The sequence below is a fragment of the Lipophrys pholis genome (assembly GCF_963383615.2).
Source record: "Lipophrys pholis genome assembly, chromosome: 22".
NCBI lineage: Eukaryota > Metazoa > Chordata > Actinopteri > Blenniiformes > Blenniidae > Lipophrys > Lipophrys pholis.
In genome coordinates this window covers 12987141-13045467 of record NC_137644.1, presented here as the reverse complement: position 1 = coordinate 13045467, position 58327 = coordinate 12987141, and the positions used below count along the sequence as shown (strand labels likewise).

The 58327-nt window shown below is 42.7% G+C and overlaps 4 protein-coding genes across 7 annotated transcripts; 1 reads left to right on the top strand and 3 right to left on the bottom strand.

Moving 5' to 3' along the window:
- Nucleotides 1–8729: 8729 nt before the first annotated feature.
- Nucleotides 8730–15858, top strand: wnt7ba (wingless-type MMTV integration site family, member 7Ba; the record flags this gene model as incomplete). The annotated part of the gene is made up of 4 exons (XM_080491851.1): nt 8730–8832; nt 10030–10260; nt 14146–14413; nt 15379–15858. The coding sequence occupies exons 1-4, from the start codon at nt 8750–8752 to the stop codon at nt 15856–15858; spliced, it is 1062 nt and encodes a 353-aa protein (XP_080347977.1). The 5' UTR covers nt 8730–8749.
- On the bottom strand, nt 12552–28468 carry atxn10 (ataxin 10). Of its 3 annotated transcripts, none has more exons than XM_080491849.1 (12): nt 28319–28468; nt 27085–27276; nt 26833–26915; nt 26635–26731; nt 25982–26146; nt 25816–25896; nt 25320–25476; nt 25069–25186; nt 24644–24816; nt 22523–22586; nt 19597–19763; nt 12552–12723 (listed from the first exon to the last, which is right to left on the bottom strand). In XM_080491849.1, exons 1-12 carry the CDS (start codon nt 28447–28449, stop codon nt 12643–12645), a joined length of 1509 nt encoding a protein of 502 aa, XP_080347975.1. In that variant the 5' UTR covers nt 28450–28468; the 3' UTR covers nt 12552–12642. The 3 variants fall into 3 exon arrangements, 2 of the variants coding, with proteins under 2 accessions (XP_080347975.1, XP_080347976.1); XR_013936482.1 differs by having other exon boundaries at nt 12639–12723; nt 19483–19763; XM_080491850.1 differs by lacking the exons at nt 12552–12723; nt 28319–28468 and adding an exon at nt 27536–27617 and having other exon boundaries at nt 17659–19763.
- Nucleotides 28469–30068: 1600 nt separating this feature from the next.
- LOC308126894 (fibulin-1-like) lies at nt 30069–40229 on the bottom strand (the record flags this gene model as incomplete). The annotated part of the gene is made up of 14 exons (XM_080491585.1): nt 30069–30966; nt 31049–31186; nt 31733–31875; nt 33628–33751; nt 33880–34011; nt 34491–34610; nt 34723–34848; nt 34967–35131; nt 35220–35363; nt 35670–35807; nt 38473–38602; nt 38678–38813; nt 39329–39434; nt 40166–40229. 14 exons carry the CDS (start codon nt 40227–40229, stop codon nt 30827–30829), a joined length of 1806 nt encoding a protein of 601 aa, XP_080347711.1. The 3' UTR covers nt 30069–30826.
- Nucleotides 40230–40732: 503 nt separating this feature from the next.
- On the bottom strand, nt 40733–54790 carry trim24 (tripartite motif containing 24). 2 transcript variants are annotated; one of them, XM_080491741.1, is made up of 19 exons: nt 54084–54790; nt 52331–52449; nt 52085–52232; nt 51793–51925; nt 50871–50987; nt 50552–50666; nt 50323–50469; nt 50121–50235; nt 48421–48560; nt 47424–47684; nt 46659–46781; nt 46414–46561; nt 46257–46314; nt 45532–45658; nt 44376–44671; nt 43849–43960; nt 43603–43677; nt 43237–43398; nt 40733–43037 (listed from the first exon to the last, which is right to left on the bottom strand). In XM_080491741.1, the coding sequence occupies exons 1-19, from the start codon at nt 54343–54345 to the stop codon at nt 42381–42383; spliced, it is 3315 nt and encodes a 1104-aa protein (XP_080347867.1). In that variant the 5' UTR covers nt 54346–54790; the 3' UTR covers nt 40733–42380. The 2 variants fall into 2 exon arrangements, with proteins under 2 accessions (XP_080347867.1, XP_080347868.1); XM_080491742.1 differs by having other exon boundaries at nt 47424–47666; nt 54084–54775.
- Nucleotides 54791–58327: the final 3537 nt, after the last annotated feature.

The window sequence follows — 58327 nt, the reverse complement described above, 5'->3', positions numbered from 1 at the left end:
CGCCAGTTAAGCACATTTGTTGCCTCTGCAGTGTGAAACGACGACAGGCGCGGTAAACAAAAGTTGCTTTTCCCGAGTGGTCGTGTAAAACTTCACTAGTGGGAGCTGCAAAAAAAAAAGAAGAAGAAGAAAGGAGGAAATGTGAGATTTTCTAAACTTTGAAACGTTACATTTTAAGAAAACGGAATAATTGCGTGACTGCAGAGCAATGGCACAGTTGGGCTCCTTCTCTCCCTCCTTTCTTACTCTTCCCCCTTTCCTCCTCTCTCGGGCCCAGACTCCGCCTGTCCACTGTCCTCCCGCGCTCCGGTTGCTCCACCCTCCCGCCCTATCCCCTTTCTACATGACATCATCTGCACATCTGTCGTCCCAACAGGGTGCTGGTGACACAGACAGGCCACAAAATTAGTAGAGCTCTTATGCTCTGCCTTTGTCACCATCGCTTTCTTCCCCTCTTGGCTCTTGGCTTCTTGCTGTTGCAGAGTCCTCCTCCTCCTCCTCCTCTAACCCCTCTCTCTTCCTAAATGCTCGAGTTTCTTTCTTTCTTTCCCTACAAACCGTTTTCCTATTGTCTTTCCCAGCAGCATTATGTCCTGTAAGTAATATCCCTTCCATTCTACATTGCATCCTTCTGTTTTCTACAATGTGGCACGTACATCGGAGCAGGCAGGAAACAGCCATTAAGCTAAATGATCCATGGGCCTGACCCCAGCCTTGACCCATGTGATTGTGAGCAAACTCAATCAGCAATGTCAGCGGTAACACGGTCCGACTCTCACAAAAGCTGTTTTTTTTTTTCTCGACTCTCTGATTTGAGCCATTAGGACCTGCTAAAACTGGTTAAGAGGTTGTGGTCGTATCATTTTGTGTTGTGTGTGATTCGCAGAGAGGAAGAGAGAGCGGGTGGGAGTCATCTTTAGTGGGTTTCGACAGCAAAAAAAAAAAAAGAACCCGGCCCATTAAGGGCCAAACCTTTTCAAGGGAATAGTAAACGTACAGAAGTGTAACACATGTTCGATCCCCAAAGCCCCACACCATAATTCTTCACATATGTATTGCGAACAGATCAAAATCAAGTTGTATAATCTCACACCAGCTGCAGAGAAATGACAAAACTGCTATTTTAAAGGAAAAAAAGATTTATTAAAATCTACGATTCACCAGTTTCCCGCCAAAAATATTTTCATTTCTTAAGAATTTTTTCTTTATATAGGCAGGAAACCGATGTTTGTTTTTCCCCAGAATGCATGAGCATTCTTAAAATAAAAAGAAAAGAAGAAGAAATAAAACTTTTTCAAAAATCAATATTTCCTCCCAATAGGTGTCATTCGATTCAGAGGGGAAAGGCGCTGACGTTGAAGTGTATTCAGCATTCAGAAAAATCCCTTGACGTGGTTTAAATCGGTTTTTGTCAGACACCGGATCTGAATCGGTCAAATTAACCATACATTTGTTTTGAGTTGAAATAAATTAGCTTAGGTTTTTTTTTTTCAGTCAGACGACACAAGGTTCATTTTTCTATTTGTGATACATCAGTGATGTTATGAAAATTAAATAAAAATAAATTAAAAGCTTTAGCTTTTAAAATTAAAAGCTAAATGTAGAATAATATGTGCAAACATGAGTTTTTATTTTAAGATATCATAATCATTCATGTGTAAAAAGAAAATAGCACCACAGCTTAGTATAAAAAGAAAAAAAGGATTTACGGTTGATTTGATGTTTGCTGCCACGTTCCGGGATCCTTCAAAAAGTGACACGTGTCCTGCGTTCAAACAAACAAGGGCCCGACGGTTACATTTTGAAATTCCGATGGTAGGAACCAAGATGGTGGAACTAGAGAGGGCTGGTGGAGGCGTCCGGCACTTGCACAGCTCTGCCTCCCGTACTTTGAAACATGGGAGTAAAGAGCCCCCTTGAGGATGTCGGAACTAAACACTCTAGGTGTTACGAGTGCCTCTAAACTGCATGTTCAGCACCGACATGTTTACCACACAAGAAAACTAAATCTACAAATTCGGAGAAAGGGATTTTCTCTTTCTGGTTTCCCTCGATATGCAATTGAATAGCGGTTTTAATAATAGAAGAAAATAGTCAATCTCTGGGGGGATTTAATGCTGTGTTCTGTTTGTATGGGAGCTGCTTTTATCAAGCTACAAAGGAGCAAAGGGTTTGTGTGAAGAGGACATGCTTGACCCAAAACCAGCCGTGTGACCTGAGCTTTAGCCTTCTCTGGTGTTTTGTCTCCCCCTGCAGTTAAAACAAAGGAAAGACGTGTGGGAGAGCAGAGAGTAAAAAAGAACGAGCAGTTGGGTCACACGTGGATGAGACTAAGAAAGCCTTTCTTTAATTCTTTTTGGTGAAACTGGCCATGGTAAAATCTCCTAAATGACTTTCCAAATACTACACAAGCTTTAAAACATATATAGTCTTTTTGGAAGAGTTTCCTTTTGGCTGCCGCCGCCACTCGTGGTGTTGAGTTCAAGCCTCTTTCGGGTGTATCTGTGTTTCCCTTCCCCTCCACATCTGCAACATGTTTACAACTCCGAATCTGTATTTCTACACCCAATACATAAATCCCGTTCACATAAAAGCAAGTCATTGCTGGAGACATTTATATGTCTCGTGGCACTGTTTAAAATATGGCACTGCGCTCAAAAAGCTTCAAGATGCTTCAAAAACAACAATTGTTCAAAAGCAGGATTGGTGCTTTCTCAACATGGAAACAGTTTCCCTCTTTCATCCGCTCTGTCGGGCTTCGGGGATACTTACAACTGTGAAAATTTGACTTGATTACAAAGTAGTTTCATTTAGTTTTGTCATGAATATTTTCTTCCCACTTTTGCTGTTTATATCGGTAATTTCCCCTCAGCTCAGGGGGTGATATTCATTTCACAAAACACACTCTGTTAGTGCATTCCGGTTTGTCTTGCGGTATTAGAGTCTAAACAATGCCACTGACATTGCGGCTCAGCTTAAAGCCACTCTACTTGTGCCAAATTAGCCCACGTGCATCTAGTTTGACCTAAACAAATTAAACCCATCAGGGTGTCCTAGTGGATTGGGGACACACACACACACACACACACACACAAATACACACACATACACACGATATACTAAGCCAAGGGCTTTGGTGCCTCACTGTCATCCTTAAATGATGAGTCAAGTGCTATTGTATACATTCCCTATTGTGTAAGACATCCTATAAAAACAGACCAAGCTCAATGATGTGGTGGTTTGTCTTGGTGTCCTCTGTGGCATTCCAGACTGAATCACATATATAGAAATAATTGTCTTTAAGTCATTCCAGTGCGAGTGATGGTCAGGGCAAGAAAGGATTTAAGTTCCACAGTAAAGGCTGGGTCTTCTCATTGTTCTTGGACAATTTAAGTCACTAATGGTACACAAAAATAAAGATGCTTTAGAAACTGATGCAAGAAACACCCAATAAACCAATGGAATCCTGTGACACTGCTTTTCCAACCAAGATTGTTTTTGGCTTTTAAAGAATTATAAGATAATGGTATCCCTTAATTAAATATTCACTGTTATTATTTAGCCTTTTTTATTTGCATGCACTCTGTTTTGATTAAACGTGATCTCAGCCTCAAACCATCACAATTCACCAATAATGTAATAGTATTTGATTTATGACAGCTGTGTTTGACATTTTTTAGTGTAACTTTAATATAAGTCATTATGCTATTTGCAGATGATTACGTCTCGATATAACTATTTAAATTCATTGTAAAGGTAAACAAATCTGCTCAATTTGTTTGGGTAAAAAAGACTAAACAGAGACTAAAGTCTTTTGTCAATATTAAGTCAAATATAGTTTGTGGATTAGCTTAGCAGTTAGCTTACGGGCTACTTACGGACACCTACAAAGCTTCTGCTTCTCAAAACGTCAACAGAGAAATAGGTCAAATTTAAATCTCTGAATTGGAGCAAATACGTTTTGTTTTTTTAAAAAGAGTAGTTTATTAGACATACCTGAATCCAGAGTTCTGCTCTTTATCGTTTATTTTCGCTGTGCCACTTTAGGGGCGGTCCACCAAGACGATGCTGACCATTATGATTGGACCATTGGTTCTTCACAGCATCCAATCAAAATCACTCCATTCAAATGATTGACATTAGCAGTGTAGAAGGCGGACTACATGGCCTTGAAGTTACTCTCAACATCAGAAATATGTTTTGAATTTATCGCATAACTTCATCAGCTATTAATGATCGTATCAAGGGTCGCTTACTAAAGTCTGTTAATGTGGTTGAAGTCGTTATTTCCTTAAATTCCTTTATGACTCTGCCCTTGCCTGTGCAGTAACAAAGCTCTGATTAACTTAAACAGGTCATAAACAGTGATGTACTGCCATTCAACATGGCCCTGACCTCATCTCTCACTGTGGTCGTGTTGAGGTTCTTTCAATTTAAACTTTCCCTGGTTTTCATTTTTGTTTTCAGGGAACATCCTAGGCGTAAAACTCTTGTTCATGTCAGTTATTTCCTCTATTTGTTCGCTCAAAGGCGAACTGATTTGAAAGACCACAAATGTGACATGGGTTTTAATTAAACAAATGAACACTGAGTAAACACAAAGGATGACATCAGTAAAATTGAGGGATCAGCTGAAATGAGTCACTTCAGGTTCTAGAGAGAGAGAGAGAGAGAGAGAGAGAGAGAGAGAGAGAGAGAGAGAGAGAGAGAGAGAAGAAGGATGAGACAGAGGAGGCAGAGGCAAAAGACACGAGTCGAAGCAAGAAAAGGCCCAAGAAGAGAGAGGAGGAGAAAAGAAGAGAAAGGGGAAAACAGATGTTCAAGGGAAAACAGAAGTGGAAAATACAATTTGTGGTTAGAGGAGAGGATGCAATGAGCAAAGAAAAAAAAAGAGTACATGGAATGACTTAAAGGAGGAATGAAATCAGGGGTGCACTTACTCTCCAGGTTGTTAAGTCTTTCAAAGGGTACTTTGCTACATGCTACGAATGGCCCTGACAATGGTTCAAAGGGGCGTTGTTAAAGTCTCCCTGTCTTTGTACTGTGGCTGTGCACAATGTTTTCATTGTTGTTGAATTTATTGAGTTTCAGGCTGATTGGATTGTTCAATCAGATATTGATCGGTTTTGCTTGGCAGGTTGAGTCGCTCATTTTAGCGGACAAGTGGATGTTTCTCACAATCGCTGCAAATCTCAGTAATGTGGGACAGCTGATGCTGTCAAAGCGCCCAAAAAATTATAATTAATTTAATAACAATGTCCATTACTAACATTCTTTGTTTGGCTGGTGACCGTTCTGTATCATGTATTGCTTCTTCTTAAAATGTCAAGTCATTTGTTATAAAATGTTAAATAACTCTGGATAGTCTATATAATATCCTGACCTCTCTTCTCAGTTGGTATCCTGAAATGAGACATTCTGTGGTTTTGATTATTACATTGCTCCTGGAGTCCAAACGTTCTTCAATCACTGCAAAATGGATAATAAAATCACTGCAGAAAAGACTTCTGTAATTACATTCAGCGTTTGGCACTGTCCCTAATTGTTTATTGGTCAAAAAAGATCAGGCTGTCCAGTATGATTAATCAACAAGATACATATATAAAGTGTATGCAGGTATGCCAACAGACAATCATGTGTATCATTGTTAACCCGTTTAAACTTGAACTTATAGGATGAGTTGGTTCAATTTCAAAAACTCAAGACAACATAGTTTTACATGAGCTGAGCAACAATTTGAAATTGATTTACATTCGCATCAAGGACAGAGACTTACCAGGACTGCAGACTCAGACTCAGGCCACCAAATGGATCCACAAGAGATGAATTCAGTTTGGTTTGCATGCTTTATTGCTCATAATTCACTGTCAATCTTGGGGAAAAGGACGCAAAGCTGGAGTCTCGACAGGTTGGTAATCCAGTTACAGGCTGATTGCACAACTAAGCACGTTATCCAAGGTACTGAAGAGGGTTTAATGTGATTGTTGATTTGATACAAGTGGTTTTAGGGCAAAGTGTGTTACTGATTCCAGCTCATTAGAGGAGATCATTTAAGGAGAAGAAGCTTTCGATATCTTGAAAAACAAAACTTCTTTTCCAATTGGGTTATGTAGAGGTGAGGTCCCATTGGGTTTGATTGCATCTACCGTTTATTTAAATGAGTCTCAGATGAGTCTTTGCATGGCAGCGGCCAGCATTGGTGTGTGAGTGTGAATGTGACTAACAATGAAATGTACTTTGAGAGAAGCAGTGAAAAAAAAGCCCAAAATGTATTGTCCATACTTGGATACAATAACTCTTACTTTACTCAAACAAGTAAAACTACTGTAAACTGGACATGAAAAAGCACCAGTAGAACTCCATGTAGTAGATTTCTTCTGCATGAGATCTCATCCACTAAGTCTTAATGTTTGTACAGTATGATGCTTTTTCAGGTGTTGACAATTATGTCCATCTTTGACAGTAAAAGATTCTGGGCTCGTGGACAAGATGTCCCGCAGAGCTGCGAGGAAACCACTGTGAGGCGGCCTCCAGCTTGATTCCTCGATGCCTCACCGCCTCGGTTTCCCTCCGCCCGTCGCCACACCCGTCACTCGTCATTGTAATGAGGCTGATAAAACCAAATCCATTTCCGTGAACTCTGACGGCCGTCAAGCGAACAAACAAACCAAAAAGAACCTCAAATTGCTGTTAACTTTTACACCTACTGACATCACTGATTTGACATCCTCCAGTCTGGTGCTTCCCCCAACGCTTCCCCTGTCTACCCAATCACCTTGTCCGCACACACAAAACAAATATGAGGAGAAACAGATATCACAGTGTGAGAGCCAGGACAGTGAGTGCACACTGCTTAAGTGCTATCTTGGCTTTGGAAATTGTGGTTTAGGAGGATTATTTGGACGAGAGGGAAAGGGAGTGTGCTCGAAGGGCAGAGAGTTAAAGGCAATTAAAAAAAAGAGAGAGAGAGAGACATACACGCAAATGTATACACAATAGGTTCTTCCCTGAAACATGATCTGTGAGTTGTTTACTGACATGCCTGCAGATTAAACTCCAGTGATGCGATTTTAGCAGCCAAGATGCCCTGGTTTAGAAGAAAAGCTAAACTTTCCACCGCCACTTTATCCTCTTATATTCCAAATCTCTGCTATCGCTCATTTTAAAGCAAATGGCATTAATATCATCTACTTATGGTTATTTGTTTCATGTAACTAAAGCTTGCAGCTTCCTCCAAAACGTAAATAGGGGGTCATGAAAAGAAGCACATTGGCATATAAGAACTCCCCCATCCTTTAAAACAAGCCCAATGCCATCACAATTCATCAAAAAGCTTTAAAATATATATTTTTACTTTCTGAATTCTGTCATGCTTCACTACAAATATAACTTCAGCACTCTGGCTTCAGTATTTGAATGAATATTAGTTTCCTTTTCTTCATGTTGCCACATGAGGGCGTATTGTTGGGAAAGCGCATGCAGAAAATAAAATCCTGCATATAAACCACAAGACCTGTTCAACTGAAGGAAAGTACAACAGTGATGTTTACCACGACATGTAATGAGTATTACCAAGTTTGTGAGCACGTACTCAATCATGCAACAAAAATATGATTAGTTTAGAAAAGCTTTACACAAATAGTTTAGTGGTTTTTTGTTTACAAAATGACAGATTTTGACAGCACCCGATTTTTTTGACCATGTTGGGAGGTTATAACTGGAACGCATCCCACATGTGTGCTCAAGGCAATGCCATTCTGCTTAATGGAGATTTTATTGACCCTTTCTGGAAGGTCTGTAACCCGGCGGCTCTGGAGCTCTGGCTCTTCAGCCCCCTCTGTATGGTGGCTCCCTGAAGCTTTCATAAAATGATAAGTGAATAAACATTTAACTTATTTTTTTTATTATTATTATATTCACACACTAAATTGATTTTCAAAAGGACTCATAAGTCATCACTGAAACGGGATTTTTAATTTTTTTAAAGTATAAGTGAAATGGGAAATAATAGCTAAAAACGGTAAAAATGACTTTAAAGAAACAAGAGATAGAAAACAAATGGGGGGGGGGGGGGCATTCAAAGCTGCTTAAAAAGATCCAATGGTCCCCAAACAAAGTCCTGAAAATGAGGAGTGAAACTGCTAAAAACAGGTAGAACGATGCTGAAATGAAACGTTCACCATCCTGAGGTGTGTTATAGAGAGGGGGGGGGGGGGGGGGGGGGGGGGGGGGGGGGGGGGGAGTCGTCCCGGGGTCCGGTGCGCCAGGAGAGGCCACTGTCTCTCTCGCTTCCAATGTCACTCTCCTCTTTTTGGAGAGCCGGGTCGTTTATCGGAACATCCGGAGCGCCATCTGCCCCCACCCTCTCTCTCTCTCTCTCTCTCTCTCTCTCTCTCTCTCTCTCTCTCTCTCTCTCTCTCTCTCTCTCTCTCTCTCTCTCTCTCTCTCTCTCTTCACTCCCTCTCCTCTTCCCTCTCTGTCCTTCCCACATGGTCCTCTTTCAGACCAGGTGGCAGAGCGCACATCGGCCGAGGGATGCAGCGTCTCATCTCCAACACATGGACAGCGGAGCTTGGAGCTGCCGCAGAGCGCTTAAAATAAAAATACAAATCTGGCCATCAAGAAAGGGACACGCTCGCTTTTAACTCCTGGATTGCGAGAGAAAGAGGATTTATTTGTTCACACATTCTTTTCTTTTTCTTTTTTTTCAAACCAAGAGACCAAATCAAGTTGTGTTCAATGCGCAACCATGCTTATCATCTCGTCTCGCAGTGCGCTGCTGTCCGTCTACTACCCGCAGATCTTCCTCATCCTCACCAGCGGTAGCTACCTGTAGGTTTCTCTTAGAAAAAAAGAAAAAAGAAAAAGAAATGCACGTGCTCGTTTTTTAATTTCAGTGGGTTTTATTTTCCATCAGCAGTGCGCAAAGTTACCCAATTACGCACGGGGGGAAAGTTGGATGGGCACATTAGGAGCGCATGGAGAAATTATACAGGTTCGGTGCAGATGATTGCTCCAAAGAAAACACATACTTAGCATTTAATTTGAAGGCCAGACTTTTTGAATTTGCTTGAATAAAGAACTGATGTTTCTGTGGTTATATTTTATCCAGTGTGGTCGTGAGATTATTTTTGAAATGGAGAAAAATGTGACTTGTAATAAGTTCTCAGACAGAATTTGAGACACATGGGACAGGAAATGATTTAGTGACTTAAGTCTTTTAATCAGTGTCGTTTCATTCCACAATGAAATCAGCCCAGCATGGAACAAGAGCTGCAGCTTTTTCCGCCTATTTCTCAGTTTCATTCAAATAATGAGTCATAAATCGGCCAGTTATAAGGAGTGAATGACGACTTGAGTGAATGAAGCCAGTGTTTAATCTACATTTTTCCTCCCCCTTGCATGTTCTTTGTGCGCAGCTGATGAGATAACCTGCTCTTTTGGATTTACACATTACACCAGAACCACTTTGTCGTAGGAGCACCTCCTCAGACAAGGCCCATAACCGGATGGCAGCATATGGAAAAGAGTCATATTGGAAGACTTGCATGCTCTGCGTGTAGGCGCAGGCCACTGTAATGACTTCTTTCTTATGGCTTTAAAAGACCCAGGCTCTCACAAAGGGAATGATTGCTGCACCATACATGCCGCTCATTCATAACAAGAGCCTGAGACCTAAAATAGCTGCGGCGGTTCATGTTTTCTGGGAGACAGAAATGAAGTTAATCTGAGGTCGTTTGCACAATTAGGTGCAGGATTAATACTGCAGCAACACATCATCAATTGGATAAAACAAACCTTCTATTGTCACGCCGCACAATCTTGTTACGTACTCAATTTGAGATTTTCAGATGTGCAACTTTCATACCAGATAATGTAAAATTGAATAAATTAAGATAGATTATAGTTTAAACAAAGACCAGCAAGTTTGATTGTGGTTTAAAACACATCATCCTTGTCTTGATCGCCGTTCCTCTTGATCCGTCTTGTTCATCGCCCCTATTTATCCCCGTTTTTGTCTTTTCCCAGGGCTTTGTCCTCCGTCGTGGCTCTTGGCGCGAACATCATCTGCAACAAGATCCCGGGACTGGCGCCCCGTCAGAGAGCGCTCTGTCAGAGTCGTCCCGACGCCATCATTGTCATCGGCGAGGGCGCCCAGCTCGGCATCAATGAGTGTCAGTATCAGTTCCGCTACGGCCGGTGGAACTGCTCGGCCCTGGGAGAGAGGACCGTCTTTGGACAAGAGCTGAGAGTAGGTCAGTCTGTTTGAAACTCGGCTTCTTTAGTTTTATTGGAGGAATTTTAACTGCTTTTATTAAAAAAAAAAAAAAAGATGGAAGTGAATCAGAGGCGTAAGCTGAAGAGTGACGGTTTGGGAAAACTGTATTTTCAGGAGGGTTTTTTTTTTTTTTTGCTCTTACTTGAGAGTGGAGAAATGAGAGTATTGGAGAAAAATGAAAGCGCAACAAATGTTCACGATCAGCCCTTTAAGGCCCGAGGTCACATAAGACCAGACCGGTTTTTACCTTTAATAAGAACATTCTTGGACAACAGATGCTGAGACATGAGACATGAGAGTCCGATCAAACTTAATTAAAGCAAACAAGTGGAAACTCTATCCCTGACATTTCAGCGTGGACTGATGCGTGTCAACAGGTGGATGGTCCAAACCAAACTGAGCCGTGGCTTCATTTCTCTCTCGCTGACATTGAGCGTACCGATGAGTAAATCAAGTGCCATTGAGCATCTTTCATCTTTCCTCGAGGTTGGAAGGACGTCCGTTGGCGGTGTGAGAACAAAAAAAAAAAAAAAAAAGCCGCACGGAAGCTTTTCCTCGCACTTTGCGCTGGAAAGCAGGGACTTTGAGAACAATGGGAGAACTTTAATGAAAGCATTTGTTAGAAACTCAATGAATGGCTAGAATCCAGGACAAAAGTATTTATTAATGGGGGGGGGGGGGGGGGGGGTACTTCCACTAACTGGATAAATGAGAGCATTTCGATCATACCTGTGCCATTGTGTAGATGCAGACACGAGCACATCCTCCTGGCTTCACTACACATTCCTCACCCCTTTTTATTTCCCTCGAACGCCTGCGAGCTCCTAACGTGAACCTCTTATATAAATTGTGTTTCAGTCCGAAATGTTTTGTTGCGGTCTTGCTGTGGGTTTGGATCCATGTTTAATCTAGCAGCCCTGGGAGCAATCACTTGCTTTTACACGGGAGACGGGCAGACAAGATGTCTGGATCCCTTTATTTCTTTTGTCAGAGGAAATGTATCGTTTCTCTTGCGGTGTGTAAACGAGCACAGAGAAACACCGCGGATCCAACTTCGCTCCTCACATCCGCTCCGTGAGGAACTTTCTGTCAGATTATTCACGTCAGATTTGTATAAAAAAAAAAAAAAAAAAAAAAAAATGGAGAAGTACTTTAAAGTAATTCTGTAAAATGTGTCATATTTCACTTCAATCCGAGCAAATTCCTCATAAAATGCTTCGCTTTTCTCCGATTCTTTTTTAATTCAGCTGTATTTGAAAAATGCTAATCCAAGCCAGAAGAACAGCCCCCTCTTGCGTGGAGAATGTACCGTCCGCCCATTTCATTTGATTGACCCGCTGGGCTTGTGAACTCATTAAGGCATTGAGAAAGACCAGAGAGGTTCATGCAAACCACTAATTGAAGTCAGCTCCAGCAGCTGGATGGCAACAATGGAACGCCGCATGCGCTGCTGTGCAATCAAAACAAATCACAGCGCGAAGAGATGGCTGCTTGGCTATTGCCCGCGTCTGATGCCTTGAGAAAACGCTCGCCGTACAACATATCCGAGTGGGTCGCAGATTCAGCCTGATGAGAGAAGACTTCAGAGTTTGTTTTGAGTTATGGGCCGGGGGAACCGCAGGCCTGATGGCTTCCGCGAGCGAGTTTGTCAGGTTGGAGAGGCGCCATTAACATCGCCCTCAGCGGAGACGCCATGCATTAATACTTTGGGTTGTTGAGATGAACGAAGGCTCGACATTTATCCTGATTGGGGCGGGAGGGTCTCGGATTACCAGCTGTGGCGCCAATAGATTCATTTCCAACCCCCTTCCCCCGCCCCATAAATATAAATGTGTTTATTCTGAAGATGAAATGGTGGCACACCAAGGCTTGGAAACAAGCACATCTCATTCAAGTCTGGCCACAGATAAGTTAAACGCATAACACCGCGGTATCATTTGCTGTAATAACGCGGAGCGCCTAAAAACAGACGCGGAATGACACTTAAGCTGCGTGGGAAATCCCATCGGCGAAGAACATAAAGACACAGCAGCCCCGTGAGTGTTGATCCAGAAAATAGCTCCTTCAGTCAGCCAGTAGATGTCACTTGCGTTTTCTTCATTATGGCGATTATTGCTTTACCAGCCACGGACGAAGACGAGTGATTCCGAACGAAGAAGCCTTTAAAAAGTGACTGAAGGCTTTGATGAGGAGAAGGCCGAGTACTTTCCCTCGGAAAACAGAGAAGATTCTGGACCGTAAAGCTGCATTTGCAACAGAAAATAATTCCCGACCAGATCCCTCCAAACTTTAATGAAGCACTCTAAAGCCGTGGTTTTCTGTTGTTTTTTTGTGTTGTTTTTTTTTTTTTCTTCTTCTTGAAATCAAAAGTCCCACAATTTGAAGCGAGGCATTGTAATAACATTAGAGACTCGCGCAGGGCAGCGCAGGCATTCGGCCTGTTCCTGAAAATGAAGGGAAAAGAGGAAATGTCATGAACCGAAACAAAGGTCGGTAACCATTAACCATTTGGCTTTTGGTTCGACATTTTAAACGCCCTGCACATCTACCGTCCACCCACGCGGATACTTTCACTTGTTTTCGCCTCATTGTGAGTCTGAGAACTGCGCGGGCGCGTCCAGACTTTGCTTGATTGACAATCCCTGACTTTTTTTTCTTTTTTTTTTCACGCATGCATTAATTTGAGAAACGAACGCTTCCAGGTTCAGTTTGTTTACCTCGTGAGATTAAAGCACAAACTCCACCTGAACAAAGTGGCACATCACGCGAGTGTGAGCTTTTAGGTGGAGGAAATCAGCGCAGAAGAAGCTTAATGTTCAAGATTTCACTTCAAATGGATCCTACACTCCCTCTAATGCAGCGTTCGACCCCTCCGACCTCGCAAATGCCCATTTAACTCAAATTCCCACACAAAGTCTTTCACAAGCTCACACTCAGGCTCCCCGCATAAGCTGCAATAACTCTGCTAATGGCGGTAAGAGAGGAAATGTGGGTGGAAACAAACGTAAATAACAATATATTTAACCACCTCTCTTTGAAAAATTTGTCTTAAAATAATTCAAATTCAACATTTCTGTGAATCTGTGTGACAATCAGGCGTCTCACAATATGCTCCGATGCTGAAACTGATACGTTTTCGTAATACTTTTCAAAATTGAAAGATGCTGCCCGTCTAGAAACCCCATGAGATTTCCCGGTTTTAATAATTACGTCAGAATCCTGATGCATATTGTGACGTGCAACAGGCCTGTTTGTTCTCAGTTAGATGTGAACGTCACCCTCAGCCTATCGAAATATCATTGTTCTCTGTTTATAAAGATTTTATAATTCGTTTTAGAAACAAAGAGAGGATTCGGAAATTAAAGCACATTAAAAAAAAGAAAACTGATAAAAACCAGATGTTTAGCATTTTTCTGTTAATTTGGTTGAGACCAGGGTTGTTGAATCACACATTCTACATAATGACCTATAAATAACAATCGCAAATGTTTCTCTTTGTTGTAGTGCAGAGCGTGATGAGGACACCGTGAAAGTCAATCCAAAACATGAACCAGTTGTTTAAAAAAAATAAAAAATTGATCTTTTTGATGGATAATGTAGTGAAATGTCCAAAACCATGTCATCTGTTTGTATTTTCTCAACAAACGGCGGCACTTTATTTGACAAATCTACTGGAAGTGTGGTTCATGCGGCCAAAAGCAGAACACTTTACATAACGCTTTAACATAGACGCCAAGAAGTTATGCTTGTCATGTCGTGAATGACGCAATTTAAACACACACCTTCGAGGTATTCCCCGAATGAACTTCACTCCAGGATGTTTCGTTTCCAATTTGGACTAATTAGTTTTATCCTTCTTCAGGCAGCAGGGAGGCAGCGTTCACTTACGCCATCACCGCAGCCGGAGTGGCCCACGCAGTGACCGCCGCTTGCAGCCAAGGCAACCTGAGCCAGTGTGGCTGCGACCGAGAGAAGCAGGGCTACCACGACCAGGAGGAGGGCTGGAAGTGGGGGGGCTGCTCGGCCGACGTCAAGTACGGAGTGGAGTTTTCGCGACGCTTCGTAGACGCCCGCGAGATCAAGAAAAATGCCCGGCGGCTCATGAACCTGCACAACAACGAGGCGGGACGAAAGGTAACGCATCCAAAACCGATCCCTAGAAATCGCACTGTACGTTGATGATTACAATCCAAAGTAATCCCAACTCAGGTAATCCTACAACAGACTGAAGCAAAGTGAGTGTAAAACATCTGAGCACAGCTTTTTGGGTGCCAACGCGCATGGAGACCCAGAGACGTGTGTGAATGTGTGACATTTAACGCAGGCCTCGGCGGCTGCCAAATGGGAGTCGTGCCACGGCCGCACAGTCCATTCGCTGAATTACGGAGCATTAAGTCAGAATAGAGGATATCATCGCGAGTCTCTCTCACTCCTGCTTTCTCAGTAGCGCCACCAAAGACCACACTTCTGCACCACTGCACACATCCATCCAACCAGAGACGAGCCTAAACTGCCCGAATCCTGAAAACCCGCGAGGGGAGACGCAGGGTTGATGATCTGAAAAGCACCGTGAACACAAGTTACAAATATTCTGCAGTCCGGAGCCAAGTCGGTCAAGAATCAAGAAGGGCTTCTGCAACAAAGGGTCATTTCTTTCTGATCGATATCATGCTCGGTCACAAAAGCAAACAGTCACCTGTCAATTCAGCCATGTGAAAATATTTAGATGACATTATAATGTAAATCTGGCTCACGCTGCGATGAAATCCTAGACGTGTGTGGCTGCACTGCAGCTCTGGTCAGTTTTCTCGGGCTGTCACGCCACTCTGTGGTCTGAAGAAAGGTGAAGTTAATTAGAGACTACAGTTTGGGGGTATGAGTTACTTTCCCCATGTTTCTGACATAAAGTTGGCATACTGGAAGCTTGTGCTGAAAGTTGAAGTGCCCACAGAAAGCCCAGCTTACCAAAGGAGACAGACTCGAAGGCCATGCAAGAGCTATTAAGTGTTTCAAGCGTGAGCAAAGGGGCTTGTGAATTTAAAATCACCGCACATGTATCCACTGTCTTAATTTGTAATCTCTCGCGTCTGTGCGCGCAGATCCTGGAGGAGAGGATGAAGCTGGAGTGCAAGTGTCACGGCGTGTCGGGCTCCTGCACCACCAAGACCTGCTGGATCACCCTGCCCAAGTTCAGAGAGATCGGTTATCTGCTGAAGGAGCGCTACAGCGAGGCCGTTCAGGTGGAGCCCGTGAGGGCCTCGCGCCTCCGCCAACCCTCCTTCCTGCGTCTCAAAGAGGCCCGGGGCTACCAGAAGCCCACAGACACGGACCTGGTGTACCTGGAGCGTTCGCCGAACTACTGCGAGGAGGACACGGCCACGGGGAGCACGGGGACGAGGGGCCGCCTGTGCAACGGCACGTCGGTGCACACGGACGGCTGCAACGTGATGTGCTGCGGCCGGGGCCACAACACGCACCACTACACCCGGGTGTGGCAGTGCAACTGCAAGTTCCACTGGTGCTGCTTCGTCAAATGCAACACGTGCAGCGAGAAGTCGGAGGTTTTCACTTGCAAGTAGGAGCAGGGGGCTGGGGAATGACGGTGGAGGATGGGGACGCGACAAAGTGGAATCCGAAAGCGAAGGACCTGGGACGTATTTATTACATTTTGCACATTTTGACATCTTATTTGGAACTCTCTAAAGACCAGGAGAATTAAACGGAATATGAGGTTTGGAGAAGACAAGACCGTTTCCCACGTTGGCTTGCATACTGACGAAAAAACTAAGTGACAAGATGCAAACGAAGGAATTTGATGTTCTCATTTAAAAAAAAAATTTTTTTTTTTGTTGTTGCTGCCAACGAGACAGTACTGCAAAGACCAGATCTTGCAGGTATTCTGCACAAGAGGAAAAAGCCAAGGGTTGGATCTTGAGAAACGCGTCTGCAATACCACAACTGGAAATGGGGTTGCGGTATTTACTTTGGAGCAAAGCGCCCGAGACTGCCGCGAACGAGGACGGGCTCCCAATGAGGCCTGAAAGATGGCAGCAGAATAACTGTACGCTCACACTGTATTCTGTTTGAACACTGAAAATTAAACTTATTTATGTAAAAAAAAAAAAAAAAAAGAAAGATATATATATATATCTTTTACACTTCAGAAGACTTACAGGTTGGATAGCAAAATCAACTGCTCTAACATATTCCCTCTTTTATAATCGTCAGTTGCTACTGATTCATTTAAAGCAGGCTCCTTTTGTTTGTTTGTTTTTCACAGTCGTGGCAAAAAATCTCATTTCATCAGTTCGACGGCTTGATTATTCATTTCCTTTTGCACTCTCACGGTCTTGTTTTTTTTATTTTTATTTCAGTTATTTAGGGGTAGTCAGTGCTGTAGGGTGCTGCACCGACACCCCCACCACCCCCACCACTCGAGGCCAGACCTTTTTGTTAAGCCAAGAACCAAAGAGGCAGAAAACACACATGCAGTATTTTAAGCATCCAGCTTGTCAGCTTGAGCGGCACTTCATCCAGACTGTGCCCGCCGTTTTGTTTGTGGAGGGCTCTTGACTTCTGAGAAAAGCCGTGTCAGCCTCGTTGGAACTCTATAGAGGCGCAATCAGGTTCAGATACATCCAGCGTTCCCATGAGCGGCGGAGACGTGGAATTCCACGGCGTGGCCTCTGCTTACACAAGGCCTTCCAGCGCGGTTTTCAGGCCTGCTTGGTTGGATGGCATGCGCCCTAACCACATAGAGGGGGTACCAGAGGATCAAAGGCCCGCCGAGCTATTTTTGGACAGCACCCTTAATGTATTCAGAATTGTTTATTTAGGCTTTATATAACTTACAAAACAATTTGAAGAGTATATTTTTATATGAGGAACGTGGCACTTTATGTCATTTATAGCTGGAAAGAGAGTCACTATTTACAAGTGTTTTCTATCGTCATTGTATTCAGATTTGAAAGCTATAAATTATTTGGAATTTGTGTCTTTGATCAGAAAATGTAAATATTCCACGTGTTTTATCGAATACTAGTCCCGACTGTCCACCTTGGTACGATTCTTCACCACTACAAGTAGCACCGATTAGTTAAGTCATTGATCAGAGTAATGGAAAGTCCAGAAAAGTCAATGGAAACCACTATTATATACCTGAGTAAATACAAACTACTAAGTGCGCAGATTTAGATTGAGGATTCTATGTTTCTGTTTTCTTAATAGTGCTTTTAGCCAAGGAGGGGCAACACATTGTTTCTATGCTATAATCTAATATACAGTTTTTATGTGTTCCGTGGCAAAATCAAAGTCTGCATCACTTACAAACATAGACAGCTGTATTTTCTTTTCCTTTCCTTTTTTTTTTTTTTACCAATAAAAATTGAGCATCTTTTTAATGCTTCTCGACTTTTCTGTCACTTCCTCGGCCTCGTGGGTCTAAAATCAAACGAATACAAAAAGCTGTTAGTCACACACAAAACTTTATTAGGTGTCGAATAAGCTCATCGTCGGAGCCACACATTAAGCATAAGTCTTGAAACCCTGACAAGGTGGCGTTTGTTGAAGGCCAAAATATCAAACCAGAAGGCACAAGTACGTACTAGTCGAGGCCCGTGGTCGAAAAATGCTGATATGGGAAACAAGAAATTTTGGCCTCGACTGATGTGGCGCTGATGTGTTAGGGGGTGAACGCGCGGCCGCGGCCGTGCCACCTCATTCAGCGCCGGCTGACTCGCACAGCCTCTTTCCTGTGGGGCTGAAAAGCATTGCAGCCAGCCAGTCGAGCGCGAGTAACGGCTGTTTTGTTAGCCGTCTGAAATCCTGGGGACCGGAACCGCATAAGCTCCCACCACTATGCCGGCGGATTGAGGGGAGAGTCCAGCCAATTGTTTCAATACATTTTGTCATTAAAAATCAGATGGCAGAGCAAACAGGGTGGAGCAGGGTGTGGGCCGGCCCGTAAAGCGCTGCATTGTTGAGTTGTCAGGACTGTTCAGCTTATCCAGCAGCGGGAGGAGCAGAGAAGGGATGTCACTCTGCAAACTAATTCTCTCACTCCGGGTCGTACGGATGCACGCCCTCGGACCGCTCTCATCCACTGTCTGCCCATCCAAAAATCATTTCCCCTCGCTCAAAACAAGACGGGCGCACGTACGAAAACACACAGACGAGGAAACTGAAGCAAAAAAGGGTTTAGTAACATCCGGGGGAAAAAAAGCAGCCTGGTGAAACGGGAGCAAAAAGATGCTGCGCAAAAAGTGTGAAACATGAGTCCTATGTTAGGCGTTAGGACGGGGAATTGTTTCTGCTGCATGCTCAAAGCCCTTTCATACCTTATTTATCAACACCACGGTGCAGCAGGATAGAAGAAGACAAAGGAGATGGAGAATAGGATGAAGTCACAAAGCGATGCCGACTCTAATAGTCCTTATTGTTAGATTCTTAACGCCAGCAGAGATACGGTGACGGGCTCATATCGTACAGTGAGCCTTAATGCTGAAAACATGCATAGTGTCAGATTTCTTTCTTTTATTATTGCTTTTCTTTTTTTTTCTGAGCTTGACAAGCAGGTATTCGAAGCATTTCAATAAGGAAGCCTTCTTAGCGGAGCCGGGATGCCACTGTTTAATTAGGTGACGCGGCGAGGGGGTCGACTACATCATGTTTTGGTCATTCTCTGTTTCATGGTTACTGCAGAAGCCACTATGAGCCTGGGATTAAACTCCAACCCCTGCTGGTAACATCACTGTCCCTGAAAGGCGAAAAGCCCCAACGCTGCGGCGCCCTTTGTCTTTGGATTACACCGACAAAGCATCGGCCTGGTAAAAAGGTGCCAGCATGTGCTCGCCTCTCCCTAACTCTTCATTTCCCAGACTCGGGTCAAGACAAAGCAAGAGCTCCTGACATCCTGACCTCTGCTTCTATACAACAGATACCCCCGTGGGGCTTTTTGTGTGTCAATAATACCTTGTGCCTCATGTGGACATGGGTGCTGAGGTAGAAAAACAAGTTATATATGCGTCTCTGATGGGAGGATCATATTCAAAAGCTAACTCTAACGGCAGTGCGGCTGTCGGTTTTCCGGGACAGGCACATGACTGGAGTGAAGGTAACATTAATCGGGCTCGCAACACAAAAAAGCAAACATGTTGACGCAGGAATATATGTGTACATGTGCGCGTGTCCATGTACTGCATTACCTTCTAAACAACTCTCTGCATGAAAGCCTGCCTGCGGGACGGGGGCCTTCTTCTCTCCCCTCACTGCCTCTCCCACACTTTTTTTTTTTTTTTTTTTTATGAGTCTTTTCTCACGGGTTTGAGCAACAGGTTCCCGTCGCGCTCCTCCACCAGGAAGCCCAGCTCCCTGAGCGCCGAGTAGTCGGCCTTGCCGCGGCGCTCCAAGGAGGCGACCAGCTCCTGGTTCGGCACGTTGTTTTCCAAGAGGTTCCTCGTGGCGAAGATCGCCCACTGGCTTATAACTGACGGCGTCTGGTTAAGGAGAGCAACTTCAACAGGTTTTTGTAAAGACACTTAATGAAAAGCATCAAGAGAAAAATCATAGTTTATAACAGAATTTAAATCAAACAATATCATTATTAAAAACATTAATATCGCTTACACTGAAGTTATAAAAATACTTACTCAGTTGTATATTCATAACTTTTCCGCATCTTTTTATAGTTCCTTCTTAACAAGTGATCATACCCATTTCTAAACATATACTCAGCAGGTCTTGAATTTCATACATAATGTGCTTTTATTTGTAAATAACACATTGAATTGTTGACAGTTGAATTAAAAAAAAAATACGTAAGCCATCCTCAGGCTACTGGTATCTTTCTACTGTCCTTAAGCTCTTGAATTGGCGTTAAAACACAAATTTGATTAATAATTCTTGGCAGGCCAGTGTTGGAGCACGCAGTTTCTGCCTGTTGGCTGAATTTGCGCGGCCTCACTAACAAAACCAACAATCCCACAGTCAGCCCGTCGTTGAAAAATAAGAATTAATGCTGAACATAGTTTTCAGTGAGATATGAGCCTCCAAATAACCGTTTCCTGAAGCCAGAGGTAAAACCGTGTCCTTAATTCGAGGAACAAACAAATCGCTGTGTTGAAAGATTATAGTTTGAACCGGAGTGTTGCAGACAGAGCAGGAACATTAACGTGCTGCTTTTCAATGGAAAATATGTGATTCAGTACAAATTGTGGTCCAGCCCTCCAAAGAAGTCACGATTCTTTTTTTTTTTTAATGTGGCCCCATGCTAGGAAAAAATATTTGCCCATTCGCGTTATAAAGCAACATGCACTATTAATCTGACTCCATGTAATCTTGTTTTTCGCATAATTATAATGAACACGCTTTGAAACGCAACATGGAGGTCAAAACTACTGGTTATTTAATCAACGTCCATTTATTTTTTATTTTTTAAATGATAATAATTTTTTACTTGTTTCATAACAGTAAATTAGATAGTATTTAAAGATTAGTTCAAAAGCTGATCAAAAATAATGGTTATTATGGAGTTCTAGCGCTTTCATTTAAAGTCATCATCCCATTATCTTTAACTTAGACAAGGTGAGAAAAGAAATAGGAAAACAAATATCAAACAAATTGAAAAACTCACTATTAAAGATGCTTAAAATCTCAAATTAATAAGAACCAGACAAAACCATCTAGTTCAAAGAAACGTCCACAGAACTTTCCCACAAAACTTCATAACTTGACATTGTCTCAAACATGTTTGTATGAAAGTAGTTCAAGCCCATGATTTGGTTACAAAATCAATTTTAGCTGGCGATGAATGAAAGTTATATTATGGCCGAGGCCAAATGTTCTCAGTGTCCAACTCGGGATGTCAAACTGGTGAGTGGCCGCGTCTGCCTCGGGTCAGCGGCTGTGCAGCCGGCTGCACAACAATCAGATGAGTTTTGCAGGCAGGTTATGTATGGTCTTTGATACAAAACATTTCACTGCTCTCAAGTTTCCCGCATGAATCTGTAAACACTACGCTCTTTTTATGGTCATTTTCCGGTCGCAGTTACGTGAAAAAGGTAGACAAAGTCTGTGTGTGAGTGCGCGTTCGAGTACAGACAAATATTAATAGTAATATACAAGTAGTGTAGACAAAGAGTAAATAGAGCATGGGAGTGTTTGGTTGAGCCCCTAATAAAGCCCTCAAGATTTCTGAATCCTTTTTTCACGTTAGAAGATATATTTCCTTTCGAGCTCTTTCGATCTAAAGGCAAACACAATTTTTCCATGTTCATTACAGGTCTTTATTAATAATCGGCAACTGTCGGAGCCTTCATAGTTTTGCGCGCAATTTAATTCTATAATTATATGCCCATCACGATTACAACAAATGCATTAAAAGTCCCCTATTATATATATTTTTAACAATTTCACATATGATCTGAGGTCCAAGTACATTGAATTCAAAGTGTTTTGCCCCAAATCCAGCCTTGGTACTGAATTTCAGCCAGTCTAAAAGTGCCTCTCGGTAGCTCTACAGAGAACAGGCTGTTTCTGTGTCTGTACCTTTAAATGCTAATGAGCTGTGTCTGTGTTCCAGTAGCGTTTGCAAGGGGAGGAAAATGCCGACCGCTCACAGAGAGCAGAGCTCATCTACCTCTGGGAAGGTCAAAGGGAGTGTCTACTACAAAAGGGAGTGGTTATTTCCCCGCATGATGTCATGAAGGGAAAATCTCTGAATCGCCTGTATGAGCACACATTCGCTAAAAGGTGGAGGAAGCGAGTGAGGGCGATGACAGACTTTCGTCACTGGTGGGGCCTCATTCACAGGCTATGGGGACACATTACTGTCAGAAAAGCTTTATAAAGTCAATTTTGCATAATATTGGATGTTCACTATGAATGTGTGCATTAAAATATAGCGTATTACCCTCCACATGAACTATATATATGTATATATATATATCTTGTTGGGGAAAAGACATCCCTGTGAACCCGAGATTTTTCATGCAGCTGTATAAATAGAAATAGATGAAGTTCAGTGACTAATTTTTAGGTGTAAAGCCACAGACTTTTCTGCGCAAAGTTGCAGTTTTGTTATAAAAGAACCATGAGGAAGACTGCAGACGCAGTTGAAACATGTCAGCAAGGTAAACACATCCTGCGTTACTTTGTCAGTGAAAAACAAACTATAACATGAAGTCGAAGAGGACAAAATGAACATGATTCAGCTCTCTAGATGATTGTCTGTGTAAAAAAGGATACAGGGATTGTTGCTGTCTATGTTGCAGTTATCCAGGATGAGGGGGATTCCTTCCAGTTCTCTCGCCTGTGGAAACAAAGAGGGTAAAACAAGACAGCAAATATCATACATGTATCTAGTTTCATTACCAATGTGACTAGCTCAATATTTTACATATATATGAGTTCGATCCTAATGAGATGCTTCAGTTATAAGGATCTTAAACGTCGCTAAAGGTATTTTTGAACCACATGCAGAAGACTTTACAGGCACAGTTTCATGGTAGGAATTTTCTGCATTCGCTTATCATCTCGTGCGACTTTGATTCTGCCATTTTTTTTGGTCCCCGGCAGTGTTGCAAAGCTAATTTGTTGTGAAGGGAAACGCGATAAAGTAAAGTGCAACTTTCAGATGTGGGCCATATTTCATGAGAATTTCTCTCTGGGATTCCTAAAAAAAACTAAATAGAGGCGTTTCTGTGAGCAGTTTGCATGTTCTCCCTGGGCATGTTTGGGTTTTTGTTGAGGCTCTAAAAGGACATACGGATGAATGGAAACCAACTACACTAAGAAAATTCATCCATCCATGACGAGTTGTGGAATCACGGTTAAAAAATGAAACGTTTAACGAGGTTAATGCATCACACTTTGAAAGTTGCTTTCAGTCTGATTGTTTCAAGCCGCTATCCAGGTACTATGAAGGTCAACAAACCCGAGAAAGAGAAACAATGTTAAGTGTTCCCAGCAGAGCCGGGCAGTGTGGTTGTGTGTTGGTCTGACACCACCACAGCAGGGTGATCTGCTCTTCATCATCTGTCTCATCCTATGGGCTCAATTATTGTCTTCGCTTCGTGTTTTTGTGGGGTTGTTTTTCGCCTTCTCGGTTTCACTCCAAAAGAGGCTGATAGACGCACCAGAAAGGACAAAAGGCTGCGTTTTAGAAAACTGAGACGTCGTATAAACTGTGAGCGGCACGGAGTCGCTGATCAGGACGGAGACCCGGGTCTGCGTTTTTTTCCACCCCGCTTCAACTGCGATTGTCTGAAGTTGCTTACGATATGTCCAAACCCATAAAGAAGTGAATAACAAGTGACCGGACGCCGAATCCAGCCCGATACGAGCGGTTCGGCGCTTCGCGTGCACATCTTAAATTACAATTTCTCCCCAAAGGTGAACCAAATGACATTTGGTTTACTGGAAGGGATCTTAGTGAAAACAGATATGGGGTGATTTCTGACCACCGACAGACCACAGATCAGCATCCATAAATATTATAGAGAGGCCAACTGAGGGTGGCCATCCCACAAGCATTCCACAAATCTGTTTCTATTAGGAATAACTGCGTCTGTACCGTGCAATAGATACGGCCCAGACTGGCTCCTCCCCATCTGCTTTACTACCCATCTGTGCTTTCTGTTGATAGCGAGATGCCGACAGACGGCGTTGGAGGAAAAAAACAAAACCCCGATAAGATCGCTTGAGCAAAGTGAGGGAGGGGAGTGGCTCGCTCTTAAGTGGAAAAGCATGTGGCGTTGAAAGCACACAAAGCAGCAGCAGCAACCCACCCCCTCGGTACACTTGTGTGAACGCACGTGATTTAGCGAGGAGTGCAAACAACAACTCATTAGAAGAACCTGCACGACAAACATGCTAATTTAGTGTAGAGGTCTTTGGGGCCTCCCAGTCCTCTCAATCGCCTCTCGACCTTTGACCCCCCCCCCTTTGTGTTTGATTGCCTAAAGAGTACTGAGAAAATGCCGAGAGGTCGCCAGAGCTCATGAGTAGAACATGAAGAACATCTAACCTGTAGAAGTAAGAAAGCAACAACAATGCGAGTTTCTCGGTTCTGCATCATCTTTGTAAAATCATAGGGGAGCACTTGATGAGAACAGGGATTTCCTTTTCCATTTGATAACTTCATCTAAATCCACGGGAAATCTGAACACCATTGCTATGGGTCAACAAACACATACATTCTAGAAAAGCATAACGCAGAATAATGAAAGGTGATTTTTGAAAGATGAAATGAATGAATTATTGTGAGGTGACATTTGCAAATAAAATCAAAATGTCATTATTCAGAATAGAATAGAATACTTGGTTTAAACCAGAGGGACATTCTTTGCAAACCAGTGTAGTGCAGACCTTGTTCTGGTTGTTTGTATTGTTGTGGCAGAGGTTTCCTATAAACCTGATGAGGTGAGCCTTAAAGCTGATGACAGGAGATTCTCCATCCGCACTCAGGGAGGAGAAATTCTGTGCGGCACTAAAGATGTTCTTACTGGCCTTCCCGATGGCGTGCACCTGCTGCAGGAGCCCTGCGAAGGGAGAAGAGAAGAAAGACGCCGTTTTTTTTTTTGTTAAATAGCAAAAAGAAAAACTCGACACAGATGAGTGAATTCAATTAAATACATTTTGTTCGGTTTATTAACCGACTTATCAGCAATGTGTTCAGTTTTTTTCAGTGAGGATGGAGGGAAGTTGTGTTCAGGGAGTTACATTTTCTCGGCAAATCAAACAGAGTGGGGATCTTTGGATGAGTCAGTGTGGAAGTCTGTTCAATCATTTACCAACAGTGGTCATGAGAAGGTCGGGATGGTCCTGTAGAAACATGAACTGCTTGAAGTCTGAGGTCATCTCGCACAGCACGTCCAGAAGACTAATCACAGTGAGCGCCTCCTGCAGGACCTGCAGGGCATTGCAACCAGCAGCCGTCACTCACCAACAAATTTTACATGATTGTTAAACTTTTTTCAAGGTTGTTTTTTTTTTGGGGGGGGGGGGGGGGGGGGGGTAAAACAATAAAGTTGATCATTTCTACCTCATCGCTGGAGGCAGAACCGGTCGCGAGCGTGAGCACGGCTCCGCAGTTCTTCTGGAAGGAACTGGCCAGGAAACGGGCCACGTCGGGAGGAACGCCGCACTCCTCTGACACCTCCTCCTTCAGCTGGGCAAAGAGTAGCTCTAATAGAGTAACTCTGAAAAACACGTGCACAGCTATTGAAGATTCCCTTGCTTTTGTTGTTTTTAATACACACTCCCCTTCGGGACGGACTGTGCAGAAAGCACTCTGACACCAGCAAATAATCAAATATCACATGACATAACTGTGATACAACCGTATTCACATCATACCCCATATATGTATTGTCACTTGTTTACTGGGTACAATGCGTGATTAAATATAGTGTCAATATTGTTCATATTTTATCTAATCTAAAAAATAAAATCATCAGTCAGCTGACCTTGTTCACTAACTTGGCCAAGGGGCAAAACACATCAACATAATGTCAGACAGATTGAGCAGATTGATGTACCTTTCATGGTGGGACATCCCCGAGTACATGCTCTCCACCAGCGCTGCAGACCCGAGGAAGTGCTGCGTTGCAATAAGCACCCTGAAAGTCAACGAGCACCAGATGAACACATCGTGCAGAGGTGCAAACCTCGCAGCGAGGGAATTTGTGTAGAACCCAGACTTACGTCCAGTCCAGCTCAGGCTGGGTCCTGCAGAGTTCCATCACTCTGAGTGCCAGCTGGATGTTCTCCGGGTCAGACAAAGCTCCCACCTTGGTCTCATCCAGACACGTGTGGAGCACCATGGAGGTGTAGTTCACCACCTTCTCGTCGTCAACACTGAGCAGCTTCCTGTGCACAAACACACGCGCAGAGTTAGAAAAGACACCAGAGCTGTTTCAGTGGATCACATTGAAAGTGTAACTCGTGAGTTCAAATCCACCAAATTTAAAAAAAAAAAAAGTGTGGACTTCGTGGTTAATGCTCTCACCTCAAGTGAATTTAGATTCACCTATTCCTATGTTTTGCCGTATGAGAGGAAACTAGAGTACCTGGAGAAAACCTACACACACTCAGGAGAACGTCTAACTGGTACCAAAACACACATTTGCTTCATTAGGACATCTCTGTACCATGTTCTTTACTTTACATCAATTTGAACCTTTAGAATAACTAATGAACTCAACATAGGCATGCTCTGGATCATGTGTTGCAGATTGTTAAACTATTAATTATAAAGCTGTTGACGCCGACTGAGTTACTGTACAAGACAAATCCATTTGTGTTTTCAGTGTGGAAGTGTCGAGAGAAACCGGGAGGACAAGCTCAAGTCCACTTACAAGAGTAGATCCGGGAAGCTCAGCTGCCAAATGTCATCTTTACACATCTGGTTTCCAACAGCGAAGTTACCGAGGAACTGGATCCCACAGCGAAGAGCTGAGCCCCAACGGGAGATTTAAAATACATCAGTTAAAAAAAAACAACAACAACAACAGCCTTCAGAATAATTGCATTAGGTATCAGTAGTCAAGACTTACGTTCAAAACATGCATCTGAGCTTCCCAAAGCAGTCTGAAGGAATTTCAGGAGTTTAACAGACACATCAATAAAACCAAGTTCCCTTAAGAGAAAAAAAAAAAAGATTTTAAAGTCAACATACTAAACGTAAAGCAATTGGAATAAACAGCTCTCACAAAAAGTAGACGTTCCGCGAAGTGTTTAAATAAGGTTTTTCTGCTCAAATTTCAAGGTTGATTATCTTCTCCGAACTTCATTAGAGCTGCAGTAACCTGAGCAGACTTTGGTTGCGTGTACTCTGGACACAGGCGTTCCTCTGGGCCCTGAAGCACTCGGCAGTCAACTGAAGCTGCAAGGAGAAGGACTGCAGATCCTCGCCGTCTGCGCTGGCAGTTTGTAGTTCTTCACAAAGGTTGGTCAGCACCTTCAGAAGACTGGAAAACACGTCCTCCTCCACAGTGTCTCTGCAAACAGAGAAACGGGTGGAGAATAAACTGGAAGCCAGCAGGTTGGTTTTAGTGGCTTCCAAACTCAGAAATGACATTTTCTTTGTGCTTCTCTTGATTCTGTGAAAGTATGTCGGACGTTTAAGGTACAAGCATCAAGCTGTATGAATCCCACTTTCAGGATGTAGGAAAAAAAACAAACTGTTAACATTTGCAAAAGTTTTGAAAAGTAGAGAAACTAATTATAATGTGTATGATATTAAATGTTTAACCTCACTGGGATAACCGACTGAATTTGTGAATGCACCAGATCATCACAGGGTCTTGGCCAGCTTGCAGATGATGAAAATGATATTGGCTTTGGTCTAGTTTTGGAAAATTAAAGATCAGAAGAGGATTCACAGACACACTGATCCGGATGACAATTATAAAATATTTACCTTGCTTATTTTACACAAATATAAATATAATAATATAATTTAATTCATCTTTAGCTCTCAGCAGATTCTAGTGTCCACATTCAATTGAAGTGTAATAAATAACAGGAGGTGCTTTTAAGCAATTTCAAAATTATGGCAAAACGTCTAAGATCAGATGAAGTATTTTCGGGTTTATTTAAGGGCATATTAAAAATATCTGACAGTCTATTGGATTTTTAAAGTGGCTCCAAAACTGTCGATTACGCATTTAACTGTAAAACAAATTCTTCTGAAGGTTTTCAGCAAAACCGTGGGACGATTACATGCGCAGTTCATCACAGATAGCATTAGCTGTCTAAATATCGGAATATCAGTCAAAGCTTATAGTTATCTTTGTTTTGAACGGGAGGCAACACCGAAGAAAATACATATAACAACTACAATTTAAGTCAAACTGAGGTTCGGCAGCTGGGTAGTCTTGAAAACGTAGAGTTTGTGGATAGTTCATGACAATAATTGGGCCTGAATTACAACGAAGCAGTGTAACGGAGCTGACAGCAGGATGACTTCGCTTAGCTTAGCCACATGAGCTACTCCCATCCGTTTCCTGCTCTAAAAGCATCAACTGACTTTTGCCATACCTGTACTCCTCTTCCCGCAAGGCACTCGTAAACGTTTTTATAACCTGCAAATGTTGAGGGTTGTGAATTTCATTCATAATTGCAGCGATAGACGCTGAGATGTCCAAAGTGCTGTCAGTGGAAGCTGCCATGTTACTCTGGTGACTGCGTGTGGGCGGGACTTCCGGCTTTTTTTCTTGACACACTATTGGTTCAATTCAGGATGGGGGCGGAGTCTAAACATGTGCTGCTGTTTTCATACAAACAGCTGGAGACTCGAACAAGGCTCCAGTCACAATACGTGAATGAATCAAGAAGGTATAAATTGTTTGTGGGGTCAAACAAATGCGATTAAAACACAGGTGCACTTACATGTTTGTCTTTTAGATAAGCCATAAGTCATTATTAAGATAACAGTACTTAAACAGGTCAAATCTGTTGTTCAGTTGTTTAGAAGTTTGTTCACTGGTAAGCTGCTTGGCGTTGTTTACTTCTGACTGTGCAACACTTAGTAAAGTTTCATATTCTACAAGTAAATCTGAGATGTCTGGGATGAGTGTCTAAACCTGATGTCAGAGATTTTCACAAAGACACAAGGTTACAAACAACAACAACAACAACAAAACCCTCCAATTAGTTTAGGACCTTTTTGATATCAGCTGGTGATCCCAGCCATACATCTCCTGTCCTGGTTGCAGGGATTTGGAGCTGATCTGAATATGACTCAAGGTCAAGTTCACTTCGGGAAAACATGCAAACCCTAAACAGGGAGTGCCACAAAACCCAGATTCGCCCCAGAGATATTTAATATTCTCAGTGTGCATCCCTCAGTTGGGAATGTGCTGTAGTTATTGTGTTGAAATAATTTTTTAAAGTTAATATGACACACTTCAGATTGAAGGTGACCCAGGTGATAGAGAGAAATTAACATGACAAATGAAAACCTATAAATGCTTTAAAAAAAAGAAAAATACTATCATTTTCACTTTTGTCAAATATTAAGTCTCATACAGAATTATACAAATCTATATTATTTAAAGAAACATACCGAGATCATCCACCTCTGTCATTTGTGAGATAAGTTACAATAACCTCATTTAACCTCATTCCTCTCTTCATTTGAGAAAAACTTCTCTATATATTAGGGCAAGTGGGCAGCTTCCATCATTTACTGTATATTTTATTAACTCAGATCTAACATATACCTACATTTTGGGCAATGACCCACAGAATTGCTGCTCTGAACCGCAGCCGCAATCACACATGTAATCCATTTATTTAAAGCAAGAGGTCCGAAGATCAATTTATGTCAGTCCTAATGAGCTGTGGGACAACCATTGCAGCTGCAGCAACAAAGTCACATAACAAGCTGTCGTGATATTGACATTATTTGCACGGCAAATTTGAGATCACAGATCTGCTCGGTGCGTTTTCACCGGGCTGGAACGGCACAGCGGCCATGTGTTGCGGGAAGCTGATTATGGATGGCAAGAAGCGTCCACCTCAAGCAATTTGTCAACCTGAAGTCGTTAAGAGAGGCGAGCGTTCCCATCATAGAATCCCATTATTCATTCCTCAAGTGGGATGACTGGAAATATCCTCACCAACAGAAAGTGGTTGGGTACGATGGTCGAAACTGAAGAGTAGAGTTACAGGATGAACGGGACATTTTTATCAGACCCTAATTACTCTGGAAACCGCCGATATGATGACGAGAAAACAGCTGGTTTAGTGTGTTGAAGTGGACAAAAAAAAAACAAACAAGCAGAGAAAACATAATAGAAATGTTTAATATTCATATTCAGACAGACGGCCAGAATAATACACAGTCAACACTGTGAATGAAGTGTTTCATTACTGAATGAGGTGTGCTGAATTGAGCTTGCCGCAATACAGGGAATAAATACAGGATCAAGTTTTAACACAACAAAGTCGGAATGATGAGAAATTCACCATCTTCACCAGGGAAATCTATAATATATTTAAATTCGTCACAGATGATAACATCTTCTCGGGTTACTGACAGTGTGACAGCAGCTGCAGGCTCCTATCTATTTTATCTGTTAATTATTTTTAGAATTTAAAAAAAGCCTATTGGAAATGAATGACCTTGGTGTATTGCAGCTGGAGCGAGACCCTGCAAAAATATAGAATAATTAAAGACGTATATTTCATTAAATTGGGTTAGAAACATTACTTGCTTCCATCCATCCACTAATTCGGAGCACTAGACTGTGTTGTTAGTAACTCTAATCCCAAGTCTACCTTTAGTCTTGAAAGTGGAAGATTGAAGAATAAATATAATGGCTAAAGTTAGTTCCTAACTGCTAACTGAGTTTCACAATGTAGAATAGACGACGCGCCGCCGCCGTTCACAAAAGTGGCTCAAATCCTACATTCAGTACATTTAATCTCGGATGGATTTTCATATCCGGCACAATTAAATGTGTCATGAATAGATACTCCAAACTACATCTGTTTGGGGACTTGTACTGTTAGTGCACACTCTCCTTCCCTATTTATTAAGCGCTAGAACCAGTATTCGCATATGAAGAGGTGGATCGCGACAATATTGCGATGAGTAATGACCCCGGAACTGACGTAGTTGATAGCCACCTCCAACACAACGGTCCTGGGACCGATGATCGGCTTCACCTGCCGGATTACACCTGAGAGAGGACACAGATGGGGATCAGTCGAGATTGGTAGCCGCGATGCGTGGCAGCCAGCGCTCAGGTCTTTTCTGCTCACCTATTATCCTGCCAAATTTGGAGCGTTTCACCACGTCGAAGGAGAAGTGGTCGTCCATCGTGAGGAGGACAAAGAAGACGTCATTGCCCTTGGGGTCCTCGGGTTTCACTTGGGTGGTGGTCCGCAGTAAAGCTATTTCTGTTGGAAGAGTTGGTGGGAGCTTTCAGACAGTCGTATGGACACAAAGTACATGCATGGATCTTGTTCTGTTGGTTAAAGTATGTGGAAGGACTGTGCTGCAGCAGGTATTGATATGCAGAATACACAAAGAAACTCAAAGGGCATCTGAAAAACACTCATGTATAATAAAAGCGTGTCATTCTTATGGTATTTTACAATTTTTTCTGCATTAATCCATTAATTTATTAATCTGCATTAATAAATTACATGGTATTTGGACATTTTGCCAAATTCTGCACAAAGGGACATTCCTAGAAATAGCATAATATTAAAAAATGCACTATTTTCCATGATGTCCTTTTCCATATTTGCACTAGAACTAAATAGAGTTGCCATCATTTCTACGTTAATTTATTTGATCATTGTGTTTTCCTTGGTTCTGGACTGAAATAAGACTGCAGACAGTCACATTGAAAGGTGCCGTGGCTCCTGGAAGTGGGTCTCACAGCTCCGAGGAAATGACTCACATTACAGTGAATCCGATTCCATCAAATTTGGTCTTACCCTCTGGCTTTGAGCAATCTCTGAAGGTTGGCAGAGAAAGGACGCTGTGGGTGATGAGGTGGATTGGGTTGAGAAGACAATCGGCGTCGTGTGGCAGGCAGTCCTTGACGCATCGCACCGTGGGAGACGTGTCTGGTAGGGGTCTACAAACGGAAGAAGAGAAGCAGATTGACCCGCGTCTGAATGGAAGCAGTGCTTAACGGTAATCTTGAAAATGTCCTTTGCCCAAAGCGCCACCGGTGAATTGAATAAAAAGCTGGCAACACCTGAATAGTCCCATTGATCCCTACGGTTAACCGAGCACTCGGTAGCTCGAAAAGAGGCCAAAGCCTGGATCCAATCCCCGGGATTGTGTGTGCGCGAGGGATCCCCACAGTGAAGACAGTGGAGCTTTCAGCACAACCTCAAAATTTGAAGGAGGGAGCCGAGCCGTGTAATTTGTAGCAAGCAGGTGAGTCCAAGATGTTCGCCGAGCTCACGGCCAAGCCACAGAGATGATTATGTGGTATTCCTCCCCAGTGCAATGCCACCAAAGAAAAACAGGCCGGTTAAAAAAATAAATAAATAAATAAAATAAAATGAAAGAATGTATGTTTTTGGATTCAACCCCAACCCCCAAAGGAGCATCAGGATTAGGGTTTTTTTAATACATGCGAAAACGCAGTTATCATTATTGTCATTATCCCCGTTTGACCAATTTACCGTGAACAAATGGATAATTTAGAAATGAGAGGGTCATATAGTTCATGGACCTGTAGGAATCGTATATTTCATGTAGCATTATGTGGTACAAAACCATCAAAACCGCCAGGAGCGGTGGAAAATGTGTCTGTTTACATTAATCCGGTGAATCAACACAGTCGCCTGGCCTTTCGGTATCATTTACAGCAAATTGACTGATAACCACCCAACACCAACACCATAAACACCATCCATCACATGAGCAAACGCACTGCTGCACCACTAATTGAGCCCCCATCTCGGCCCGGGTCCCAGGTGCCCGTAAAAGTAGGAGCCACACTTGTTTTTCTTGCGAGCCGCCGGAGGAAAAGGCCCGCTTGATCCTTTGGTATGGCTGCTTGGAACGGATCATCGGAAAAATTGGTTTCTGCATTAGAGATGACCACAGTAAAGGAAGCATGGGAAGTGCCCGTGGAAACCATCACTGGTGTGTGTGTGTGTGTGTGTGTGTGTGTGTGTGTGTGTGTGTGTGTGTGTGTGTGTGTGTGTGTGTGTGTGTGTGTGTGTGTGTGTGTGTGTGTGTGTCAGCATTGCAGAGAAAATAAATGTAACTTTTATCTGATTTGTTTTTAATTCAGCAGAAATGAAAAGTACCCATAAAGGGAAGCTTCCCACTTGGAGAGGAGGAAGACTCATCTGCCATCCACTACCTCATGTCTACAAACAACACAGACACAGAGTTGAAGTGATCCTCAGCGACTGACCAGCACCATCTAGTGGTACACGATGTCCTCTTTTTTACGTCACTCTCTTAAAATCTTGACCTTATGTTTTTAAATTCATTTTTACAAACGGAGCCGATATGCAGTTACAGTGCAGGCTGTTCTCTGATCAAAACTCACATTAAGACTATTTGTTGAATTACCATCCACCCAGCGACTCGACTTTTCACCTCATAGCAAGAAAGAAGACCGTGAGTTCAAGTCAGGGGCCCGGCCTTTCTACAAGGTGTTTGCATGTTCTCCCTGTGCAGACAGTCTTGCCGGGACTCCTAACAAATATCCACAAACATATATTTTGAATTTTTTGGGGGGTTTACGCACAGACCACAAATTAATACAAGAAAATCCAACCGCGAAGAAGTGACATACGGGACAAAGACAATCTGTGAAAGAAGATTCTCAGTGGTCGAGGGAAACCTCATCATGTCTTACCCTTTCGACGCTTTCCGAAAGCTTGCAGGACACGTGAAGGTCAGACAGCGATATCCCCCCTGCACATTGAAGCAGTACTCCGACAGAGAGCAGGTATGTGTTCCCGCCGCACACTCGTCAATGTCTAAACATTAAACACAGGAAGCAAAGATGAGACTTTGAAGTTTTTATAAAAAATACCACAATATGTTCCTTCAGCGTCATTTTCAGAGACGTCTTGACATGCTCTTGGAACGTTAATTGACTCCTGACCTTGACATGTGTGTCCCTTTTCAGATGGTATGAAGCCCCCTGGTGGGCAGGTGCAGTTGAAACCTCCTGGCGAGTTGATGCATCGGTAGGGACAAGCCTTTCTTTCTCCAGAAAGGGCACACTCATCAATATCTGAGAGGAAAATGATTGAGATCAATCAAGTGTACAGCTAGGTTTTTTTTTTGTATTGACCTAATAAAACACACAAAAAATGCATTCCCTGCTTGTTTTTTTCTTTGACACTCTTTCATCCGAATAATAAAAAAAAAAAAATTGAATTTATCTCGTCCTGTAAAATGGCATTAAATATTTAAATTGGCTCAATGGTGTTTCTAAGTTCTGAATCAGTCTTGCAATTCCACTCTGTACCAAAAGATGGCGCAAAGAGTCACTCTACCTCTCTTCCTGCGTTCAGTCCAAGAACAGGTATAAGTATGAAGGGTAAACCCATCAAGCTATCAGCAAAAACTAATAGAGGATAGATGAAACTCCAAGGAGCACTGACTCGCTGCTGCCATCTAGTGCACGGAAGTGACATTAATTTACAACCTGCATCTTCCCTGTTTTGTAGCATCGCAAAGGACCAGGATCATGCGTCGCAGCCAGAATACCTTCACACGTTAACCCGTCAGTGCCACTGAGCTGGAAGCCCCGTCGACACTGGCACTGGAAGGAGCCATAGACATTGGCGCACTCCTGGCTACAGGGTTTGGCTTCACACTCATCCACATCTGAGGAGAAACAAACAGGGGCTCACAGTGTTTATGGCCACTTTCGAAAATAAATATCACAAAAAACACAAAACAATGGAATCTGAAGACTTTTCCTACAAGATGAGTTTACCTTCACAGTTTCTGCTGTCATTGGCCAGTTTGAAGCCGACGTTGCAACTGCACTTGTACGTCCCGAGTACGTTCTCACACTTTTGGGCGCACGGTGGATTAGTATAATACCCACACTCATTAATATCTGAAATTGGAAAACAACAATACACACACGGAATGATTATTAGTTAGAATTATCATCCGCTCAAGAGACGTGGAACCTATTCCAGCCAACACGGGGCGGGAAATAATAAACACTGGACCTTCACAAAGGTTGGTGATGCTGTTGAAGGTGAAGCCCAGGAGGCACTCGCACCGGTACGAACCCACCAGGTTGACGCAGCGGTGGATCCCGCACGCGTCACCTTTCTGACACTCGTCCACGTCTGTGAGACGGCGAAACAAGGAGCCGGGAGAAGGCGGCGATTAGTCCCGGGGGGGGGGGGGGGGGGGGGGGGGAGCGCTCGAGCGAATGAAAAGGCTTGGAGGAGGAGCAGATCGGTGGTGGAATCGGACCTTCACAGTGGGTGCCGTCACCGATCAGGTTGTAGCCGGGTCCGCAAACCTCGGCGCCGCTGCGACAGATGAAGGAGCCGATGGTGTTGATGCAGGTCTGTCCCGTCTGGCAGGGATTGGAGCCTCCCACACACTCGTTGACATCTATTGAGAAGGAAGAATAAGTAAAAAAAGTACAGGAGAAAAGTATTTTTTGACTTATGGTATATGTTTTTCGAGAAGACTTCTTAAATTTACTCGGTGCCGTTGAACATAAATAGCTGTAAGATTGTGAAGAAGTTACATCAAAACCATGACGCAAGTTGTATTATGCTCTTCGTCTTTTTCCACTTTTACTCAAGAAGATGAATTAAAGCCACTACTAAAGTCTTACATCAGTATCTTTAGTTCTACTTCAGTTAAGAACGTGAGTGCACGTGCCACCTCCGTCGAGACGTGACATGCTCGTACCGATGCAGGCGTCGATATCGTCCACCGTGTAACCGGGGGCACACTTGTCCTTCGGGAGGCAGCTGAAGGATCCTTCTATGTTGACACAAACAAAGCTCGGCCCGCAGTGGTGGGTCTCCAACTTACACTCATCGACGTCTGGAACGGAACAGAATTCCACAATAGTTACAACAAACCTTATAGTAGGAGTTGTCGTTATCAGAGGTTGCTATTGGGAGGACTGATTAATAATAAATAGAGCATTTTCATGCTCTTTAATGTTAATTGTGCCCACGGATATCGTGATTTAGGTGTGTTGGACATCTGGAACTTTTACCTTTGCAGATGTTTTCAATGAGTGCAAATCCGGGGCGACAGTCGGATTTCTTCTGACAGCGGTAGGAGCCTTCGGTATTAATGCAAGTATAGCCAAAGTTGCAAATATGACTGCCAGTCTGACACTCATTGATATCTGTTGAAAAAGGAATTCATTAAAGGGGTCATATTATCCAGCTTTTCAACACTTTCACGTGGATCTCGTTGGTCCAAAAATGTTGTATTCAACATTTACTGCCCCAAATTCAGCTTTTCCTCGATTTGCAGCCATATGAATGTTGGATCATAGGAGCAGCATTCAGAATCTGCTGTGTCTGTGTGAGCTGGACTGACTCCGCCCACACATGTCCATCTTGAGAAGAGGAGGAAGTACTTCCTCTCGTGGTGCCATGTGCCAGAGCAGAGCTGTGGGAGGGCCGACCTTGATTGGGATTGGCTAAACCCCGACAACACTATATAGGGTTTGATTTCTGATTGGCTCATTGGAGCAACACACTTTTTATAATCTGAAACAAGCCAGGAAGAGAGAGGACAGACTTTCTTCACTTTGGCGTCATTCCAGGTATGGGGATGATTATTATCATTGGAAAACCATTAGAAAGTGAATGTTGCATAATTTGACCCCTTTAAAATCAAGAAATACAGACGTACAAAGAAAACTCAAGATATATACATATATGTCATGAACTTTTAGAAATATAATTTTAAAGCATCAGAACAGGTGTCCTTGTACAAATAGAAAACACCCCCTCAGCTGCATTATCACAGAAAAATATATGTGCTTCCTACAACCACTGGGGGGCAGTGTTGTCTATGTGATGTTCCAATAATTGAATACAGTTAGTGTACAGACACTAACTGTCACACACACACACACACACACACACACACACACACACACACACACACACACACACACACACACACACACACACACACACACACACACACACACACACACACACAAAGAAATCATTAAAATATTCCCATGGTGAGAGGAAAGAGCCAAAGCTGAGTCAAGCCTTCATCTTAAATGGAGGCAAACCTCCTGTATTATTTGGCATCACTTACCCTCACAAGTTAGGCCATCGTCTTGCAGTGCAAAGCCATCATAGCAGGTACACACACCATCGTCTACACACAGTTGGGAGCAAAGAGAGTCTGAAGGCGGCACACAAACAACAGGAAAAAAAAACACACAGTACAATATCAATTCTTCATCTCAGGGGGCAAAGATTGCAGGATAGAATTGCAGTCACTACCAATTAAAAAAAGAAAAAGAATTTAGAATATATTTAATCATAAATGGAACAAGAAATAACCTCTTTATGATCAAATTAAAAGAAATCAAAACAAATTACTCATTTTACTCATTGAAGATTGTCTTCGTTTTCAAAATGGTGAAGACAAGAGAAACAGAGTAACAGACAGGAGATTTAAATTGCATCCGTTCATTTGTAAGCAATGAAATGAAGCCATAAATTAAATGTACAGCCTTTCTATTATAAAACATGGTAGAGGCATCATCATGGTTCAAGGCTGCATAAAGTGACTCTAGCTCTAAATGCATTATATGACGGAAGGGGAAAAGGGAATTGTTTTTGTGACATTATTGTGAATAATGGGTGAGAAAATGAGGCTTGAGGAGAAGAGCCAATGACACACATCCAGCAGCGAACTGGTCTGCGATGGGTCCTGACATCTGGTGGTGAATGGAGGAGAAAAACTACAAAATGTTAAGACTCTAATCATGAAAAGCTCATTACAAAAAGAATAAAAAATATAAACATCCAAAACAAACCTGTACAGCGATGCACTTCCTCTGGGCTTACGGTGAACCCCGCACCAGGCAATTCTGTTTTGAAGAAGTAAACGGAAAAGTCTCGTCACAAGACATCAGACCTTTTGTTTACCTTTTGTTTAAACCGTAAAAGGTCACCAATTGGTCTGCAGTCAACACTTTAACTTTATCCTGAATAATACCACCATGTCTGCTCCACAGCTGTCACACCAAGGACATCATTTGCACTTTACTTAAGGAGTGCTGCATCGCGGCAAAATGATACTGTTTTTGTGTGTGTGGTCGAGTAAAACTGCCGTTTCATTACTCAACTTGCACTTAACTACAAGAAAAAGTATTGTTTTTCAAAGAAAGACCGAAGGAGGAGTACAAAGTGAGATAAAGAAATTACCTCTATTTTTTGCAGCATTTGAATTTTAATTGATTAATAATAAGAAATAATGCAGAATTGGGTGTACTTATATTGTAGTTAGTCGTGGTTTTAAAAGCGAAGATTACATGTTGCATATTGGATTTAGGTGTGAGGAAAATTACATAACAAAAACAACCTATTTAATCATCTGTGCTGCTTCATGCCCTAGAAATCTGAATGAAATCTCTGGATTTCTCTGATTGTAACAATAAAGTGTCTTTATTTGGTAACTCGTGCATTTCATTCTTTAAATAAAATTTGCTGGTCTCGTTTACCTTCAGTAGTGTTTTTGCAGCAGCTCTGAGCGACCAGGATACAAACTCTTCCCAGGTACAGTTCGCCGAACTGACAGCCGAGGCCCTGGCCTGACGACGTGAGGCCGAGCGAGCAGCAGTCGCAGCACATCTAAACAGGAGAGACGCGTTGAGCGTGGCGAAGCGGCCTTGTGAAATGACGGGGGGGGGGAGGATAAAGAGCGACCTTTGAGGTGTGCGTCTCGTGGCCCCGCCCTTCGAAGAAAGGCCTCTCGCAGGCCCCTTGACGACGGGCCATGGTGATGCCTTTCTCGCAGAGGAGGCTTCGTTCAGCGCTGAGGCAGCACTGCTCGAAAACAATGCTGCACGCGGAAAGCAGAGGGATTACACGTTTGGCCTCCAGAGCGGAGAGAATACTCTCCGTTTCAGTTTCCTTCAGTTGCTTTTGGCCATACAGCACAAACTTTGATCCCCAGCGTTTCATACGTCGAAATAAAGAAATCCACTCGTATTGCAGCTCCTTTTAATAGTTTTTACTTTGTGCTTGACGTCCTTTAGTCAACTTGTCTCGTCTCCAAACATCCCACACTTTTTGGGATTGATTATAGATGTCATCATTGTTTTGTACACCAAATGAAAATACTTTATTATTTTCACATTAAAAGATATGAAGGGAAAAAGAACAACTCTCAAAGTAGTATTGATCTGTTAATACCTGGAAAGTCTTTGAATAAAGCATCTCTCATAACACGCATGGTTTTGGAAGTAGATGTTGTTGTTTTGTTTATTTCAACCATGATTTCTTGACAAAAACATACTGGTAGGAAGGAAAAAACAAAAAAAGCAAATCCCTCAAATCTCAAAGGTGTTTTCTTACGTGCACATGTGGGAGGAGATCAGTGGGTGGACGGTGCAGTCCTGCTCATCCTCGCCTCTGTTCTTCCCAAGCTCACAGCACTCCAGCAAGGTGGGAGGTTCAGTCCCTGCAGGTGGGATGAAGACAGATTGAAATGAAATCGTCTGAAATATAAGTGCAGTTTATGTGAATTAGGCTGAAAGACCCCAAGTTGTTACATTACGGGCTTCATTACATGGAAAAAGGTCAATATTATGGCATTACTGGCAGATATTATGTAATTGGTTGGTGCCTTTATAAGGTGAGAGGCAAAAGCTGAGGAAAAATATAAATGTTGATTTATTTCCTGATTTTCATGTGAATAAAACTAAATCTAAGAGGATCCCAGGTGTAAAACGATCACATCACGTTAAGGTCAACACGGAGCACATGGAGAACATGTAAACTCCACGCTGCAGTGCCAATGATGTGTTTGATTTAATGATTCAAGTAGAATGAATCATTAAATCAAACACATCATTACGCCCAGATGCTGAAGAGATTTACAAAAATGTTATAAACGTGTATTACAAATGTATATTAAGTGAAAAAAGGAGCAACACAATTTAGTGTTAAAAGTACACTTTAATCAAATATTTAACACTATCCAAAGAGAACTTTTAACTCAAAATCTGTGAGAATTATATAAACGTTGATTTTAACAGTGAGCGAGTTGAATTAACACACAACGATCTTGCGGTGCATGCAGTGTCTCCTGTTTGGTAAATTAATAAAAATAGTATCGTCTAGATTCCCAACTGAAAGAAGAAAAATCAATTCAAAAGCACAAAACATGTCAAACTGTTGCTGTGTTCTCACCGTATCCATGCAGGGCCGTGTACAGAGGGAAGAGGAGGGTTATCCACAGTGCTGATCGCTCCATCCTGAGCTGGAAAGTGAGGAGGAGGAGGAGGTGACGGTGCGAGCAGAGCTTCAGCCGGTGTGAGCTCCTCCCGTCACCGCTGAGGCTCCACCCGGGAGGAGGATGGAGGCTGGCTCTGTGAGATTACTTCACGCGTTGTTTGTAAAAAAAAACATTCAAAGTCGTTGGTTCGAGTGCCGGATGGGGCCTTTCTGTGTGGGTTTGCATGTTCTCCCTGTGTGTGGATGGGTTTCCGCCCACGGAATAAATGACTTTTTTTTTTTCAAATATCAAATCTGTACATGAAACTTCTGAAGCTGTTTGCCTCATTCGAAAGGCAAACGTGTTTTGCGGCTCCAGTTAAGTTTGATTTGTTCTCTTTTGTTCTTGGCGGCTGCAGAACCCCCGGCCCTCGCTGGAAATGTGCTCGTGTATTTGTCCCGTCCAGGGTGCATCCTGGGATTGGCGCCAGCGGCCCGCGACCCTGCACAGGATGAAGCCGTATCGAAAATGAATTGACGGATGAACTTTGGATAGAATTTTATTTCCCTGAAGAAAATGAAGACATAACGCATCCATATCTGCCTTCTCAGTCTGTTCTCCCCGTGTGAGTTTTCTCTGTGTACTCGGGTGTAGCGGGATAGTACCCGTAGTGAGACTGTTGTGGGTTCAAAGCTGTGTGTAGTTTGTGTGGCTTTTCTCCAGGTACTTCACTGTCAAATACACGTTTGAGGTTAAATTCACGCCCTCAAGTTGGGAATGTAAGTGGTTTTTGCCCTTTGACGGACTTTGGGATCGGCTCCACCGCCCTGCTACACTGAACTGAACAGAATGGTATAAAGGACGGATTATATTTAACTTTTATTTTTAATTAATTTGACTACGGTAAATCGAAAATTGACGATGCCATACATTGCCACAATCTTAATTTCATCAGATTTTGATTTGTTGATAATCCTCTTTATTATTCTGACATAGGAACTTTGTTCAAGTGTGCAAAAGAATCTTCTGTCCTCCATGTTTCTCCTCAAATGGGTGAAAATCAAGTGTCACATCCAGCCTTTATTAAAGTCGAACTTGAAAGGGTTCAATCCTAAATTGCATATCAATATAAAACGGCATTAAAAAAAGAAAGAAATCATCTTTATATTGCAGGTAAAGGACTATAGCGACAGCAAAGCACAAGTCGGACATAACTAAATTTATTAGAAACCCGGGCAATTTCAAGTTCAGCAACATTTCTGGAGTTTATTTACACTCGCTCACTGGTTACGAGGTGACGCTAGTAATGCTTTTAAATCTTACTTTTCATCCAAAGTAAACTTGTGAGTTCTTGTAAGACTTTCAAATTAAGAAAAACAAAAAAGTTCTGGAAACTTTTCCAACTGTGTGTCGCCTGCGGAGTCCTTCTAATGTGAAAATCAGACTGCCGCATTACGGAAGAAAGTCATCATGGCGCTGAAGGACACGCGTCGATTATAGTGTCTCTGAATTATCAAGGCCAGATTGCAGTAGAGTCAATAAATTATGAAGGTCGCTCGGTGATAAAACATTGCTGGGATTACGGGGAGAAGTACTGAAAACGGTCAATAAATAAAAACAACCGTTGCTTCCTTCTGTACAGACTACCGCACATAGCCATACAGGGTGCATACAAAGCATCAACAGCATACTAAAATAATGAAAAATATACTATTGCAACAAAACATCCTCTGCATATGAGCAAAAAGGCTCATAAAGTTGAACTAAAGTCTAGAACCACAAACTGGAGCCATTATCATTGTTTATGTGAAGACATGCACGACTAATCCAAAGTCCCTTTTCACTGGTTTCTGACTGCAGCGTTGTGTGCTCTCAGTTCATGATCCTTTGTACAAGTGACCGGGGAGGTGGGGAGAACTTAAGCAGGGACAAAGAATATAGCTTGTGTGCTTTTCGAGTAACAGTCACAGAAAATAACCGCCGGCGTAGAGCGTCTGTCCAGAGGAGGGAGACAGTTCCCCCCCCGTTCTTGTGCATCTACAGCAGAACTGCCACTAACGTCTATTCAGTTACAGCAGCAAGCTTCATTTCCTATTGCAAATAACGGTACAAAATTCATCTGAATGCAGCCAATCCAGGTCCGGAAGACTAAATCATTTTGCTCGTCTCCAGCTTTTCTCGCTGATCGCTCTATGCCGCCGCCTCCTCTTTGGTCGTGTCTCCTGCAGGCGACTTCTCCTTCTCGGCTTCGGGGGGACTTTCAGTGTCGTCTTGAGGGGCCAGAGGATTCTCCTCTTTCGGAGACTTCGGAGCCTCGGCGGCGTCCGTTTTGCTGGGATCAGGATCTGGGGGATTTTCCGCCGGTTTTGAAGCGGCGGTCTCCTCCGCTTCCTTTGCCTCTTCTGCAGGAGGACTGTCTCCGTCCACAGCCGGTGCTACATCAGCCGTGTCCTTTTCACTCGGCTCCATCTCTTTCTTCTCCGTTTCTAACTTTTCCTCCTTTGCTGGTTCCGTTGCTTCCTCCGTCGCTTCCTTTGCCGCTTCCTCTGCTCCTTCCTTTGCTGCTTCCTCTGCTCCTTCCTTTGCTGCTTCCTCTGCCGCTTCCTTCACCGGAGCCAAATCTTCTTCCATCGGAGGGATTCCTTTCTCCGCGGGGCTTTCCGGCCTCTCGACAGCCGGAGCTGTGCCTTCCTCCATCATCTCCTCTTCGTCGATCTCGTCTTCCAAAGGAGGGATCATCTGTTCCTGCCTTCCTCCGGGGAAGAAGCGCTGTGGGTAGATGAGCATTAACTGCTCCTCAAAATAGTCCTCCAGGTACAATCCGGCACTCCCCACTTCCGAGGTTGACTAGGAAAAAAAGAGAAACATTCAGTCACTGCACAGACGTTTCTTTAATTTCTAAATTTCAAACCCTGAATTTAAATCGATTTCAATTCACTTTATCAACCGCTACAGAGCAGACTACTCAACATGAGACAAACAGAATTAGATTGCAGCTCATCCGCCCACATTGTTATTTTTTTGCACAGGGAAACGTGACCCCCACCTTGTAGTACTTTGCACAGTTGGAAAATATCAGCCTGACGTCGGCAACGAATCCCTCAGTGTTGCTGTATAAATCACCAGCCTCCATCTTTGACTCCAGCTTCTTCTTCACCATGGATAAATCCATCGGCGTCCTGATCAGCTCTTTGTACCTTTTGGTCTCCTGCATTGGGAAAAACAGTTCAGAACGTTAAGCACTTAAGATAAGAGATCACATCACGTGTGTCAAAACAATAAACATAATAGTTGAAAGCAAATGTAAAAATCTATTTCAACACGGCATTATGGAGATATACATTCACAGAAGCACAACATCTACAGGTCAAAGTGGATCTACGTTGACCTGGAATGATTTTCTTTGCCTTACCAGTGGAGCAGGAGCCTGCTGGAATTCAGTGCTGAAGTCATTACAGAACAGACGTAACAGCAGCCTCTCGCACTTCTATAGGAAAAAATAAATACATACAAAAATAGAAAGGAGTCATCTGATGGGACATAGTAGTATTTTCTGAATGATTCACAATGACAACAAGTCAATCCGCTCAGTGAACAAAGAGCAGAGCCTGGTGACTGAGAGGACTTTGTAAATGGAAACGGTGCTCAGAGACGATACCCTTCGATCAGCAGCGGAGAACGTCTCCGAGACTTGGACGTCCTTGTTGTTGCAGTTGTACTCCATCTCTGGAGATTCCAGGTCGCGGCAGAAGGAGCAGAACCACTCGCCGCTGCAGAAAAATAGAAACTTCGGATCAAGACCTGCGATAAACTTTAAGGATATGAAGTCTGTTCATATCAAGACAATTAGTATTTCTACAATTAATGGTTAAAGAAAGATGCACATGGACTAATAAATTGTACATCAGCCAGTCATCAGTTTTCAGGTAGTTTTCATGCTGGATGCCATAACTGGGACTCAAACCGGGGTCCCTCACACTCCAATGTACCACCATGCTTTACCAGCAATAATGAATAAATCTAAATTTACCAAGCAATTAACTATTAAACTCGTAATTACAGGCTTATAAACCAAAAACAATAAATAAATAACTTTTCCTCGACTATCTTGATACTCAATGAGTGTCTCTACATTAGTTTTTGGGTCCAACATTATTGCGCTCATCGTCATTAGCGGATTCTAACCTGGGGGACTCATTGAGGGTGGGAATGTGACAGGCCAGGTGAAACACTTTGGGACACTTGTCGCAGCAGAGCAGCTCTCCTCCGTTCTGGCACACGGCGCACCAGTCCTCGTTGGGATCCTCCTCTGGCTCCACTCTCTTCTCGGCCTCCGGCTGCGACGGGGGCGCAGGCTGCGCGGGGTCTTTGGGGTCGGGCTCGGGGGCCGGCTCGGGGGCGGGGCTCTTCTGCTGCTGCCGGGGTTTTGACTGCGTGCCGGTGCTGCTGTCCGGCAGACTGGAGCCGACGCTGGACTGCACCTGTAGGCCATGGACGAGGGAGAAGTGTGCAATTACGTACAAAACTTCAGCAAATGAAAATTAATGAATAAGTGAAGTGTATTCATTCTAACATCAGTAAACTTTTTTTATTGGGAATATATTTTACTCCCTATCCAAGAGGTTTCTGTGAAAGTAAATCTTCAAAACGTATGGCTCAAAATGACACAGCATTGGTATATTATAGATTTCATGACTCTTTACAGTCCTGGCAGTATTGCTGAGCTTAGTGCCCTCGGCGCTCCAACATTTGGCAAGAAAGAAAAAGAAATGTTGAGAATTGACAAAAATGTGTGTCCTTGGCTGTTTGACGAGCTTTTTACCTCAGTATTTATCAAACATATTCACACGCAGGCCTGAATGAAAACCAAGAGGATTCCATTTATATTAATACCAAACGTGATATTTGTAAGGAAGAAAAACACACTTTTATCCACTTTGGGGTGTATTAACTAGGGGGTTCAAGTTTCAGAGTGAGCGTGGCCTCGCACACCTGATTAGAGTTCAATTGAATGAAAAGGTAATTTCATTGTTTGAATATTAAACCGTGCGAGACGACACATTTCAAATGTCCCACTGACAAAATGCCGCCTGTGTTTTAAAATCCATAGACCATGTTGGCAGGTTAAACAGACATTAGACATGAAGGGCTTATCGACCTGACCCACTTTTGTTGCGGATTTTCTACGTCAAAAAAAAACAACTTCTACACGTCTGGGAATTCAGTGAACTCAGAAATGTGATAGCATTTATCACACAACTTGGTTGTGGTACATGCTGTCACCACAACACTATAGCACCACATGAAACGCGGACCGATATCACCCGAATGTCTCTCTTACAAAGTGAACTTCGTCTTCGTCCTCCGGCTCGTCTTTGATAACGATAATGGGGCCCGGCGATGCCCTTCGTCGTCGCTTGGCAGCGGGGGCTGATGACGGCTCCGTGATCTGCTTCCAGGACGTCGTCCTTCAACACAAAGATGAGCGCAGACGACCGAGACTATTATACATACGAGTCTGACGGAGGGTGTTTGGGCTTAACAGCGGATCAAGTTCTTCACATATTTCATGCTGCGAGTCCTTCCTGACACATCCTGAGGAGTTGGGGGTTGAGGGACTGGTTACCGTTTCAGATGTGGATTTATGGCAAATAAAAGCTTTTATCACAAGACGGTGTCGTGATTGTATTTATTCAGTGACAGTAAAGGTAGGGCCTTGTGCATAGATTAGGATTAGAATGTGCATTATATTTAATTGACCAAAGCAGACAAAACGTGTAGAAAAATATCAAAACTTGAAACAGATCAGGAGCATCAAGGCACTACGCAGCTTTTTATGAGGAACTATGAATACTGAGCCGGGGAAAATACATAAATTCACTCCTGCTGTAGCATCGAGTCTAACAACAAGTAGTAACAGCTGCCAACTTTGGCATACATGATGGTTTCGGGATGCTATAGTAACTCTGCCCCGACACACAAAGGGGACGTTACTTATATTAACGACATTGCACCTTTAAGTTACACTCTCACAACAGCAGGATTTACAATGTGGTCCTTTCTCACCCTGTGCTCCGGTCTGTGGAAGACGGCTTGGACATCGGCGAGTTCTGCCTTCCTTGGACTTGAGAAATGATGAGAACGAAAAAAGCATAACAGTAAAAGTCAATCGAAAAACTCCCTTTCACTCAAGTGAATATTCACACAGACGTAGAGCACAGACCCGTCACGTGATTGAGCGAGCTGGTTTTGTTTGCGGTCATGGCGGCGGAGCTGGAGGCGAAGCTGGGTTTGGGGATGGAGATGGTGATGGAGGGCACAGAAGTACCAGCTTCACTCCTCTTCAGGAACGATGGCTCAGGTATGCATCTCTGTGTGGGATGAGAACAAAGCAGAACATGATGAAGCGTGTGTGTGTGTGTGTGTGTGGAACGGACACATGCCGGACCGACCTCCGCTCCCACTCACCTGCTGCAGTGACGCCTGAGCGGCTGCGCTGGTGCTCAGCGGCTGGGGGAAACGGGAGGCACCTTGGGACACGTCGAGGGGTTTGAGGGGGAAGCTGGCTGTATTGATCAAATCTCTCAGAGTCTAGATGGAGGAGAAGTAACACAGTCAGTTAATTACAATTTTGTTAGCAGCTGTAGGTCATCGCACTGCGAGAAATCAAATCAGGCCGTGTGTGGTTCCTCTCACTGTTCGACAGAATACCACAGAAGGTGAAGTGATTATTTTCGTTTTTATGCCATTTGCTCCCCCCAAAGGATTTAATTAATGAATAGCTGTTGTATTAAACTTAAAGTTACAGTGAGAATCGGCTCAATTCGCATCTTAAACTCCTATTTCTGTTCAAACCTGTGCAGCAGAGCTGCAGCACAGTCACTACTCTGACACGTCACCACACACGTCTGCAGAATTTATTTCCAGTATGACAAGTTACAACACAGAAGTAAATCTAAGTCAAGAGCAATTTTAAATTCTGGCTGCGAGTCTGTGAAACACAACGAAGCTCCTTTGTTACACCCATTGTTTTAGTACTGAATGTGCTCGCTGAACGTTGCACACAACATAAAACAAAAGAGTGATGTCATGGGTGCAAACCAGATTCTCCTCGTCGTCCTTTATCATATTTATTAGTATTATCTCAAGTATGTGACGCCACCGTGGAAAGATTTTGCCTTCTATGCAACGACAATGATAAAAACATTCCAACTGAAATCTGCATCAGCTTACGTGGTTGGGTGGGAGGCCGCTGCTGTGGAGCATGGACGAGGGACTGCGAGGGTTATGGTGGGAACTCCCAAACCTTCTTCCGGGCTGGCCCAGGCCATGGGGGCCTTGCGAGGGGGAAGATCCTCCGTGGATGGGCCTGGTTGGGGGCGGCGGTCCGGGTGGTACGGGCGGGCCGGGAGGTCCGGGAAGCCTGACGTTCTGGTACCAGGACCAGTGGTTGGGATGCGGCTGCCTGTGGGGATGCTGAGAAATCTTGTCAACCTTAAACAGAGAAGTGGATGCATTAAATATTGATTGTGCTGTTGTCTTTCTATGGGACTGTTTTTTAAGTAAACTTCTATATTTTATTTTTTAATGTAGCTCTCCATGCATCCACATCTGGATATGAAACTGAGAAAACTTGTGACCTAAACTAATGTTTGGGATAAAAAAAAGAAGAGGCATCATATAAAATTAGATGCGTGTATCTGCCTCTTCTCTCAGCTTTACCGTCCCTCCGGCCCGCATGACCACCGTGGGGTCTGGTTTGATGCTTTTATCTTTCATTCAGAGCGCTGCTTGTGTTTTAAAAACTATCTTTGCAAAAAGAGGGGGAATAGTTTAGAGCATATCGAGTGTTAAATGTTAAATTGCAACAATTAAGTCATGATGTCTTTTTAATAATTTCACTATTTTGTTTTCTTTACCTAATTTGATCTGATATCACGATTATTACTTTAGCAGCTTGTGTCAAACATTTATTCTAAAAGAATGTAAAAATGAGTGTCTGTATGACTAGATGATGACCGTGGTAATGTTGGTATTTAAAAAAGAAAAAATTTACTGCTTCAACAAGTCTTACTGTTGCTTCTCAGTGTGACTGAAAACACCATCTTGTGGCGCAAATGGGTATTATTTTTGTACTAAACAGGCCAATTTGGATGATTTCTTTGAAGGTTATCCTAATTTATGCCAGATTAACCTATTTCATATTGTGCTTTTAAAATAGTCTATTTACCTGCATCTGCAGCTGAGCCAGAGTGCTTTGTCGTTGCTGAGCTGACATGGAGAGACCCCCAGAGGACAAATCTGCTCTGGGACCGGGCTGATGGTTGGTGATGGTGGGCCTTCCTGGTCCTCGTTCCACAACCAGAGACCCTGCGGGAAACAAGCAGCCGATCAGAGAGAAACTAACAGCTCCAAGAATACGGCAAAAAAAGAACAAATATTACATTTTTACATGTTGTACAAACATTTGCAAAGTGGATTTCTGGGTGATTGAAGCCCATGAGATACTAAGCCTTTTAATTATTTGCATTCAGTTTGTTTTTGATGACCGCCTCTGGAAATGATATGGTGTCAAGAGAGCTGATGCATTTATGATACTTCAATGCAACAACATATTAGGGAAAATAAACAAAATTTTTTTAATAAATGTCAAACAAAAGGCCTGTGAGCGAGAAGAGACGGTGAACGCAGCTCTGGGCAAACATACACAGTGATTAAGTTAGAGCAGGGACATGTCCCAAACCAAGCCTGGCCTGCTTGGATAAGCTAAAGAAAGTGAAACAAGTCCTTAAAATCCCCGTCTCGTGGTTCTGCTTCACTCGTCTCATGGCTCACCTGACGCGGCAGCACATTCTTGGAGCGAGTTGAAATCTGACCCGTCACGGTGATTACAAGGCGCCTGATTGCAACTATAGCACCACCAACTGTTCAATTGAAGGTATTTACCTTCCACTATTTCAATGAACTCATTTTGATGAGCACTGAAAGAAATACAACAAATAAAGAGTCTATGAGATGTGTTGGATTTGATTTTTATATAGATACCCCACTTCCTCTAATATGACTTTAGACTCCTCAATAAACGATTCATCCATCTTCTAGACCGCTTCATGCACAGTGCTGCAGCTGATCCCAGCCAACTGCACGCAAAGGAAGGTTACACCGGGTATCGGTTGTCCACCCAAAGACAGACAAGCACATCTACCGGCGGTTTTTGGACCGTCAGGAGAAACCTGAGAACATTGAGCAAACCTCCGCATGCAAACTCAACACAGACTGCTCCCTCAAAGCCCAGACTCAAACCAAGGAGGCAAGTCTGCCACCGCCTACAGAATATTGTTCACGCAATTTCAGTATAATCAGGAATATTTATACAGCAAATTATAATTAACTACAACAGACAAGGCAACCCCCCCTCCCCCTCCCCCACCCCTCTTTGTGATGCGAATAAGAAGCTCAATGATATTAATATGAAGCAAATGTCCCCTGACTGTTTTAAAATTAAATGCATTTTCAGATTGAGAGGATCAAATGCAAACAGTTTGATTCAATAGGGTCAATTTACAGAAATTAATTTAACTACTTATGACAAATTAGTCGATAAGATACGCCAACGGTGTTGATCTGATTGAGGCAGTGTTGGATTAGAGGGAAAAGAAGCGAGCTGTTTTTTGCAGTTGCAGGCTCAAAGTCCCCTGCCGACAGATTACCACCGGGGGTCCAGGACTTGGCCTAGGGACCCCCGGCGACTCTCCAGGTGCTGCGCTGCGGCAGCCCACTGCTCCAGGGACGTGGCATTTACGGTTAACTGGGAATAGGATGGCTTGAATGCAAAGAAGTGATTTCCACAAGCGATCAATAGAGTATCGGGGAGGGTTTTATCTCTGGTTTGTAAGACACACAATATGTCCGTTTCTCCTCACCACTTACCGAGGTCGACGTTTGAGGCCCAGAAGCCCGAGCGGCACTGGAAGCGAACGGAGCTCTGCGGCACGATGGAGGGATTACAGCTCGCTCTCATCAGGTAGTGGATCTGGTAGAGAATCTTCAAGAGGGAAAACAAAGTTGATTATTTTTCTTTAAACGGCTATCGCAGAATCTGTCTGAAGGTCTGATGTTGGAGGTCACCCACCAGCCTCTTGCAGTACAGGAGAGCCGTCCCACTCTGGCTCGCCGTGGCCCACTTGGTGAAGCTGATGACGTGATCCAGGTGCCTGCTCAGAGTGTTGACGTCCTCCTGCTGCTTTTTCAAACCCAACTCGTGGTCCTTCGTCAAAGCCTGGACGCAAAATATGTACACACTTAGCAAATAAATACAGACTCTCTCTGTGGTGGCTGTCAAAGTTTGAGAGCAAACATACCTCCAGCTGGTTGACCAGAATCTTTCCCTTCCTGTTGATCTCCATGATCAAGTTACAGATGGATTTCTTTATTTCGTTGGTTACGGCTTTCCGATTTTCTTCAACTTGCTGCAGTCTGTGAAAGGCGGCGACATCAAACAAATTCCATAAACTCCCCTCCCCGCACACATATTGAGGCGTAATACAAATTTAAACTAAGGTTGTAGAGAGTGAAAACACAAAACAGACAGATCTGCATTTTTACGCTATAAACTCTACATTTCTGTAATTCAGACTTCAACTTCTCGTCATATCGGGAGGATGAAAGCAGCAGCTTTACCCGGAGTTGATGCAGCCAGAAACGTCCTCAATGGCTTTTCTTTTCTCCTGCAACTGCTGCGTCATGGTCTCCAGATACTGCCTGTGGTTCCTGTATGCGTCCTCCAAAAACTGGTAGCTGCACACAAAAAAAAAAAACATTCATTATGGATTAACAGATTAACCCAGTCTCAAAGCATCTTTTTCAGCTATGTTTGGCATAAGTTCCTATTCTTGACTAGTGACACCAATTGACTTCATTTGCTCTGCTCACATATCTTGACTTTCCTTTTGACTCTCACCTCATCGAAACCTGAACGAGACGCAGACCAAACCAAGAAAAGAGCATAAACATTTTGCCGAATACTGAAAAGCTAATCAATGCCACACTTTACAATTTCTGACTTTGTTAAAAAATAAAACAGATTTGAAACTGAGTTTGGAAATTAAAAAAAAAAAAAAATCAGTATCTAACTTTTGACAGTTTCTTTTGAAACAGCCAACATTACACTTAATAAACTAATTTATCATAATGTTCAAAAGTTGTTGCATTTCAAAAACGCATTGTGTTTATATTGGGATAGTTACTTATACTGAGTCTACACTTTTGTTTTTAATCGCAAAATGTATCTCCCAGAGTCCTGATGTTGTATTTTTAATGGAACAACAACAAAAAAGACATTCTGATTATGATTCGTTATTTGTCAACATATTGAATGTCTGTGACACTGTGATCGAGATGGATGAGTTGTATTTGGTGCTATATAAATATAATTGAATCATCACACTATTTAATGAAGACACTAATTAAATATTTAGCACACGAGCAGTTGTGTGAATTTAGGGAAGCAAAGTATTGGGTTGATCGACGAATACCCAAACAAAATCTGCCACTTCACATCAAATAACCCTTATTTGCATAATGAAGATTGACCCAGACATACTTGTGATCCTTGTGCTTGAGGAGTTGACAGTCTCGACAGGTGAGCCGGTCGCACGTCTCGCAGAAGAGCTTCAGCGGCTCCTGCTTGTGGACGTCACAGAAGACGGGCTTCTGCGTGGATATGCCTAAAGCTTCTGGTGTAAACAAAGCCAGGTTGTGGGGAGACATGAAGAAGTTTATGATCGGCCTGTGTCAACTGATATTAACATGTTAACAAGTCAGAGACAGTTGGAGGCGCCAATAAATAAGTGATGACGACGGGATCAGAGTCCAGGTTTGGTTTTTGGGCCTACCGGGAGACATCTCCTCCTTCTGACGTATAGTGTGATCCCTGGTGAATTTGACTCTTTGGTGCGCCTCAATGCACGTCACGCACAGGAACTCCACGCACTCCACACAGTAACCCGTTGCTTCTGTATTGTCCTCACAGCTCATGCACACCTACAGAACAAGAACAAACAAGGGACGATGTAGCTGCAGGACGTTTTCCATCAGAACATCACAGTGGAGTGTCGAAGGATTCGCGAGGGGTGACCGACCTGGCTGGTTTTCTCCACAGTGCTGCTCGGCATCTCCGCGGAGTCTTTCACAAAGAAATTGTCCAACACGTCCATCTCACAGCAATCTTGTCTGCATTCAGGACATCGAATCGTCCCCACTGCAGCCGGAAAATAAGAACGTCAATTACTGAAAGCGTCACATTATCACAGTCTGTACACTCCTGTGATATCACATATTTAACGTTAGATTCGTGCTAATACAATACAAGGAATTTTTAATGATTTCAGCATCACAGTAATCTTTGATGCTATAATTCTTAAACATCTATAAGATCAAATTTGCACACCGAGTGTACTTCATTCACACACACTTGTTTGAGGAGTTGCTGATCTTGTTTCTTGTAGTTGTAGTTTCACAACAAAATAAAAGAAGGGCAACTCAATTTCAGTATGTTACCGAGAGACAAAGGAATTGCTGTGTTTCAACATTACATTGTTTTTTTTGGACAATTTCCAATAACATTTCGTATTCATAGAAACCAGAAGTCAATGTGTTCCTCTTCACATCTGGAAAGGTTATAAATAAATTCTATAATTTCAGCTAATGTCCTGCAAATATTAGCAGAAAGAGTTTCTTCAAGAATCTGACAGGCACATCAACTGTTCCAACAGACCAATCACTAACAGTCACACCTCTCTTGTCATTTCCACCACATTGCTAGTGATTTGCAGACGGAGGAACAAACTCGTGACACTGGTCAAGGTATCAAAATCCAAAGCAATTTTATCCACACATGAACGTCTGTCAGATCACTGTGAGGCAAGCGATCAACCATCCAGCAGGAGTACAAATACCTTCAACCCACATTCAACTTCAATTAAAATTCTGGTCCACTGAATGTGTCTTTTGGTGACCTCTTGAGGTTAAATGGTAACCTCACACCACCACACACCAGTGTCGATATGAGCGTGTGTGAATGAATATCTATCTGAACTAACCTTGTGATGGGACAGTGATTCATCACCCCCGTCAGCCCCGATTCGTATGCCTCTTTAGAGACTAAAAATTCAGCAAGAGTAGTTTCTAGACTTTGCTCCTGTTTCAATTTTACTGTTTTATTGCTTGCACGATGTTTTTCGGTTCCTATGTCTATTTATTTAAAGCACTTTGTTTTTTTGTAGTTGCTTTTAAGTGCCATATAAATAAAGGTGAACTGACCTGACTAGTAGCGTCTACTCATCATTTAATGATCCTTACGGTTGACAAGTTGTACCTTGGTTATTTATTTCATCGGTCAACACATTTCATCAGATTATTGTTATTAAGGAATTTAAGAACTAAGGGAGAAACTTGACCATCCAGGCGATTTAATTGAGAAGTATATAGTTTGTGTGTGTTTTTATTTTGACAAAAAATAAAATCAAAACAATGAAAACAAGCAGGAAAATGACTAGGAAGAAGCATATGCTTATTAAATGTCCTCTTGAGTCCACCTGTTTGGTGGCTCCGGGTAGGATTTCCTCATTCACATACCCATGGCTTAAAAAAACCCACAAAACAAAGTAAATAATCAGGATGTGAAAACAAAAAACACCCAGTGCATGTTCCACCCTTCTTCTTCCCTGTACCTTGTTAAGACTATGTGCTTGTATGTCTGAACTCGCTTCATGCTTTTATGGTATGAGGAAGAAGACAATCTCAATAATTAGTGTTTATCTGACACTGACACATCAGCCCGGGGTGTGTTTTATTGGAGTGGCTTCTTTTAAGCTCGTGTAAAGTTGAACTCACAGAGTTTGTTGTCCCCTGGGACTTGGGACTCACGTCTGGGATCGCCACTCCTGAAGGGGGCAGGAAGACACCTCTTGCAAAAAGAGTGCAGACACGGCAGCAGTTTGGGCTCTCTGTTGTGGAAGCTCAATTTACAGATCGGACAGGTGTCCATGAGCCCGAAAGTGCCTTGCTGCTTCAGTCTCTCGTCGCCTGCGGGCAAACTTTCCGCCTCATTCTCCACGATGATGACGACGTCGTCTTTCTCTGCACTTTCATCCATTTCTCCCCAAGCTGCTCCCCACTCAACTAATCAATACAAGCAGCGTCCCGGAGGGCAACAAAGGACAGGATGGATGTGACCGACCTTATGGTAGATAAGGACGGTTGTTGTGCATCACCGCATTAAAAACACCCGTCCTGCAGTGTGTTTGAAGCGGCTGAACAACAACGTTTACAGAAGCCTTTCTTTCCGTTCGTGAAGCTAAGTTAGCATGGTAGCCTATTCGGATTGCACAACTCGAAAAGACAATAAATCACACTTTTCCCTCGTTGTGGTGGGTTTTATCAGCACAGGCGAAGCAATAACCGCACACAGACACGTATGGGTTGGAAGTAGGCGGCGCACTTCGTGTCTGTAGGCTCTTTTTTCCAGGAGAAAAGCGACAGTCTGAGCTCAAAACACCGACCATGTATCGCCCACAATGCAGTGCGAGTTTTTCACAGCTACGGGAAGAGGCGAAGGACAAAATACATGCTGCCGGTGAGAACCATACAGACGCAAGTATGAATAGAATAGAATAGAATAGAGATACTATAATAATCCGAGTGAGAAATTATTTAAAAGCGTTGTTCCACACAGAATTTATAGAAAATAAAGTTAAATATGAAATAAGACAGTACACAAATTCAGCTTGGATCGGATTCTCCAGAGTAATCTCTCCCACCCCAGCTCATGTTTTGATCACACATTTTACTGCTCCCTGATCTGCCTATTTTTCAAATGCTGTGCTTGAGTCTACTAACAAAATCAGCAGACTAAAGTTATTAACATTGCAAACTGAGTTATTTGTCATGTGAACGAGCAGGTAACAGATCACCCTTTGTTCTTTCCTTCATAATATTCACAGTTAATATTTAATAACTTAGTTACATGGAAAACAAATTAGCAAAACCGGCCAAAAGAGGGTAAAAAATTTTGGCCATGCACATCGTGAAAATGTAATCAAGTCGAACAAAATGTATTAATAAAAACATTCCAAAATACTCCACATTACAAAACACTGAAACAGAACAGGGTTGCTGAAATTACGAGTACAAATTTATATAATAAGCTTATTCCATACACTGTACATTTGGGAAGAAACACATTAGATATGAGGATTTTGGATAACACTTATTTTTCCCATGGAATTTCAGACTTTCAATGACAGATTTTGTGAAGACAAAAAGGAGTAAACGAATGTCAACATTTTCAGAATATACTTGTATACCTCTGCACAAGTAAAAAAAAAATATATATCTATATCATTATCTGCTGCTGCTGCTGCTGCTGCTGGACCATATATATGCAATTACGCTGTGTGTGGCCCATGAACTGAAATCTTTTTTTTTTATTTTACCACTGTATTGATCTCCTTGAGGCAAATTTTAACCAAATGACTCACTGGAAGCAGCCACACAAACTAGCACTCTGTGGGGAGCTGGTGGGGAATGAGGGTCATGTTTTTTGGACTGTGCAAGGAAACTGGAGCACCCAGAGGAACATTCTCACACAGAGAACATGCAAACTCCACAGAGAAAAGCCCCAGGTAGGATTTGAACCAGGATCTTATCACTGTGAGGCGAGAGCACTAACTACTGCACTACCGTTTGGCTCCTTGAGCTGATTGAGTGCAAAATAAAAATAAAAAAATCACACATATTTTGTCTAGATCCTTTCCCTTATTTAAAGAAAAAATATGTGTGAAAACAAAATAATACAATAATCTGGCTGTTAATTTTTATACTGTGGACAAATTGTCCCACCTGAGCTGTGGATCTCTGCAGCTCCTCCAGAGGTATCAAGGGCCTCCTGGCAGTTTTACTTTCAGGTGTTGGATTACACGGTGCTCCGTGAGATGTTTATAGCTTGGGATTTTCTTTTTTTTAATAACTTAACCCTGCTTTAAACTTCTCCACAACTTTATCCCATTCCTGTCACAATTGTTCTCTCATGAACGTATGAGGCCTTCACAGAACAGCTGGATTTATACAGAAAGGAGGTTGCACACCGAACGAATTTATTTATTAATTAGGTGACTTCTGAATTGTTTTGGTATCAGAGTAAAGGAGTATGAATACTTCTGCATGCCACGCTTTTGTCATTTGAAAATCATGAATCCTTTTCCTTCCACTTCACTATTATGCAGCGCATTGTTTTGGTCCATCACATACAATCCCAGTAAAACCCAGTGTAATTTGTGGTTGTAATTTGACAAAATGTGGTTTCAAGTCTTTTGAATACTTTTACAAATCACTGTGTTTAATTATTTTTTAATTTGACTCGCATATTCTATGTTTAGATTCCACTGCATGTGCAAATGCAGCAAATCAGTTGACATTGTGCTTTATTTTGCAAATATGGCAAAATATCGAAAATGTCCCGTGTTCTAGTAATTGTTTTTAAACTAGTGTTTGCAAAGGGATGTTTAGTCTCAGGCCACTCTATCTGCAGCCTCCAACAAGCAAAATTATTCGAGTTTATCCTCACTGTTTACCTTGTTTGTGTAATGTAGAAGAAGAAAAAATGTTTTGAAAAAAGAAAATAGATAACTGAAACACAGTGACTATAAATATTTGAACTTTTCCAAATATCTAGAACTCTCACCTCACAATGAGAAGGCCATGGGTTCAAATACTACTTGCCATCAAGCCTTATTGTGTGGAATTTGCATGTCCCCTCCCCATGTGTGCATCTGTTTTCTCTGGGTCCAGAAAACATGCATGTGAGGTTGTTAGTGTGCTCTGGTTTGTTGTTGAAAAGAATCTTACAAGATGCTTTTCGGGGTCTCTTCTAACACAGGAGTTGTGTATTTGGTCATCTTGATCCGGAGCTTGATGCGTATCCATGCAAGTGCGAAACCACGAGATTCCACAGAACTGATTCAATCCAGTGGATCTGAGTACACACTGTTTTAATCTCACCCTCGTGTATGTGTGTCTGTGTCGCTGAGCACAAAGTGTGTATGTGTGTGAGTGTGGTCTCATGACTCCTTGTGTCACCTTGTGACACCTGTGACTAGAAACAATTGGTTTTCTGTCCGTTATCTTTGTTTGTGTCCTTGAGTAATAGGTACCAATCTATGGGAGAACCATCATGCATATTTGTGTGTTGATAATATTGATAAAATCTAAATGTTCCATAACTGTGTTGCAAGTGAATCACATATTATGTGCTTGTAATATGTAAGCAGAACAGATGTTTAGTTCATTGAGGCGTGGCTGTTCTGACTCATGTGTCAATCCTCCGTGCTACAGGACTAATGCTTCCTTCACTCCCCATTAATCAGGCCTCACAAGTCTTTCCGTAATGTACAATGCTGAAAATATTTTCTTACAGTGTTTACTGAAACAACTTGTGACAAGCAGAACTGAGAAGTGAAAACCACAATTGATAATAATGATAATTCATCCCTCAAGTGATGCAATCGAGTGACCTTGTGTGCGCAGAATGATTGCCGAACCCAAAGACGAAAAGGTGCGTATAAAGAATAAAAATAACATATTTGAACTAATAAGTTTACAAGTTTATTTGTGACCCTAAGTTGCTCCAAGGTGTGAAAGTGAGTTTGAGTGTAGCCTTCATTCTCTGTGTATTGCCCGTGATGGGATGACTATTTGCCCAGGTGCACCCTGCCTTTGCCTGCATTGCATATGTCCACGTAATTGTTTTCATCTGACCTTAGTGTGAACGTGCGTCCGTGCGTGCGTGCGTGCGTGTGCGTGTGCGTGTGGGCTAAATCTAAATGAACAATCAAACAGTTTCTTTCATTCATTTATACATTTATCAATAGGCCATATCATATGTTTGTCTTTGTTTATGAGTATGATCCTAAATATTTTAGCATTTGGAAGCACGTATTTTCGATGTGTGAAAATTCAAGGAATTATGATTATTGTAGTTTGGCATGCGCCTTCCTCAGTAGAAATAAACCCCCTGAGACCGCATGGGTGCCCCATCCAAGATGGCGGCCGCGCTGATAGGTCAGCTGGTCTGGCTGCAG

What these genes read in the sequence shown, in the direction of transcription:
- atxn10 (XM_080491849.1), bottom strand. Translation starts at nt 28,449, where the DNA reads ATGGCAGCTTCCACTGACAGCACTTTGGACATCTCAGCGTCTATCGCT. An exon ending in CTCAGATGCATGTTTTGAAC is followed by an intron (nt 26,732 to 26,832) that starts GTAAGTCTTGAC and finishes GTTGGGGCTCAG; the next exon opens with CTCTTCGCTGTGGGATCCAG. An exon ending in GTTCTGCCTCCAGCGATGAG is followed by an intron (nt 25,187 to 25,319) that starts GTAGAAATGATC and finishes AATGCCCTGCAG; the next exon opens with GTCCTGCAGGAGGCGCTCAC.
- trim24 (XM_080491741.1), bottom strand. Translation starts at nt 54,345, where the DNA reads ATGGATGAAAGTGCAGAGAAAGACGACGTCGTCATCATCGTGGAGAAT. An exon ending in GAAGGAGGAGATGTCTCCCG is followed by an intron (nt 51,926 to 52,084) that starts GTAGGCCCAAAA and finishes TGTTTACACCAG; the next exon opens with AAGCTTTAGGCATATCCACG. An exon ending in ACCCTCAATGAGTCCCCCAG is followed by an intron (nt 43,961 to 44,375) that starts GTTAGAATCCGC and finishes ATTTTTCTGCAG; the next exon opens with CGGCGAGTGGTTCTGCTCCT.